Source organism: Dendrobates tinctorius, unplaced genomic scaffold (genome assembly GCF_039654945.1).
Source record: "Dendrobates tinctorius isolate UK_male_01 unplaced genomic scaffold, ASM3965494v1 ptg000113l, whole genome shotgun sequence".
Classification (NCBI taxonomy): domain Eukaryota; kingdom Metazoa; phylum Chordata; class Amphibia; order Anura; family Dendrobatidae; genus Dendrobates; species Dendrobates tinctorius.
The window spans coordinates 2981484-3053572 of record NW_027361781.1 but is presented as its reverse complement, the minus strand read 5'-3'; the positions used below and the strand labels follow the sequence as shown (position 1 = coordinate 3053572).

At 45.2% G+C, this 72089-nt stretch overlaps 1 long non-coding RNA gene across 2 annotated transcripts; it reads left to right on the top strand.

The window, feature by feature from the left end:
• Positions 1–14588: 14588 nt before the first annotated feature.
• LOC141101023 (uncharacterized) lies at positions 14589–65909 on the top strand. Of its 2 annotated transcripts, XR_012234853.1 has the most exons (4): positions 14589–14647; positions 24307–24427; positions 35479–35571; positions 65706–65909. It is a non-coding gene; the product is annotated as an uncharacterized lncRNA (long non-coding RNA). The 2 variants fall into 2 exon arrangements; XR_012234854.1 differs by lacking the exons at positions 14589–14647; positions 24307–24427; positions 35479–35571 and adding exons at positions 55561–55826; positions 56455–56536.
• The last annotated feature ends 6180 nt before the right edge of the window (positions 65910–72089 follow it).

The following is a 72089-nucleotide window of genomic DNA, read 5'->3' as shown; positions in this document are numbered from 1 at the left end:
CTCTAACAGCCAAGAACACAATACAGCTCTGCACCCATGGCCAGCGCCACAGACTCCCTCACCCGTAGACCGGCCTACATACCAAGGTGGGGAATCCAGTTCTTTTTTAATATACATGTATACTTTTTCCTTTCTGTTAATACTAACACCCCATAATAAAATAATAAATCCACTGCTGAATTGGCATTGGAAAGGTTGATTTATGTAAATGTTTTCTCAGGTGTTCTCCATGATAGTTTTTAATTATATGTCATATGTATGTGATTAGTGTGGGTACTACATGCTCCTACAAAGAAGTAGGGGTACTATCTATATATATAATCATCTTATCATGTCTGTCTGTAACTGAAATCGCGGGTCGCTGATCGGTCGCAGCCGCCAGGCCCCCGCCAGGTCGCAACTAATCAGCGACAGGCACAGCTGTTTGTAATGGCAAGCTGTGCCTGCCGCTGACTGGTCGCAGCCGCCAGGCCACGACCAATCAGCGGCAGGCGCAGTCAGGTGCAGCGCTCAATCGGGCGCAGGCGTTAATCTGTAAAAAAGAGAATTAAAATAAAAAAAAAGGTTATTCTCACCTTCCAACGGCCTCCTGTCTTCATTCCACGCGCCCGGCCTCGCGTTCCCAGTAATGCTTTGTGGCTTAGACCACTGATGACGTCACTCTCGCGAGAGCGAGAAAGAATACTGACTTCACTCTCGCGAGAGTGAGAAAGAAGACCGACATCATCAGCCGTCTAAGCCTCAAAGCATTACTGGGAACGCGAGGCCAGGCGCGTGGAATGAAGACAGGAGGCCGTTGGAAGGTGAGAATATCTTTTTTTATTTTTTAATATTGTTTTTTTTACATGCTAGAGGGCCGCGGCAGTGATTGGTCGCGGCTACAGGGCCACGTTGCTGAGTGGTCGCGGACAGAGGGCCGCAACGCTGATTGGTTGCAGCTACACGGAAAGGAGGGTGAGGGGACCATGCATACCAGGAAAGGGGGGTGAGGGGACCATGCATACCAGGAAAGGGGGGTGAGGGGACCATGCATACCAGGATTGGGGGGTGAGGGGACCATGCATACCAGGATTGGGGGGTGAGGGGACCATGCATACCAGGAAAGGGGGGTGAGGGGACCATGCATACCAGGATTGGTGGGTGAGGGGACCATGAATACCAGGATTGGGGGGTGAGAGGACCAAGCATACCAGGAAAGGGGGGTGATGGTGAACATACATACCAGGATTGGGGTGTGAGTGGACCATGCATACCAGCAAAGGGGGGTGAGGGGACCATGCATACCAAGAAAGGGGGGTGAGGGGACCATGCATACCACGACTGGGGGGTGAGGGGACCATGCATACCCCGAAAGAGGGGTAAGAGGACCATGCATACCAGGATTGGGGGGTGAGGGGACCATGCATATCAGGAAAGAGGGTGAGGGGACCATGCATATCAGGAAAGGGGGGTGAGGGGACCATGCATATCAGGAAAGGGGGGTGAGGGGACCATGCATATCAGGAAAGGGGGGTGAGGGGACCATGCATATCAGGAAAGGGGGGTGAGGGGACCATGCATATCAGGAAAGGGGGGTGAGGGGACCATGCATACCAGGATAGGGGGTGAGGAGACCATGCATACCAGGAAAGGGGGGTGAGGATAACATGCATACCAGGAAAGGGGGGTGACGGTGAGCATACATACCAGGATTGGGGTGTGAAAGGACCATGCATACCAGCAAAGGGGGGTGAGGGGACCATGCATACCAAGAAAGGGGGGTGAGGGGACCATGCATACCAGGATAGGGGGGTGAGGGGACCATGCATACCAGGATTGGGGGTGAGGGGACCATGCATACCAGGATTGGGGGGTGAGGTGACCATGCATACCCAGAAAGGGGGGTAAGAGGACCATGCATACCAGGAAAGAGAGGTGAGAGGACCATGCATACCAGGTTTGGGGGGTGAGAGGACCATGCATTCCAGGATTGGTGGGTCAGGGGACCGTGCATACCAGGATAGGGGGTTGAGGGGTAGCATGCATATCAGGATTGGGGGTGAGAGAACCATACATATCAGGATTGGTGGTGAGAAAACCATACATATCAGGATTGGGGGGTGCATTATTGCATTATTATTAAATCTTCAAAAATAAACTGCATACATATGCTAGAATACCCGATGCGTTAGAATCGGGCCACCATCTAGTATATTATATACAAACAAGACAAAAATATTGATTACTACCAGGTATAACTGATACATTTCAGATGTACGGCAACGAACTGAAAATTGTGAAGGACTTCAACGTACTCAGATCAGTGATCACTCAGGATTAATGATGAGCGAATTTGTTCGGATTCGGTTTCGAATACAACCGGAATCAAATATTGCTTTTGCAATATTCGAACACAGCAGCCGAACGTCATTAAAGTCAATGGTAGTAGAAATTACCAAATATGTTCGGAATCGATCATAAGACAAACATTCGGCATGAATAGTGTTCAAATATGGCCCTAATATGTCAAAATCAGATTCGGGGCCAAAATACAAACAAATTCGCTCATCTCTACTCAAGATGCAATGAAGGCACCAGATGTCAATAGGAAAACAGCTATGGGCAAATCAACAATGAAGTCTCTGGATAGGGTCCTCAAATAGAGGAACATTTCACTGGTGACGAAGACACGGCTCATCCATATTTAAATCAAAAGGGAGATATGATCCAAATATACTGCTCAAATAATAAAGGGAACACAAACAGCCTGTGGCATATGGAATAGTGTCCCCTTTTTGAGCAGTATATTACATAGTGCCAATATAGTGTAGCAAACCAGTCTGATTCACTTTGCTCCTTATTGTTTGGAGAAGGAAAGTGTTTTAAAAAAAGCACATAGGCCAACAAAATCTATAATAATAAATGCCCTAAGCAGCTTCCGGTTGTAACAACTTCCGTCCAGTTGTAACCGGTGACGTCACCACACACACACGCACATGTTAACCCTCAACACACCACACCGCCTCAACACACACTCCTCTCACCTTTCACCTCCACTCATGTCCACTCACTCTTTCACTCCACATACGTTCCTTTCTCTCACTCCGTTTCTCATACTCACACCGTCATCGTCGCTGCCCCGACATCTTCCTCCGCCGCCGCGATCCAGGATCCAGACGTTCTCCAGGCCGCCGACATGTTCTTGCGGGACGCCATCTTGGATGTCGTGAAGTCCCGCGAGATTCAAGATGGCGTCGCCGCAACAATATGTCGCTGGCGTGGATGACATCGGGATCCAAAAAGATGGCGTCGGCGAAATCTCACGAATGCAATCCATCTTGCATTCGTGAAATTGCGTCATTTACCTCACGCCGACTTGCTGTGCGGACGCTTGGCATTGCCTGTACCACCATAACTACTGCTGCCTTGGTCCTATGCCTGTTTACTACCGGTGTCTAATTACAGGGCCAATTTGCCTGTACCGCCATAACTACTGCTGCCTTGCTCCTCTGCCGGTGTCTAATTACAGGGCTAATTTGCCTCTACCGCCATAACTACTGCTACCTTGCTCCTCTGCCGGTGTCTAATTACAGGGCCAATTTGCCTGTACCGCCATAACTACTGCTGCCTTGCTCCTCTGCCGGTGTCTAATTACAGGGCCAATTTGCCTCTACCGCCATAACTACTGCTGCCTTGCTCCTCTGCCGGTGTCTAATTACAGGGCCAATTTGCCTCTACCGCCATAACTACTGCTGCATTGCTCCTCTGCCGGTGTCTAATTACAGGGCCAATTTGCCAATACCGCCATAACTACTGCTGCCTTGCTCCTTTGCCGGTGTCTAATTACAGGGCCAATTTGCCTCTACCGCCATAAGTACTGCTGCCTTGCTCCTCTGACTGTTCACTGCCGGTGTCTAATTACAGGGCCAATTTGCCTCTACCGCCATAACTACTGCTGCCTTGCTCCTCTGCCGGTGTCTAATTACAGGGCCAATTTGCCTCTACCGCCATAACTACTGCTGCCTTGCTCCTCTGCCGGTGTCTAACTACAGGGCCAATTTGCCACTACCACTTCATAACTACTGCTGGGCAATTACAGGGTCAATTAGTATCTGTTTACTCTACAATACTCCAGGACGCCTTCTTCACTGCCAGATAACTGCCAAATAGACTCCTTTACCTGTGCCAACATGAGTCATAACAAAAAGTATGCCAATGCCAGTGAAAGGAAAGCAGCTTTAGCACTAAGACAAAAACAACGCCGTGCTAATGAGACTCCTGAGGAAAAACACCATCGCCTTGAGAAGATTAAGGCCTATAAACGCCGTCGCCTCACACATGAATCCCCTAACTCTAAATCCATAAGATTGGCTGAAGAAGCCTCTGCACTCCGTCACCGCCGACAACAGACGGCCTCTTCCTCATCATTATTATTAGACTCACAACAGGATGCTTCCACATCAGCATGTGGAACAATTTACTGCTACACTTCATCCCATATGCCGTTCACTGACATAACTAATCAGCAATCTGTTTCTGCCCTATCAATACCACCATTCAATACCGATGCACAGTATGCCAATGCCAGTGAAAGGAAAGCAGCTTTAGCACTACGACAAAAACAACGCCGTGCTAATGAGACTCCTGAGGAAAAACAGCATCGACTTGACAAGATTAAGGCTTATAAACGCCGTTGTCTCACACACGTATCCCCTAACTCTAAATCTATTACATTGGCTGAAGAAGCCTCTACACGCCATCACCGCCAACAACAGATGGCTTCTTCCTCATCATCTATAATAAATGCCCTAAGCAGCTTCCAGTTGTGACAACTTCCGTCCAGTTGTAACCGGTGACGTCACCACACACACGCACATTACCTCAACACACCACACCGCCTCAACACACATTTCTCTCACCTTTCACCTCCACTCACGTCCACTCACTCTTTCACTCCACATACGTTCCTTTCTCTCACTCCGTTTCTCATACTCACACCGTCATCGTCGCTGCCCCGACATCTTCCTCCACCGCCGCAATCCTGGATCCAGACGTTCTCCAGGCCGCCGACATGTTCTTGCGGCGACGCCATCTTGGATTTCGTGAAATCCCGCGAGATTCAAGATGGCGTCGCCGCAAGAACATGTCGCTAGCGTGGACGACTCGGGATCCAAAAAGATGGCGTCGGCGAAATCTCGCGAGATTACGCCGACGCCATTTTGGATCCCGATGTCGTCCACGCCGGCGACATGTTCTTGCGGCGACGCCATTTAGGATCGGCGAAATCCCGCGATAGTCAAGATGGTGTCGACGCAAGAACATGTCGCCGGCGAGGACGACGTCGGGATCCAAAATGGCGTCGGCGAAAACTCGCGAGATTTCGCCGACGCCATTTTGGATCCCGACGTCGTCCACGCCGGCGACATGTTCTTCCGGCGACGCTATCTTGACTATCGCGGGATTTCACGATACTCAAGATGGCGTCGCCGCAAGAACATGTCGCCGGCGGGGACAACGTCTGGATCCAGGATGGCGCCGGCGGAAGAAGATGTTGGGGATCGTGGAGCAGCGGCGATGACGGCGTGAGTATGAGAGACGGAGTGAGAGAAGGGGTCGTATGTGGAGTGAAAGAGTGAGTGGAGATGGTGAAAGGTGAGAGGAGTGTGTGTTGAGGAGTGTGTGTGTTGAGGGTTAACATGGCAAGAGGTGTGATGCTATCGCATCCTCCCGATGCGATAGCATCGGGCCATAATCTAGTTAAGAATAAAGCAAATGCAGCTTATGGGAGGGACGCATCAGGCTAGGGACCCCATTATACATTTCAAGTAATATTGAAGCATGGCATACAAAAAGAGAAACTCATGTGTTAAATAGAGTCATTACACACAGAGTGATCTATTTCAAATGTTTATTTCTGTTAATGTTGATGATTATGGCTCACAGCCAATGAAAACCCAAAAGTCATTATCTCAGTAAATTAGAATACTTTATAACACCAGTGAGAAAAATGATTTTAAAATCCAAAATGTTGGCCTACTGAAATGTATGTTCAGTAAATGCACTCAATACTTGGTCGGGGCTCCTTTTGCATCAATTACTGCATCAATGCGGCGTGGCATGGAGGCGATCAGCCTGTGGCACTGCTGAGGTGTTATGGAAGCCCAGGTTGATTTGATAGCAGCCTTCAGCTCATCTGCATTGTTGGGTCTGGTGTCTCTCATCTTCCTCTTGACAATACCCCATAGATTTTCTATGGGGTTAAGGTCAGGCGAGTTTGCTGTCAATCAAGCACAGTGGTACTGTTGTGTGTAAACCAGGTATTGGTACTTTTGGCAGTGTGGACAGGTGCCAAGTCCTGCTGGAGAATGATATTTCCATCTCCAAAAAGTTTGTCGGCAGAGTGAAGCATGAAGAGCTCTAAAATTTCCTGGTAGATGGCTGCGCTGACTTTGGTCTTGATAAAACACAGTGGACCTACACCAGCAGATGATATAGCTCCCCAAACCATCACTGATTGTGGAAACTTCACACTAGACCTCCAGCAGCTTGGATTGTGGCCTCTCCACTCTTCCTCCAGACTCTGGGACCTTGATTTCCAAATGAAATGCAAAATTTACTTTTATCTGAAAACAGCATCTTGGACCACTGAGCAACTGTCCATTTATTTTTCTCCTTGGCCCAGGTGAGACGCTTCTGGCGTTGTTTATTTGTCATGAGTGGCTTGACCCAAGGAATGCAACACTTGTAGCCCATGTCCTGGATATGTCTCTGTGTGGTGGCTCTTGAAGCAATGACTCCAGCAGCGGTCCACTCCTTGTGAATCCTCCCCAAATTTTTGAATGGCCATTTCTTAACAATCCTTTCAAGGCTGCAGTTATCCCGGTTGCTTGTGCACCTTTTTCTACCACACCTTTTTCTGCCACTCAACTTTCTATTAATCTGCTTGAATACAGCACTCTATGAACAGCCAGCTTCTTTAGCAATGAACTTTTGTGGCTTCCCCTCCTTGTGGAGTGTGTCAATGATTGCCTTCTGAACATCTATCAAGCCAGCAATCTTCCCTATGATTGTGGAGCCTACTGAATCAGACTATGGGACATTTTTAAACACTTAGGAAGCCTTTGCAGATTTTTTGTTAATTATTCTAATTTACTGAGATAATGACTTTTGGGTTTTCATTGGCTGTAAGCCATAATCATCAACATTAAAGGGAATCTGTCTCCGGAATTTGGAGGCCTATGTAAATGGCCTGTGTCCGGTCCGATCGGCGGTGTTTCTTCTTCTTTCTCCACCCCATCCGTGGCCCCTGTCTGCGATCTTTGCTGGTATTAGAGAAGTTCAGCTCCATTGTTCGCGTGTGCGCAAAGCAACCTTGCTTTGCGCACGCGCAGTATGCTTTGCCCAACTGCGGGCAAAGACAAAAATTATTACTGTGCATGCGCCGGTACACTATGTCCCGGAAGTATTTCGCTGTGCTCCAGGACATAGTGTACCCGCGCACACAGGCCATTTACATAGGCCTCCAACTTCCAGTGACAGATTCCCTTTAACAGAAATAAACACATGAAATAGATCACTCTGTGTGTAATGACTCTATATAATATATGAGTTTCACTTTTTGAATTGAAGAGCTGAAATAAATTAACTTTTTGATGATATTCTAATTTAGTGAGAAGCATTTGTATATACTGACTCCTCAAATCATATGGAACTTAATAATACCCCAGTAAAGGGTCAAACATACATAGGAACTCAGTTTGAACAGAGTATGTAAATAAAAAGGCATAATGAATGCCACAGTTGTGTTTGATATCTAGATGTAGAAGGGTAAATGCCCATATAATGCCACTCACTCAAAATGCAGGGTTCGTGCCGCGTCCCTCAACCCCTTGTTGACCCCTGTTTCATCCACATTTCTTCAGAGACCATGTCGGGGAAGAGAGACACTGAACCTTTTAAATAGAAGCATGGCTAAAAAGCCATGTGTCCTTAACCCACAAGTGCGGTCAGTACTGCCGGAAGTATATTGTGGTATGTCTTGTTGTGCGCTGTCATCGGACTGCCCTCACCAAAAGTAACATAGTAACATAGTAACATAGTAATTAAGGTTGAAGGGAGACTTTAAGTCCATCTAGTTCAACCCATATCCTATCCTAACTTTCCCTAACATGTTGATCCAGAGGAAGGCAAAAAAAACCCATGTGGCAACAGTAAGCTTCACATTGGGGAAAAAAATTCCTTCCCGACTCCACATACGGCAATCAGACTAGCTCCCTGGATCAACGCAATATTAAGGAGACTAGTGTATATACCCTGTAATATTATACTTTTCAAGAAAGGCATCCAGTCCCTTCTTAAATTTTAGTAGTGAATCACTCATTACAACATCACATGGCAGAGAGTTCCATAGTCTCACTGCTCTTACAGTAAAGAATCCGCGTCTGTGAGTATGCTTAAACCTTCTTTCCTCCAGACGTAGAGGATGCCCCCTTGTCCCCGTCACAGGTCTAAGAGTAAAAAGATCATTAGAAAGGTCTTTGTATTGTCCCCACATATATTTATACATTGTAATAAGATCACCCCTAAGCCTTCGATTCTCCAAACTAAATAACCCCAAGTGTAATAACCTGTCTTGGTATTGCAGACCCCCTAGTTCCCTAATAACCTTGGTCGCTCTTCTCTGCACCCGCTCCAGTTCAGCTATGTCTTTCTTATACACCGGAGACCAGAACTGTACACAGTATTCTAAGTGTGGTCGCACTAGTGACTTATATAGAGGTAAAATTATGTTCTCCTCATGAGCATCTATGCCTCTTTTAATGCATCCCATTATTTTATTTGCCTTTGCAGCAGCTGCTTGACTCTGGCCACTAAATGTGAGTTTGTCGTCCACCCATACACCCAGGTCTTTTTCAGTGACTGTTTTGCCCAGTGTTTTACAATTAAGCACATAATTATACAACTTGTTCGTTCTACCCAAGTGCATGACCTTACATTTATCCCCATTAAAGCTCATTTGCCATTTATCAGCCCAAGCTTCTAGTTTACATAAATCCTCCTGTAATATAAAATTGTCCTCCTCTGTATTAATTACCCTGCAGAGTTTAGTGTCATCTGCAAATATTGAAATTCTACTCTCTATGCCCCCTACAAGGTCATTAATAAATATGTTAAAAAGAAGCGGGCCCAAAACTGACCCCTGTGGTACCCCACTGCTAACCGTGACCCAGTCCGAGTGTGCTCCATTAATAACCACCCTTTGTTTCCTATCCCTGAGCCAGCTCTTAACCCACCTACACATATTTTCCCCTATCCCCATTGTTCTCATTTTATGTATCAACCTTTTGTGTGGCACCGTATCAAAAGCTTTTGAAAAGTCCATGTACACCACGTCCACTGCATTCCCTTGGTCCAGTCCGGAACTTACCTCTTCATAAAAGCTTATCAGATTAGTCTGACAGGAACGGTCTCTTGTAAACCCATGTTGATATTGGGTCATAAGGTTATTCTTCTCCAGATACTCCAGTATAGTATCTCTTAGAAAACCCTCCAGGATTTTACCCACAGTTGAGGTTAAACTTACAGGCCTATAATTTCCAAGTTCAGTTTTTGTCCCCTTTTTGAATATTGGCACCACATTTGCTATACGCCAGTCCTGTGGCACAGACCCTGTTATTATGGAATCTTTAAAGATTAAAAATAATGGTCTATCTATGACTGTGCTTAATTCCTGCAGTACTCGGGGGTGTATCCCATCCGGGCCCGGGGATTTGTCAATTTTAGTGATTTGTAGACGCCGCCGTACTTCCTGCTGGGTTAAGCAGGTGACATTTAATGGAGAATTTTTATCCCTGATCATGTTATCCATCATGGGATTTTCTTGTGTAAATACTGTTGAAAAAAGTCATTTAGCATATTGGCTTTTTCCTCATCCTCATCCACCATTTCACCCAGACTATTTTTAAGGGGACCAACACTATCATTTTTTAGCTTCTTACTATTTATGTAGTTAAAGAATATTTTGGGATTATTTTTACTTTCTCTGGCAATGAGTCTCTCTGTCTCAATCTTTGCTGTCTTGATTTGCTTTTTACAGAATTTATTTAATCTTCTGTATTTATTTAATGCCTCATCACTACCTACTTGCTTTAATTCTCTAAATGCTTTATTTTTATCTCTTATTGCACCCCTTACAGCTCTATTTAGCCATAGTGGTTTCCTCCTATTTCTCGCATGTTTATTCCCATACGGTATATATTGTGCACAGATCCTATTCAGGATGCTAATAAACGTCTCCCATTTTCTTTGTGTATTTTTATGTCTCAGGATATCGTCCCAGTTAATTGCACCAAGATCATCTCTCATCCGTTGGAAATTTGCCTTCCTGAAGTTTAGTGTCCTTGTAACCCCTCTACTACACATCTTATTAAAGGATACATGAAAACTTATTAATTTGTGATCACTATTACCCAAGTGACCCCCAACCCTTACATTTAATATGCGGTCTGGCCTGTTGGATAATATTAGGTCTAGCAGTGCCCCCCCTCTTGTTGGGTCCTGAACCAGTTGTGAAAGGTGATTGTCTCTCATAGATGTCAGAAACCTATTACCTTTGCTGGAACTGCAGGTTTCGGTTCCCCAATGTATTTCAGGGTAGTTGAAGTCCCCCATAATAATGACTTCTCCTTGAGTCGCTGCTTCATCTATTTGCTTTATGAGGATATTCTCTGTAGCTTCCATTATTTTTGGAGATTTATAACAAACCCCTATCAGTAATTTATTATTTTTCCCCCCTCCCCTTATCTCTACCCACAGGGACTCTACATTTTCATTAGATTCATATATATTATCACGAAGGATGGGTTTTAAGGATGATTTTACATATAAACATACGCCTCCCCCTCGCTTATTTGTACGGTCATTTCTGAACAGACTATAGCCCTGTAAATTAACAGCCCAGTCATGGCTCTCGTCCAGCCATGTCTCAGATATCCCCACCATGTCATAATTATGTTCCAACAACATTAACTCCAATTCCTCCATTTTGTTGGCGAGACTTCTGGCATTAGTATACATGCACTTTATGTATCTCTCTGTACCTCTATTCTTTCTTAAATTATTAACTGTTCTAACCCCACCCCCCATGCCACCCCCACCCCCAATGTCATTATTTGTGCCCAGGTCTCTATCTGCACTGCACTTAAGCTTACAGCCTAATTCCCTGAAATCATCTTTAAGGACCTTCCACCTACCTCTAACTTTGTCATTTGTGCCAATGTGCACCATGACCGCTGGATCCTCTCCAGCCCCTCCCAGTAATCTGTCAACCCGATCAGCGATGTGTCGGACTCGAGCGCCAGGTAGGCAGCACACCGTTCGACGATCCCTGTCTTTGTGACAGATTGCCCTGTTCCCCTAATAATTGAGTCTCCCACTACCAGAACCTGTCTGGCCTGCCCTGCTCTCCTATTTCCCCCCTTACTGGAGCAGACACTCCTCCGGCTTTCAGAGGACATGCCTTGCTGCAGCAGTGCTACTCCTGCACTAACACTCCCCTCATCTGCCAACTTAGCAAACTTATTGGGGTGTGCCAGATCAGGACTAGCCTCCCTGGTGCTCTTCCCTCTACCCCGCCTTCTAACTGTCACCCAGCTAGCTGCTTCATTGTCCTGCAGCTCCAACCTAGCATCCCCCCCTCATCTATCCCATTGAGCGTCTGCTCAGTGAGCAGAAGACTCCTTTCCATATTGTCTATGGATCTCAGTGTTGCCAGCTGCACATTTAGATCCAGTATCTGGGCTTCCAAATGCACAACGTGCTCACATCTTGCACAGCAGTATGCACCCTCCACCGGCTGTTCAAGGACTGCATACATGCGGCAAGACGTGCACTGGATGGCATTGGCAATAGTGAAGCACATCCTAATGGGGATTGCACCAGACAATAAGATAAGCAAAAATAAATAAAAAAAAAAAAGTATTACTATAACAGCAATTCAGTAAGACCTCCCTTGGAAACTCCCTGAATCTAAAGTCACTGAATTTCAAGTCACACACTTACCACAGTTCGCACTTACACTCAGGTCACACTCAGCTCGTTCACACTCGCTCAGGAAGAAGATTTAAAAGAGTTTTTTGTTTTTACCCCCCTTTTACCAGCACACCACCTTGCTGCTCAATGCACTTCCAAAAGGAGTTGAGCCCCAATCAGCTGCCCCTTATAAACCCTTAATTACTGTATGAACTCCCACCCTTAATTAACCCCTTGTGAATATAGTTACACCTCTAGATTTAAATGCAATATAGTTTACCCTTAAAAACACAGATAGTAAAATAAGAGATTAACCCTGAAGAGAGAAAATATAGGTTAAACAAGCCCCCAAAGCCCCGCAAAAATTGAACAGGTAGAAAGCACTCAGCAACTTACAATTCAGCAACTCACACAGGTATTTGTTATAGGTTTTCCAAATACCTCTTCACTGAATTTCAAGTCACACACTTACCACAGTTCGCACTTACGCTCAGGTCACACTCAGCTCGTTCACACTCGCTCAGGAAGAAGATTTAAAAGAGTTTTTTGTTTTTACCCCCCTTTTACCAGCACACCACCTTGCTGCTCAATGCACTTCCAAAAGGAGTTGAGCCCCAACCAGCTGCCCCTTATAAACCCTTAATTACTGTATGAACTCCCACCCTTAATTAACCCCTTGTGAATATAGTTACACCTCTAGATTTAAATGCAATATAGTTTACCCTTAAAAACACAGATAGTAAAATAAGAGATTAACCCTGAAGAGAGAAAATATAGGTTAAACAAGCCCCCAAAGCCCCGCAAAAATTGAACAGGTAGAAAGCACTCAGCAACTTACAATTCAGCAACTCACACAGGTATTTGTTATAGGTTTTCCAAATACCTCTTCACTGAATTTCAAGTCACACACTTACCACAGTTCGCACTTACGCTCAGGTCACACTCAGCTCATTCACACTCGCTCAGGAAGAAGATTTAAAAGAGTTTTTTTTTTTTTTTTTTTTTCCCCTTTCAACAGCACACCACCTTGCTGCTCAATGCACTTCCAAAAAGGACTCATCATCTCCGGTGATTGGACCATAAGCACGAAAAGGGCCAAAGTTACAGCCGCTATGCGTGTCAGCTCGGCCATGGTTACCAGAGACACCGTAGTGCGATGGTAGCATGATCACCAAGCGCCCTCACTGCCGGAGTTCCATCTTGTGTATGGGTCGCCTGTATGGAGAATGCTAACTACCAGTCTCCATTATGTGTAACTTGTATGGAAAAGAAAACAAACAAAAAAAGGGGGAGGGGAAGTGTCTAAATTGATTGTCTATTCTATCTTACGTACACAAGTGGTCAAAATTGTTGGTACCCCTCGTTTAATTACAGAAAAACCCACAGTGGTCACAAAAATAACTTGAATCTGACGAAAGTAATAATAAATCAAATATCTATGAAAATGAGTAAATGAAAGTCAGACATTGCTTTTCAACCATGCTTCCACAGAATTTAAAATAAAACTAAAACTCATGAAATAGGCCTGGACAGAAATGATGGTACCCTTAACTTTTGCGCATGGAATCTAGGTGGATCTTTCAACTGAATTTGGTCACACCTGGGGGCATAAATGAGGATTTGTCTTTAACTGGTTTTCTCATGACTTAAAAAGAAAAATAAAATAAAAATGTTAAAAGTTTTTTTTTTCCCCATTTCTATTGTTGATCATGTTTTTTGAAAATATTCCACCTTTTGGCTCCTCATTAAGATACATTGTGCTGTGTTTGCAATTAATGTGTCTCTCTCTCACTGATTTTAATGTGGTACTTGGATCATTGTATTGGTATGTGACCTTAGTTTTGAGTTTTTCAATTGCACATATATATGGGGGGTAATTTCCATAGGTGTGCTTTAGGTTTGAATGCGCTAATCCATCTTTGTATGGACAGACTTGTTTATGTGACTACACATAGGTTTTGCATATTGAAGAGATATAGTAGTGTGTCCCCCTATTTGTGATGTGGGACTTTGGCATTATTATGTGTAGCGTTATGTGTGGACATGTCATTGCAGTTGTTGGAATATATGGCCTCCTGCTTATTTGTATTGCAAGCATACTATAAACTCATGATTTGACGAGCAGGTTTGTCTTTTGCACATGCGCAATAACTCTGTAAGCACGTCATCGTCTTATTCTTGGATTTCAAGCGCTTTATTTATTATTTTTTTAAGGCTTGATACGTGGTTTTGTCTTCTGCGTTTGCGCAATAATTCGCTGCCTGTATCTATTGCTTTTATTATGCAAGCGCGTCATCCTTTTGTGCATGGACCGCAGGCGCGTCATCTTTCAGGGCCTGACATGCAGGTTTGTTTACTGCGCATGCGCGGCGATTTAGTACCTACATATATTGCTTTCATTATTTAAGCGTGTCATCCTCTTGTGCTTGGAACCTGGTTCTACTCTCTGCGTATGTGCAGTAACCTGATACATACACACATTACCCTCATCACACAGCACTCAGGTGACGGCGCTTGCTGTTGTGATTGCAATTGCACTACATAAGGGGCTTGTGGATACAACTGGCTACTTCCCCTGACAAAGCTACAGGTTGCAACGACACGCGTTTGGTGCTGGCGGGCAGTGTGATCTTCCTCTGTAAATATTGTGTGATTCTTATTGATTGCTTTTTGTTCTATTCCCTTTTTTTTTTTTTTTACATGGATGGAATGATTTTTGTTCATTACATGGCTCGGTCTGGACACATTATTCCTTTGTAAAATTGATATTGCCTCTTCTCACCCACATATGTGTATCAGGCACATTGCCTCTTGTGTATTAAGATTCAGGTCCACTTGGCATAATTGTTCACTTTATTGTGATATCATATATTGGCTATAGTTTGGACCTTCTTTTGGAGATAAGGGACAAATAAATTAAGTAATCCAATATATCAACTTTCACACTTGCTGGGAGAAAAGAGCATTGTTGAGATTTAATATTATTTGTTACATCATGTCTTGTATGCTTCATTTACATATGCATGCTCTTATTCCACCTGCCCACCCTCTCTACTTTGGTGTTTATCATGTATTTGGCCTTCCTGGCATTTGTTTGATTGATAAAAGTCCTTTTTGCATAATCGCATCTGGCTGTGAGTGCGCTTTTTCTGTGCTTTTTTTTTTTTTTTCTTCCTTGGTACCCTTAAGGCTATGTGATTCACCTGAGGGTTTTTTTCCCGCGGAACCGCAGGTAAAGTGACCTGTGGTTTTGCCCTGCGGTTTCACATCTCTACTATGTTAATGGTGTGAAACTGCTGCAGAATCTACAGAAACAATTGACATGCTGCGGAAAAAAAAAGCAGCTTTTCCGCAGGTAAAAAACCGCAGCGTGAGCACTGCGGTTTTGAAAACCCATAGGCTAACATGGTAAAGTACCATGTCTGTGGAACTGCTGCAGTTCTGCAGGGCCAAAACCGCAGCAGAACTGCAGCAAAAACCGCAGCGTGTGCACATGGCCTAACTTAATAATTTGCTGCACAACCTTTTGATGCAATCAAATGATTCCTGTAATTGTCAATGAGACTTCTGCACCTCACAACAGGTATTTGGCGCATTTCTCAAGAGCAAACTGCTACAGTTGTCTCGTGTTTGAAGGTTGCCTTTTCCAGATGGCATGTTTCAGCTCTTTCCAAAGATACTCAATAGGATTTAGGTCAGGGCTCATAGAAGGCCACTTCAGAATAGTCCAATGTTTTCCTCTTAGCCATTCTTGAGTGTTTTTAGCTGTGTGTTTTGGGTCATTATCCTGTTGCAAGTCCCATGACCTGCAACTGAGATCAAGCTTTCTGACATTGTGCAGCACATTTCTCTCTAGAATCCCTTGATGGTCTTGAGATTTCATTGTGCCAGATGCAGCAAAGCCACCCCAGAACATAACAGAGCCTCCTCTGTGTTTCACAGTAGGGACAGTGTTCTTTTCTTGGAGAGTTTTTTTTTTTTTTTTTTTTTTTTTTTTTTTTTTCTGAACATATAGCTGATGTGCCTTGCCAAAAAGTTCCATTTTTGTCTCATCTGTCCATAGGACATTCTCCCAGAAGCTTTGTGGCTTGTCAACATTTAGTTTGGCAAATTTCAGTCTGGCTCTTTTATGATTATTTTCAACAATGATGTCCTCCTTGGTCGTCTCCCATGAAGTCCACTTTGGCTCATATAAAAATGGCTGGTGCAATCTGACACTGATGTTCCTTGAGCTTGAAATTCACCTTTAATCTGTTTAGAGGTTTTTCTGGGCTCTTTTGTTATCATTCGTATTATCCGTCTCTTTGAGTTGTCATCAATTTTCCTCCTGAGGCCACATCCAGGGAGGTTGGCTACAGTCCCATGGAGCTTCAATTTCTGAATAATATGTGCAACTGTAGTCACAGGAATATCAAGCTGCTTGGAGAAGGTCTTATATCTTTTAGCATGTTTGTCTATAATTTTCTTTCTAATCTCCTGAGACAACTCCTTCCTTTGCATCCTCTTGTCCATGTTGACTGTGATACACACCATGTCACCAAACAGCACAGTGAGTATCTGTAGCCATCTATACAGGCAACGCACCGATTCCAAGATTGAAGACACCTATGGTGCTAATGAGTGGACACACATTGATTTAACATGTCCTTTTATTCACATTATTTTCAGGGGTGCCATCATTTCTGTCCAGGCCTATTTCATGAGTTTTATTCTTTTTAAATTCTGTAGAAGCATGGTAGAAAAGCAATGTCTGACTTTCATTTTTTCATTTTCATAGATTTATTATTACTTACTCTGTCACCATTGTGGGTTTTTCTGTCCTTAAACGAGGGGTACCAACAATTTTGACCACGTGTGTATGTGTTAACGTATTAAATCATATTAATGACAAATGTGAATGAAGCAGGTGATTACTAAAATTAATTCTGATAATGATAAACGAATATCAATGCGGTGTTAGAAAAATTGCTGAGTATGCATGATTAGCAAGCTAGATATGTAAAGTGCTAGTGCAGATTTAGTGCATATTTGAGCTTACAACAATTACCTTGTGACAGACACAGGGACAAAAAAAATAATGAGACATATTGTAAATGTCAAAAGAAAAAAGTAACAATCTTCTCCATTATATATATATATATATATATATATATATATATATATATATATTGTTATATACACACGTTAGGAACGGCGGAACGCACTAAATAAAAATGATGATAAAGTGCGTTCGCCGCTCGGGGTCCACCGTGCAGTAGATGATATGACTGCTGCTAGGTAATGACCGAAGAGCAATATGGCGGTATAATGCGCACGGGTTCAACTTCACCCAAGTGTGCAAAGCGGGCTCTGTTCACACACAGACACCGCAAGAAAACATGCAAAAACACTGGACCTGTTAGTATCATAGGCCTCAGAAAAATGCACACACGGTATGTGGTCACAGGAGCAGGACCCAAGACAGAGGAGCTGCGTCCCTCTAGACCTACCGTGTGTGCGGCATCGCTACTGTGGGCGCCATAAAGGCTGCAACTGCAGTGCGGCGTAGAACACTGCCACTCAACGACAAAGCTGGGAAGCAAGTGCAATGCCGAACGCTAGCGTAGAGGTGCGGTGTGCACAGTGGCCTAAGGCTTGCCATAGACTGGCGCAGACTACTAAACTAATTCCCTATCCACAAGCGTAGTATCAGAGGGAAGGGGTTTCAAATGAGTCAGTCACCAGAGTCATACAGCTGTCACCATTCACACATGGCAAGTATAGTCTATTCTAGCGCATGGCGGAACGGCCATGCGCGCTTTTTATAGCAGCCGGGACCTTCCGGAAGCTTCCAGATCTCCGAGATGGACCAATGAGATCTGGAGCAGGACCTGAGCACATGACTCCCGATCTCCAATGGGAAACCATCTCATGAGCATGCTCAGTAGGAGCACAGAGGGACTTTTCTTTGCAGCAGACCGCTCCAGAGACTAGCTCCTCTGCAGTAGAAAGACAGCAGGAGACTGCAGAATGTGAGGCTGTGGATTCCTGCAGAGCAGACGCAGAAACCTGATGCCTAACAATACAGCTCTGGCAAAAATTAGGAGACCACTGCAAAATTTTCAGTTTGTCTGATTTTTCCCTTTATGGGTTTATTTTTGAGTAAAATGTAAATTGTTCTTTAATTCCATAAACTACTGACAACATGTCGCCGAATTTCCACGCACTAAATTTTGTATTTATTTTCAGAAAATGAGAAATGGTCAAAATAACAAAAAAATGCAGTGCTTGCAGACCTCAAATAATGCTAAGAAAACAAGTTCGTAATCATTTAGAAGACAGCAATACTAATTGTTTTAACTCAGGAAGAGCTCAGAAATCAATATTTTGTGGAATAGCCATGATTTTTAATCACAGCTTTCAGGCATCTTGGCATGCTTTCCACCAGTCTTTCACACTGCTTTTGGGTGACCTTATGCCACTCCTAGTACAAAAGTTTAAGCAGTTCTTTGTTTGATGGCTTGTGACTATGCATCTTCCTCTTGATTACATTCCAGAGGTTTTCAATGGAATTCAGATCTGGAGATTGGGCTGCCCACGACAAGGATTTGATGTGGTGGTCCTTCATCCACACATTGATTCACCTAGCTGTGTGACATGGTGCATTGTCCTGCTGGCAGGGCCGGCGTTATGGCCAGGCAGCTGCCTAGGGCCCCCGCTCCTCCAGGGGCCCCCAGCCAGCGGCACATCACACAGCCGCTATGGGGCCCCTGTAAGGCAGGGGGGCCCGCATGCCCCCAGCGCCGACTCCCGCTGCCGCCGCACTGAAGGAGGCAGTGATGGAGGAGAGAGCGTCAGCTGACACACCCTCTTCCATCATTCCCGCTCTGCCTCTGACACAGCGGGGGCGCGATGACGTAATCGCGCTCTCACTGTGTGCCAGACAGAGCAGGAGGAGACAGGAGCAGCCAGCAGCGCAGGCACGAGAAAAAGGTGAGAATTTTTTTTTTTTTATCATTGTGAGTACTGGACTGTGGGGCCACACTGGGGGAGATATATACCATGCTGGGCTGTATTATACCACTCTGGGAGGGCTATATACCATGCTGGGCTTTATTATACCGTGCTGTGCTGTATTATACCATTCTGGGGGGGGCTATATACCATGCTGGGCTGTATTATACCATTCTGGGGGGGCAAAATACCATGCTGGGCTGTAGTATACCATGCTGGGCTGTATTATACCATTCTGGGAGGGCTATATACCATGCTGGGCTGTATTATACCATGCTGGGCTGTATTATACCATGCTGGGCTGTATTATACCATTCTGGGGGGGCAAAATACCATGCTGGGCTGTATTATACCATGCTGGGCTGTATTATACCATGCTGGGCTGTATTATACCATGCTGGGCTGTATTATACCATTCTGGGGGGGCAAAATACCATGCTGGGCTGTAGTATACCATGCTGGGCTGTATTATACCATTCTGGGGGGGCAAAATACCATGCTGGGCTGTAGTATACCATGCTGGGCTGTATTATACCATTCTGGGAGGGCTATATACCATGCTGGGCTGTATTATACCATTCTGGGGGGGCTATATACCATGCTAGGCTGTATTATACCATGCTGGGCTGTATTATTCCATTCTGGGGGGGCTATATACCATGCTGGGCTGTATTATACCATGCTAGCCTGTATTACACCATTCTTGGGGGGGCTATATACCATGCTGGGCTGTATTATACCATGCTGGGGGGCTATATACCATACTGGGCTGTATTCCATTTTGGGGTGCTATATACCATGCTGGGCTGTATTATACCATCCTGGGCTTTATTATACAATTCTGGGGGGGGCTATATACCATGCTTGACTGTATTATACCATGCTGGGCTGTATTCCATTCTGGGGGGCTATATACCATACTGGGCTGTATTATACCATTCTGGGGGGGCTATATACCATGCTTGACTGTATTATACCATGCTGGGCTGTATTCCATTCTGGGGGGCTATATACCATACTGGGCTGTATTATACCATTCTGGGGGGGCTATAGACCATGCTGGGCTGTATTAGACCATGCTGGGCTGTATTATACCATTCTGGGGCGGCTATATACCATGGTGGGCTGTATTATACCATGGTGGGCTGTATTATACCATGGTGGGCTGTATTATACCATGGTGGGCTGTATTATACCATGGTGGGCTGGGCTGTATACCATGTGGTGCTGGGCTATATACCATGTGGTCCTGGGCTATATACTATGCGGTTGTGTTATATAACCTTATCCGAAAGACCTTAATGACTATAGACCTGTAGCATTGACATCACACCTGATGAAGGTATTAGAGAGATTGATTCTCACACGTCTCCATCCTCTAGTGAGCTCGGATATGGACCCTCTCCAGTTTGCCTACAGGCCGGGCATTGGTGTGGATGATGCCATTATCCACCTTCTAGATAGGACTCTCTCTCACCTGGAGAAACCTGGGAACACTGAGAATAATGTTCTTCGATTTCTCTAGTGCTTTTAACACCATACAGCCAGGTCTACTGAGAGACAAGCTGGGCCTTGTTGGTGTGGACCTCCAACTCTCCACCTGGATCCTTAACTACCTCACGAACCGACCTCCGTTTGTAAAGGTTCGGGACAGTGTGTCAGACACAGTGATCTGCAATACAGGGGCACCTCAAGGTACAGTTCTTGCCCCTTTTCTCTTCACACTGTACACTGCGGATTTTAGGTGCAACTCATCTAGCTGCTACTTGCAGAAGTATTCTGATGATTCTGCAATAGTAGGCCTCATCACAGGAGGAGATGAAAGAGAGTACAGAGATACTAACCAAACTTTTGTGGAGTGGTGTCAAAGGAACCACCTTAGGATTAATTCCGGGAAGACCAAGGAATTGGTGGTGGACTTTCGCAAGGGCAAAAATCCACCAGTAGTGGTGAACATTCAGGGAAAGGACATTGAGATAGTCGACACCTATAAGTACCTTGGTGTGATCCTCAATAATAAGCTTGACTGGGCCCATCACTTGGATGCAGTGTACAGGAAGGGCCAAAGCAGGCTTTATCTGCTCAGAAGGCTGAGAGCCTTCGGAGTTAGAGGGGCACTCCTTGCATCCTTCTTCAACTCTGTTGTGGCATCAGTCATCTTCTTTGGTGTGGCGTGCTGGAGTAGTGGCATATCAACCAGGGACAGGAATAGGCTGGACAAACTGATTAGAAGGGCCAGCTCTGTCCTGGGATGCCCCCTTGACCCAGTTCAGGAAGTAGGCGACAGGAGGATACTGGCCAAGGTGAGCTACATGGTGCAGAATGATTCCCATCCCATGCATGAGACCGTGACAAAGATGTGCAGTACTGTCAGTGACCGGCTACTTCATCCTTAATGTGAGAGGGAGCGCTATCGAAAGTCCTTCCTTCCTGCTGCAGTTTGGCTGTATAACCAGCACTGTCCAAAACGGAGAACAACCCAAACAGAGAACTGATAGATCCAAAGTTGTGACAGTCCGGTTACATTTTTTTTTTTTTTTTTCTTCGTATATGTGCCTACCTACTGTCAATGTAATGCCTTTATGCATCTGTATCTGTACTTGTTCCTGCCTTGCTGCTGTAATGCTCTGAATTTCCCCATGGTGGGACAATTAAAGTATTATCTTATCTTATATACCATGGGGGGTACATTTTACATTATATTCTATAGGGGGAGGCTGTGTTATATAATATGGGGGCTACATTATATTCTATGGGGAGGTGGGCTGTATTATATTCTATTTGGGGCTACATTATATTCTATGGGGGGCTGTATTATATTATATTCGATGGGGGCTGCATTATACTATATGAGGAGGGCTACATTGTATTCTATGGAGGGGTTACATTATACTATATAAGGGGCTGCATTATATCCTAGGAGGGGGTTGCCATATATTCTATGGAGGGGCTGCATTATACTATATGGGGGGTGAGGCTGCATTATATTCTATGGGGTGTTACATTATATTCTGTGGAGTGGCTGCATTATACTCTGGGGTAGCTGCATTATTCTCTAAGGGGTGGCTTCATTATACTATAAGAGGGGGGGCTGCATTATATTCTATGGGGGTTACATTATATTGTATGGCAGGGCTGCATTATACTCTGGGGTGGCTGCATTATACTATATGTGGACTGCATTATACTGTATCGAGGACTATGGGGAATACATTATATGAAGAACTATGGGGTGCATTATGCTATGGGAAGTGAATTGTACTACATGGGTGACTATGGCGGTGCATTATACTATATGGAGAACTATGAGGAGTGTATTATACTATATAGAGGACTGAGCAGTATATTTTAATATATGGAGGGCTATGAGGAGTGTATTATACTATATGGAGGACTATGGGGCAGATTATATTATATGGAGGACTATGGGGTGTAAACTGTAGATGCTGCTGATAACATGATACTGTATGGTGATCTGTTAGGGTGCGTGCACACGTTGCGGATTAGTCTGCGGCTTATTCTGCAGAGAATCCATATCTCTTGGCAGAAACCGCAGGGTAAAACACATGCATTTTTCCTGCGGATTCCTAGCATGTGTACAGCGGATTTGATGCAGGTTTTAGTGAGGTTTGGCAGTGCGGATGAGAGAGATTGATTGATTGATTTGTATGTCCCGGAACATACACTGCAGCTGCGGTTCCGCAAAATAGAAGTAACATGCTGCGGAAAATAAACCGCAGCAAATCTGCCCGGAATTTTCCACAGCATGTGCACGGTGGATTTGGTTTTCCATAGGATTACATGGTACTGTAAACCGCATGGAAACTGCTGCGGATCCGCAGGATCAAATCCGCGGCGGATCCGCAGGATCAAATCCGCGGCGGATCCGCAGGATCAAATCCGCGGCGGATCCGCAGGATCAAATCCGCGGCGGATCCGCAGGATCAAATCCGCGGCGGATCCGCAGCAAAAACCGCAATGTGTGCACACATCCTTAGTGATCCATTAGTGATCGTTCTGTCCCCATCATTCTTTCTCAGATGGTGGAAAGAGGCTGGGAAACAAGTATTGAACGACTTCTTCAATTTTGTCGATCATTTAGCGGCCTGAACTCGGCGCATGTAAATACAATCAAAATGCTAATGTGTGATGTGCAATATGTTAGCATTTGGGGCCCCATTTTAAACTTTGCCTAGGGCCCCACTTTGCCTAAAACCGGCCCTGCCTGCTGGTAAAAACAGTCTTCAGAGTTTTGGGAACATTGCCTGAGCAGAAGGAATCAACTGTTTTTCCAGAATAATCTTGTATGCGGCTTGATTCATACATCCTCGCAAAGGTTAACCTGCCCAATTCCAGTCATGCTGAAGCATCCCCAGATCATCACCAATCCACCACAAAATTTCACAGTGGGTGCAAGACACTGTGGCTTGCACGCCTCTCGAGGTCTCCGTCTAACCATTAGACGACCAAGTGTTGGGCAAAGCTGAAAATTAGATTCATCAGAGAAGATTATCTCACTCTATGGTCCAATCCTTATGGTCTTTGGCAAACTTCAGCCTGGCTCTCCTTTGCTTCTCATTGATGAAAGGCTTTTTTTCTAGCTTTTCATGGCTTGAGCCCTGCTTCTAGGAGGCTGTTACGAACTGTTCTTGCCGTGCACTTCACCTCAGCTGCCATTTGCCATTCCTTTTGTAGGTCACTTGATGCCATCCTGCGGTTGCTGATTGACATTCGAATAAGATGACGGTCATCCCGGTCAGTGGAGAGTCCTTTTCGCCATCTGCCAGTCTGTAGCTTTGTTGTCCCTAATGTCTGCTGCTTGACCTTGTTGCAATGGACTGCGGTCTAAGAAATTTTAATGATGGAGGCAACATGTCGCACACTGTATCCCTCTGCTAGGAAAGCCAGAATTGAGCCCTCCTTTTCCTCACTCAAGACTTTTCTCTTCAACTCCTTTAGCATGATTAAGTTATTTTTTTCATTCCTATTACTTTTGGGATATTACTAGCCATTCAGCTTGTCCTATTGCAAGAGAATTGTGAACACCACAACAGGGTTTTTTTTATACTTTCCTTTGTTAAATAAGATTTGGTTCAGGTGATAATCACCTAGCACATTAAGTAGAATGAGGTCTGGTTGGAATTCAACTGACACTGGAATGGAATTACTGTCAGACATGTAGAGAAGCTGATTTTTATGAAACTGTGCATTGGTCTCTTAATTTTTGCCAAAGCTGTGTGTGTGTGTGTGTGTGTATATATATATATATAATATATATCTATGGAATGTTTTATATCCATATAGTTCATACAGTTGGTGATCAGGAGACACAAGGTGACGAAGACGATCAGCCCTCTCATGGCATGAGAGACATCAGAAAATGCTGGATGTGAAGAAAAATAATCTGATGGAACAGAGACATGAGGTAACTATAAAGTAATAAACATAAATTATACAGTAATTGTACTGATACATGTATTTTGCAAACATTTAAAAGGACCCCTGTATATCTCTGAAAATAACCCTAATGCCCTAAAAACTTGAAATTCAATTAAAAATACCGCTTTAAAGAAAGGAAAACTTTGGTTGTAGTTCATTAAGCCCATATGGGGCAATGATTCCCAACCTATAAATCCACTTACTTTCCATTATTGCCAGGGGTTTTTGGCGAGATTTCCCCTTCTAGGTCCCATGGAGACCATGTCAATGCCCATGACTTTGAAAAGACTTGAATCACTTTTGTGATGTAAGAAGAAATGTCTAGGCAATGTTTTAAGCAAGGATGGATCCTTGGCCTTCAATCCCTTCTCAATGTCCCTTACCATGTTCTCTTGTACAAATCCTGAGTTCTCGGGTTGTTAGTCCAACATATAGTTTACCACAGGGACATTCGGCACAGAAAATCACTCCTTTAGTGGAGCAAGTTGGAAAATGTTTACATGGGAAGGTGTGGTTTTTGGCATTATTCTGAAATGTTTGACTTTTAGTCATATTTGTGCATGCCTTACAATGGCCACAAGGGTAAAAGCCTTTAATCTCCGGCCATGTTCTGATTTGAGATTGGGAAGGTTCATAATGGCTGTTTACAAAAATGTCTTTAAGGTTTTTTTGATCTTCTGGCCATAAAAGGAGTAAATGATAGACCTTTCTTCAAGGTAGGATCTGCAATGAGTATCTGGCAGTGTCTATTTATGTTTTGACAGAATTGTGTCCATTGATTATTATAGATTGCAATGAGACAAACCTGAGTCCTCTTTGTTACTTTAGATTCATTTCTCAGGATATGTTTGGAGTTTTGATAACCATAGCGGATTATTTTCTGACTGTAGCCTATTTTTGAACCTTCTGCTTAAGTCTCGGAATTGTTCTTCAAATGTGTCATGATCCAGACTGGGTTTTGAGTCCTGTCTACCCCTTTCCTGGTCTGGTCATGTCAGGGGTTAACTTTGCTTTGCCTTGTTCTGGTTTCAAGTCTGCTTTTTCTCCCCGCTGCAACCTGCAGGCGGTGTTATATTTACTGCTTACGGCGTGAATATCTGACTCTGGTAGTACCCTGATTTGTTCTACTGCGTTTACTGACTTTACCCATGTCTGTCCCGACTTAGTGTTTCCCCTCTTGTGTTTGGATTTCCCGGTGTTTGACTTGGCTTTGGCTCTGACCTGACTTAGTCTCTTGCTTCTGCTGCTTTTGACTGGTATTGACCCTCTGGTGCTCCACTGACTCTGTGCTTGTTTTTCCCTTTGTACTGTGTGACAGTCCAGGTTTTGACCCGGCTTGTTTGACTTCTCTGCTGCCACCTGGTGCTAGCCTCACTGCAGTGCTGCAGGTCTTCTCTTGCAGACTTGCTGTCCTCCTTCCACTCTATTGCCATCTAGTGGAGCGTGCATTGCTGCAGCGTGACATTATAACTGACCATTGTTTTTTTTTCCTTTCTCCCCTCTCTTTATGCATCCACTTCGCACACTAATGGATCAGATGTCTAGTCTGACTCAAATGATACAGGACTTGTCTGTGGAACATAGAGCCCTGGCCACTTCCCATAATCAACTTCAGAAAGAACTCTGAGATGGTTAGGTCTTTTCAGGGTGCTATTACCCAATCTGCCTGTAAGCATTCAGATCCCATAGAAGTCTCGCTCCACTCTCCTGAACCTACGGTCAGGCTTCCAGATACTTTTCCTGAGAGAAGGAGAAGTTCCATACATTCAGTGAGAGTTGTAAGCTGCTTTTCTCCCTTAGACCCCGGTCCTCTGGGGATGAGAGTCAACGGGTGGGGATAATTATTCCGCTATTCAGGGAGGATCCTCAAACTTGGGCTTTTTAGTTACCTACTACTGCCCCTGAATGTGTGTCTGTGGATAGGTACTTTGAGGCCTTAGGACTGATTTTTGATGAACCGGGTCAGGATGGCAGAGGACACAATCATGGGTCTCTCCCAGGGTAAACTCACCACCGAATGTTCTTGCTCTGAGTTCAGGTAGTGGTCCACCGAGGTGACCTGGAACGACTTTGCGCTAAGATGTCAGTTCAGAAGACGACTGTTGGATCATCTTAAGGACATTTTGGCTTTCCATCACCTAGCTCCTTGGCCGGAGTCATAGCCACCTCCATTCATATGGATCGGAGGTTACGGGAGAGGTGTTATGCAGCAAGAGGCTCCTTTATGTCCAGATAATTATGATGTGGCACCATATACAGAACCTATGTAGGTTGGGGCCACCAACCTGAAGGCGAAGAGGCGGTGACAAGAGGGGAGACTGTTTTTACTGTGGAAATCCTAGAAATTGGAAGGACTGCCCCTCTTGCCCACCGACTAACAAGTTGCCGAGAAATGACTTAGCCTGGCTGATTGCCGAGATCTCCCAGACTCTCAGGTACCTTTTTCCTCATGTCAAAAAATGTTGGATGTGGAACTTTGTTAAGGGGATTGTTTCAAATCCACTTTCGTGGACTGTGGGTTGTACATGAACTTCATTGACTCTTGTGTCCAAGTGTCAGATAGGGATAGTTAGGCTTGAAACACCAATTCATATCATTGCTATTGTTAAGACCCCGCTGGTTAAGAATATTGTTAAATTTGTCTTGGAGTTTCTCTTCAAGGTAGGTTCCTTGCATCAGGAATGCATTTCATGTTATGTTCTGGACAATCTTCCAGCCGGACTGGTGCTGTGATTCCCCTGGTTACGATTACATAATCCTGTTATTGACTGGGAATCTCAGGATTCCGTGAAATGGGGTCCTAATTGTTCTAAGGGTTGTCTTTCTGCTGTACTGGTGTTGTTCGTTAATCTGGAGGGTATTCCGGAGTACCTGAAAGATATTCAGGACATGTTTTCTGAAAATGAAGCTGAGGTTTTGCCACCACATCGTTCCTATGACTGCTTTCAATCTCATTCTGGGTGCTAAATTGCCCAAAGCCCATTTGTACAATCTTTCCTGCCTGGAACGCTCCATTATAAAGGAGTGTGTCTCTGAAAGTTTACGTAAAGGACACATCCATCCCTCTGTCTCTCCTGTGGCTGCTGGATTCTTTTTCGTTACAAAAAAAAGATGGTGGTTTACGCCCTTGCCTCAATTTTCGGGAACTTAATAAGATTACTGTGAGAAATGCCTACCCGTTCCCACTTATCCCTGATCTTTTCAACCAATTGTCTGGGGCTAAGTGGTTTTCCAAGTTAGACCTCAGGGGAGCATATAATCTTATCCATATTCGGGAGGGGGATGAGTGGAAAACAGAATTTCTCACCTCTGAGGGTTTGTTTGAAAACTTGGTTATGCCCTTTGGTCTCAATAATGCGCCAGCGGTGTTTTAGAATTTTATTAATGTTTTTTCTGACCTTATTGGGCGCTTTGTGGTGATATATTTAGACGACATCCTGGTATTTTCATCTAACAATCATAACTATCGTAAATTTGTTAAAGGATTTTCTCAGGTGGTCAAGCCTCTTACTGATCTCACTCATAAGGGGGCTGATCTTGAAAACTGGTGGGTCCCGGCAGTTGCAGATTTTTCTTCTTTGAAAAAATGTTTTATGTCTGCCCCTGTATTGGTCCAGCCTGATCTGTCAGAACTATCTATTGTTGAAGTAGACGCATAGGAGGTGGGAGTGGGGGGCGGTGTTGTCTCAGGGACCCGCCACTTTGACTAACTTAAGACCTTGTGCCTTTTCTCCCCCAAAATTTTCTCCTGCTGAGAGAAATTACGATGTCGGGAATCTGGAGTTATTAGCCATTAAACTGGCTTTTGAAGAATGGAGGCACTTTTTGGAGGGGGCTGTTCATCAGATTACGGTGATTACGGACCACAAGAACCTGTCCTACATTGAGTCGGCTTAGCGTTTATCTCCTAGACAGGTGAGGTGGTCGCTTTTCTTTTCACGTTTTCATTTTTCCATTACCTTTCGGCCTGGTTCCAAGAATGTCAAAGCCGATGCCTTGTCTCGCAGTTTGGATCCGATATCCCTTCCCGAACCTCCTTTCTCCATTCTTCAGCACGGGGTGGTCGTTGCTGGGGTGTCCTCCAAGTTGGAGCAGGAGATTTGTGAGGCTCAGTCTCTTGCTCCTCCATCATTGCTTGAGAATAAGCTCTTCGTCCCTGTTCAGTATCGGTTAAGGGCTCTCCAGGAGTTTCATGACTCTGCTATCAGTGGGCATCCAGGGGTCTCAGCTACTCTGAGCTATTGCTAGACTGTTCTGGTGGTCTTCCATGTCTTCTGACATCGCCATGTTTGTGTCTGCTTGTGATGCGTGTGCCTGTGCTAAAGCTTCCCATAACCGGCTGGCCAGGGAATTGGTGCCATTGCCAATTCCAGATAGACCTTGGACTCATTTGTCCATGGATTTCATCACTGATCTCCCTCCTTCCAATGTCAAGACTGTGGTTTTGGTGGTGATTGACAGATTTGGTAAGCAGGCACATTTCGTACTATTGGCAGGACTACCTAACGCGGAAACTTTATCCAAGTTATTTATTGAGCAGGTTGTGTGGTTGCATGATGTGCCTCTGAATTTGGTGTCTGATAGAGGGTTACAATTTGTGTCCAAGTTCTGGAGGGCATTTTGTAAGAGATTGGGTATTGACTTGAACTTGTCCTCGGCCTACCATCCCGAAACCAGCGGTCCGACAGAGGACCAACCAGTCACTCGAACAAATTTTGCAGTGTCTTGCCACATCTCAGCAATTCGCATTTAATAATCGGGTTAATCAGTCCACTGATACCGCTTTGTTTTTCTGTAATTACAGTTTTCACCCCCATTGTGATGATTTTCCAGGCTGGTTTCGGGGTGTCCAGGGGCTGATTCGGTGGTTCAAGGGTTGGAGGAGGTGTGGAGGGAGGTTCAGAAGAGCATTGTGGTTGCTCAGGGCAAACAAACATTTTGCTGATAAGCGACGATCTGTGGGACCTGAGTTACTGGTGGGAGACAAGGTGTGGTTGTCCACCAGGAACATACGTCTGAAAGTTCCTTCCATTAAGTTAGGTCCTAAATTTATTGGTCCTTATGAGATCATTGATGTTGTCAACCCAGTTGCCTTCCGTTTGTTTACCTCTGTCGCTTCGGATCCCCAATGTATTCCATAAGTCCCTTCTTAAGTCATGTGTATCTTCCTTTGCTGGGTCACCACCTCCTCAGCCTCCTGTCTGAGTGGGCAAACTGAGTATGAAGTTGAATGGATTGTCGATTCTCGGATGGTTCGCAGTTAACTTCAGTACTTGATCCACTGGAAGGGTTACGGTCCTGAGGATCGATCTTGGGTTCCAGCAGGTTCCATCTGTGTTGATAGTCTGGTTCGGGCATTTCATGCACGTTATCCTGGGAAACCTGGGCATCCGGTGGCAACCCCTTGAGAGGAGGGTACTGTCATGATCCAGACTGGGTTTTGACTCCTGTCTACCCCTTTCCCCGTCTGGTCATGTCAGGGGTTAACTTTGCTTTGTCTCGTTATGGTTTCAAATCTGCTATTTCTCCCCGCTGCATCTTGCAGGCAGTGTCAGTTATATTTTCTGCCTACGACGTGAGTATCTGACTCTGGGGGTACTCTGATTTGTCCTGCTATGTTTACGGACTTTATCTGTGTGTCTCTTCCTCTCTGCTCATCCTGACTTAGTGTTTCCCCTCTTCTGTTTGGATTCCCTGGTGTTTGACTCGGCTTTGGCTCTGAAGTGACTTCGTCTCTGATTGTGGTACTGCTGCTTTTGTCTGGTATTGACCCTCTGGCACTCCGTTGACTCTGTGCTTGTTTTTTCCCTTTATGCTGCAAGATGGTCTAGGTTTTGACCTGGCTTGTTTGCCTTCTCTGCTGCCACCTAGTGGTAGCCTTACTGCAGCGCTGCAAGTCTTGCAGACTGGAAGTAGCAATCTCACAAGTCAATATCGAATGAGCCTTCCAATATGACTTAGCCAAACCAGAATCCTAACTTTCAGACACGGTGTTTTGGGGTATTGCACCTCATGAGTGCAAAGTATGAGATCTGATTTGGCTAGGTGAGAGGTTAAGACTGGTATGTAAGAGGTAAGGTTTCTCCTAGGTGGAGAGTGACCAGCCAGGTACGAATCATACTGGCATGCCACACCTGGCTTGTCACTCTCTGCAAAGAGCAACCTTACCCCTTATATCTGTTGGTAACCAGTGATAACCATCAGTTAACTATCTGTGTTACCCCAGCCAGATATGATGTGATCACTTGGACATTAATAAGGCTGTGTTTGCATTAAAGAGCTCAAAAACGGTTCCTTACAGAATTTCCTAGCCACTTATAAGCTTTGCAGTTTCGAGATTCAAAATAGTATTATAAGCGGAAAATCAAAGGTGTGGGGGGGGGGAAATATGACAAAACTGATGGATTTGAATTTAAAAAGATCCAATCATCTCTAGTCAACAGAGTTTATGTCATGTGAGCAAGTGGCGCACGTGGCTTGTGCACCCACTGTGCCGAACCAGCCTAGGAAGGGGCATAGCTTAGCAGCTACCTGGTGTTTTCTGGAGCTCCACTCCTAGGCAGCCATTGATCCCAGGGGTCAGGGTCACTGACAAGCAGGTTACGGAAACTGACGGACTGCATGGACAATTTGAATATTGTAGACAGGATCTTGTTCACACTCGTAGATATCGGGAAACATTTATGGAGCTGACTGCACTAGCACCAGGGACAACAGACACAGGACTGACTGCATTGGGATCAGGAGATCGGATATAGGTACCACAGATGCGGTTTTGGGATTAATGTGTAAGGAGAAGACCCGGACCAGGCCTATCACCCAGGTTTCACAGGGGAAAGCTTAAGGCCCCGGACCAACCTCTGCACCTAGGAGTAGGGGGCGTGGCTAAGAAAAAAGGGCGTCAGCATGCAGAAAATCAGTTGGTTACCGCGGGAACATGCAGGAAGGCAGTGTCAGGACTTCTGGGGGGGCCAACTGCCAGCGTGGGCAAAAACCAGCAGAGGTTAAAAGCTGTTAAGAGACTGGTCCCCGCTGGCATTGCTGACCATGAGTGACAGGACACCCAGTCAGGACATAAGCCTGAGCACACACCGACGGGACAATTGGGACACCCATTGTGAGAGGTTTCCCTTTGTACATGAATCGATTTGCTCGTTGTCCCTGTACACTGACAGGGGGAAAGACTGTGCTCTGTCCGGCTCATCGTTTCCTGACACACCGATCACCGACCGGACCACAAGGAATCACCGTCGCCACCAAAAGCCAAGACGTCATCTTTTCCAGGACTACACTGGACAATGAGGAATCACTGTTGCCACTAGGATCCAGGACACCATCATTTCCAGGACCATACCAGACCCCTAATGTGCCGCTTTGGCGCCAACATCCACACACTGAACTAAATGCATTCTAAAGTCTGAAACACAGAGAAACACAGTATAACAAACGTGAAAAAATACTCTGCTGTAAAAAATATATATATAACAGTGAACTCTCTTGTGGGCCATGCACATATAAAACCGTCTTACACAGCGCTTCCACATCAGACATTACCTTTCTGAATCCTGCTTATATAGGTACTGTTCACATGGTCAGATTTTAAACACATTGGTTAGGACTGCTCTGATATGGGTATACCTTGATGTTTGGTAGAGCTGCTTAGTATACTTTTTTTGCAAAAAATGTAATCAACTAAATACCCTGTTTTTGTTATCTTTTTACTAGCACTTGCTGTTTTACTGATAAAATATATATTTTACAGCAGAGTATTCTTTCACATTTGTTATACTGTGTTTCTCTGTTTCAGTCTTTTGGTGGTGTGAACACTGTCCTACCGACTTGTTCGCAGTGTGCATGGCCCATGTCTTTGTATTGCATTCTAAAGTCATCTGATAAGTTTGCTAATCTTGAACTTCCTTCCCTATTCTTCACACCCGTTTCCCCTGGGTTATGTATCCTGTGTCCATTTATACTGTTTTCCTTGTATTCTCCTCGCAGGGAGAAAATCTGTTGAATTAAACCACGTTAACCCTCGCTCTGCCTCCGACCAGTTACTGTATCTTAGTACCTGCTCACAAATGTACCTCCGAAGCACACAGTATAATATACTAATGGGAACACAGAATACTGGAATAAATTTAACAGACTAAGGACAGAGTTTCACACAAAGGGGGTATATAACCTTTGGCCGCAGATGACTATCACATGTGCAGGGGGCTAAAAGTATGTACAAAGTGATTACAAATAAACGAATTAAAACAGAGAAATGAACACTCACATGTTACTTATATCATCTCAGGCAACCATGCTGGTGGGAGGAGCCAGATGTCACAATTCATTGAGGGTCTGGTTGCAGCAGTTTCCCAGGCAAGAATGAAGGCTGGGCTGAGGGCAGTAACTTATACCTCTGGGCTTGTGACATCACTAAAGTGGCTGGTTTACCTGTACCCTCAGCGTTACAGATTTGGTTCTGAAAACTTAGAACGATTATAACTGGGCTTGAGAACCTAGCAGAATATCGGCAGAACCATTATTCATCTTATATTACAATTAGGTTCCTAATGAGTCCACACTTGGACAGTCTATTCACCTCTGTTCAAGAGAAATCCATTTCTCGGGTTCTGTTGGCGCTAGAATTTAGCAAAAGGCACGGTGTTATTAATGGGTCACCGAGGAGGAAAAAACCTAATCAAGCTAAGCTCAGAAAAACCAGGGAGGTTGGTAACTATGCAGATTGCAGATCTCTGATCCTAACCACACAACTAGCAGCAGCCGTGGAGCGTACCTACGATGAACCTAGACGCCTAGTCACGGCCGGAGGACTAAATAAGCCTAAAGCAAGAAAAGAGGAAAACTAACTGCCCCAGAGCAGACCCCAAAGGAATAGACAGCCCCCACACATGTATTGACGGTGAAACAAGATGAAAACACAGGCAAGAAAAATAGGCTGAGCAAACGATGGGGCCCAAACTAACTAGAAAGGAATGACACTGTCTGCAATCTGCCCAAAACCCTACAAAATAATGTCCAACACTTCTGATAACAAAATTAACCCTGAAGTCACTAGACTTCTCCCATTATATCAGCACTCTGAAATATTCTGAGACAGAGCAAAAAGAGGCCAATCTAAAAAGGGACAAAAAGCAAATTGGCAAATACAGATAAATAAGAGTGGAAATTCAGCACAGCCCCCTGGCTGACCACACAAAAAACTGAATAAAACTACAAAATCAAGTGAGAACATTAGCAGAAAAACTTAGCTTGAGCTGACTGGAACAGAGCTGAGAACCAAGACCTGACAAGCAGAAGGAATCACCAGCACCAGTGTAGGGCGTCGGCTGTCTTAAATCCAATCTGAGATTCTTGAGGTCCAATCGTCATCCTCATTATCAGGTGGCAGATCTCTGCTGATTAAGTCAGCCTCACTACCTCCTGTTACTCCTGTTACCACCAGAGGGAGCCTGGAAGGAGAACTCACAACTGGTAGACCAGAAAATGAACTAACAACATAATGGTATGGAAGCTCCATCGAAGCATGTCCCAAATATGTATCTGTCATTTTTCTATCATAAACTGGCGTCGCATTACGTCAAATAGTTAGATCCTAAATCCCGTCCATTTTAGTCTCCCGAACACATGTTGGACAGACAAAGGAAATTCTCTCTGCTAATTAACATTCCTTAGGGGGGAAGAGCCAGGAAGGAGTGAGTAAGGCTGGTTTCACATTTGCGTTTTTTTGCGCATAAGTGCGCATGCGCTTTTTCCCCTATATTTAACATGGGTGCGCATAAGTGCGCGTTGGCATGCGCACGTATGCGTTTTTCGTGCGCTGCGTTTTTTTAAGGTGTGCGTCCATAAAGTCCAGACCCTACTTGTTGCATTTTTTTGGTCCACCCGACTGCTTAAAAAAACGCATGCACACGTTTTTGCCAAAAAATTAACATTACAGTCTATGGGTGCGCATACGTGCGCGCTGGCATATGCATGTATGCGTTTTTTTTAAGCATGCGCTTTTTAAGTCAACATTAGGGATGAGCTTTACTATATTGACTACTAACCCTACTAAACATAACCATAACCCCTAACCCTACTAACCCTAACCCTACTAAACATACATAACCATAACTCCTACCCCAAATCCTTTTTTGGGTGAAGACAAACAATGTGGGAAAAAAACGCAAACGCATAAAAACGCTGCGTTTTTTTTTCCTCCATGCGCATAAATATGCTTGAAAAAAATGCAGCATTTGTTTGCGTTTTTTTCCATGCGTTTATTTGCACAAAAAACGCGCTGCAAAAAAAAAGCAAGTGTGAAAGTAGCCAAAGCTGGAGTTTCAGGTTACAGACTGTCAGTGTTACATGCAAGCAGACAGGCAGGGGGATGAAAGGGGGGGGGGGGGGGGGTCAAACCCTCACCACTGGTATAGCAGAGTTCAGTATGTGAATAGAAGATTCTGGAATGTTACGGAAGGTGTGATAATAGGGAAAGTCATACATAATCTAAAATATCATCATGACACAGGGGACCTGACAACATACAGTTGCACACCCCAATACCACTAAGACTAAACTATAGGGAATGCACAGGCACCTCCTTATTTAGTAGTGTGTCTTTTATGCAAGTTACCTCCAAGCTATTGGCTAGGAGACACCTTGTAGAGGATCATGTTAACTAAATGCCAACCAATTGCTAGAAGTGGGCATTTTGCCATGCGTGCACACTGTCTCCTTTTGAAGAGCAGGGAAGTGGGCATGCTGCCGGAGCACATGGCATCGGGCACAGGGAAGGAGGAAGCAACTCCGGAGGACTCTGCTGCGGCCGGGTCGGTGAGTAAGCCGGCATCCTTGCATGGTTTAAGGAGGGGCCAACCATGCAGAGGCACAGGCAGACATTTCATTTTATAACACAAACTGCACAAATAATTAAACAGATTGGTTCCACTACCACGTACGCTACATTGTGCTGTGGAACGAGGCGAGCCTGTAGGGGGGCATGACTGTGAACACTTGACTTTTTTTTTTTTTTTTTTCTTCTAGAGCCTCTGATGTTGTAGTTAAACTTGGTTCTTGATGGATGCCAAGTGCTACTCCAGGATGGACCTCGGACACACAGCAACTGACCCCCAAGGGGTAAGAAGCTAGAATGGCCCGAAATGGGAAGGCTTGGCTGGTAGAGGCAGGCACAGTGTATATATATATATATATATATATATATATATATATATGAATGGCAGGTGCTGACAGGCATGACTGGTATACAGGAAGGCACAGCATTTACAGACCAGAGTGGCTGGTATACAGACAGGCATGGCAGGTACAGCTGGCAAGTATGGCTGGTTGCTGGAGGGTACAGCTCATACTCAGGCAGGCACAGCAGGTGCTGGCAGGTGTGGTGGGTATACAGGCAGGCATGGCAGATGCTGGCAGGTACTGCTGGTATACAGGCAGTCATGGTAGATACAGACAGGTATAATAGCACAGAGGACGTGAGAACTAGCAATCATGCAGACACACATAGTGAACACGCTGCTCTAGTACCTCCCAACAGGTGGTGGTGACTTAAATAATAAGTGTCTCCCAGCCATTGGCATGGGAAACTTTAGGATTTAAAAGATTGGGAGCATGTTTGCGAGCCCTAAGTGCAGTGCCTCTGGTTCTACCAGACGTGTGCAGGCTCCAGGAGGCCACAGCTGCAGGAGGAAGCGTGGGCTGAGGTTTGGGGTGGTGAGTGAGTCTGTATCCCTGCCGGTAAAGAAGAGGGTTGGAATTGCGCAGGAATGCTGACTCTACACAGATATCTTAATGATCATTAGATTGGTGTACTTACTTTTAATTCCATGTCATAATGCCTTAAAAAAAATGATCCACTAAGCTGCTTAATTTCTTATTTTATTATTGTGCAGAAAAACTTGTATAAATAAGATAAATTAGACATTCTTAGGGTTGTGTAAAGCAAGTACACCAGCCTCATCAGGACTGAGATGCATACAATAATGTATCTTGCATATTATCTCACTCCAGACAATATATGGTGCAAGAATGAATTGATTCATGGAAAATAATCTATGCTACATATGTTTTTGTCACAAACTGTTAAAATATTTTAACCTACACATTTGAACCGAATGAAAACTAAAACAGTATAAAGATTTCAGAAATCAACAAACACCGAATGTTAGGACATACACCATTCTGCAGTTTTCTTGTGTAATAAATACCAGCTTCATCAACTTATAACTTACAATGATTTGATCAAAGGATTATGGTGCGTTCTGCATCATCAGAGCGTAATACTAAAATTTATATTGTCAAATACCGACACCTCGTGGTCACTCTCAGGTACTGCACCACTCCATAGATGCAGAACTGTTGAGTAGAGGTGATATATTTTGGAATTTATATGCAAATATATATTACTTGGAATTTTCCATTTTTTTTTTCTTCTATAATTTTATATATATTTTAAATTCACAAAGTCTGCCATGTATATAACATACCAAGGGCTGCCATTCAAAATATCTGGGTATTATAGGGGTTAATTGTTCAGAAACTCTATCCCACATCTATTATACTCTTTTTTTTCTAATTAATAATATATACTTTATTATCTAAAAGGGGTTAATAATGTGTGCCGATGTCGATCACCCTCCCTCCCTCTCTTTCCTTACACATGTCAGCTGTTTTGAACAGCTGACATGTGCCTGGAACAGCCGCGGGTGGAATTGCCATCCATACGCAGCTATTAACCTGTCAAACACTGACAGCCGCATTTAACATGCTTTTCCAGAAATCTGCCCATTGGTGAGCTCCATCACGTGATCGCAGGTCACCGATGGGTTGGCATGACAACCAGAGATCTCCAGCAGACCTCTATGGTTGTCAGTGTCGGATTGCCGGTGGTCAGCGCTCATAGCAAATAAGTAATTCTGCTACAGGCAGGCAATCTGATCATTGCCTGTATTAAGCAGAGCCGATCTGTTTATGGCAACTCCTAGTCTCCCATGGAGACTATTGAGGCATGCCAAAAGTAAAAAAAAAAAAAGTGAAAAAAAAGTTTTTAAATATTTAAAAAAAACAAAAAAATATAGTTCAAATCACCCCCTTTCGCCCCATTCAAAATAAAATAAAAAAATCAAACATATACATATTTGGTATTGCCTCGTTCAGAATCGCCCGATCTATCAATAATAAAAAGGATTAACCTGATTGCTAAACTGCGTAGTGAGAAAAAAGCAAAAACGCCAGAATTACTTTTTTTTTTTTTTTTTGATCGCCATGACAATGCATTAAAATGCAATAACGGGTGATCAAAAGATCCTATCTGCACCAAAATGGTATCATTAAAAACGTCAGCTGGGCACGGAACTATGGGATGGAGGATGTGTGATGGGTATATGGGATGGAGGATATGTATGATGGGTATATGGGCATGGGACTATGGGATGGAGGATATGTATGATGGATATATGGGCATGGGACTATGGGATGGAGGATATGTATGATGGGTATATGGGAATGGGACTATGGGATGGAGGATATGTATGATGGGTATATGGGAATGGGACTATGGGATGGAGGATATGTATGATGGGTATATGGGCATGGGACTATGGGATGGAGGATATGTATGATGGGTATATGGGCACGGGACTATGGGATGGAGGATATGTATGATGGGTATATGGGAATGGGACTATGGGATGGAGGATATGTATGATGGATATATGGGCATGGGACTATGGGATGGAGGATGTGTGATGGGTATATGGGCATGGGACTATGGGATAGAGGATATGTATGATGGAAATATGGGTTGGAGGATATGTATGATGGGTATATGGGCATGGGACTATGGGATAGAGGATATGTATGATGGGTATATGGGCATGGGACTATGGGTTGGAGGATATGTATGATGGGTATATGGGCACTGGACTATGGGATGGCGGATATGTATATGGGCACGGACTATGAGATGGAGGATGTGTGATGGGTATATGGGCACGGGACTATGGGTTGGAGGATATGTATGATGGGTATATGGGCACTGGACTATGGGATGGCGGATATGTATATGGGCACGGACTATGAGATGGAGGATGTGTGATGGGTATATGGGCACGGGACTATGGGATGGAGGATATGTATGATGGGTATATGGGAATGGGACTATGGGATGGAGGATATGTATGATGGGTATATGGGCATGGGACTATGGGATGGAGGATGTGTGATGGGTATATGGGCATGGGACTATGGGATAGAGGATATGTATGATGGGAATATGGGCACGGGCCTATGGGATGGTGGATAATCATTATAATTTGCTATAACTAACCACAGTTAGCTACTATGTCCAGGCAGCGCCGGGCTCTTCAGCTATAAATAAATACATAGTGGAATCCTCTATATGGAGGATTACAAGAAGTACTGTGTAAGTCCCTTGTCCCACATCATCGGCCAATTTATGTGGCATTACCAGAGTCCATTGAGCCCTAATGCAAAATTTTTATTCTCACATGTTGGTCAGATGTATGAGCTCTTGTAGCGTTCTAGATTCTACAAAAGAATGTTCGCCTTCCATGCCAAAATGTGCTCCTTCCTGTAATAATGGGCCCCGTGCAACGACGTCTCCCATCCTGTACCCTTTCCTATAATAATGTCCTCCATCCCTGACAACTTCCAGTAATAATGTCCCATCCAGGTTCCTTTCCAGTAATAATGCCTTTTTCTGGGCCTTGCAGTAATATTGCCCCACATCCTATAACAATGTCCCCCATCCTGGGCTCCTTCCTGGTATAATGTCCCCGATCCTGGTACAATGCTTCCATCCTGGGCTTCTTCCTGGTATGAGGTTCGCCATCCTAAGCCTCTTCCTGGTATAAGGCCCTCATCCTAGGCACTTTCCATTCTTCTGTAGCACATTTTAAAAACTAATAAATCATTATTATTCTTACTTTTCCCACTCCGACGACCTGTGGCAACCTCCTGTATAGCCAGCGCAGAAGAAGGGTGTTAACTTTGGTAAACACAGGCAGCGCATGATATCATTGACATGTGCCACCCATCACTAGCAAGCCTTCCTCAGCTGCTGGACTCTGATTGGCTGGCAGTGTGTATTGCAGTGCAGGGAGCAGTCGGGTCTCTTCGCTGCAGTACATTTCAGCTGAATGTGCATCTGAGGATGCCCATCCAGGTGAAATTAGCACTGACGTCATCAGGCCTCCTCCCACATGGAGCCCGGTCACAGTTGCACCCTATGCGACTGGGATCATTATGCCCGTGGCCAAACTGCATATTTGTGTTTATAACAAGCAGTTGTTTTCCTACACTTTTGTCTTGTTGATTTTATGAAGAGAAGTACATGGAGATAACTAAGAATATTTTACAATGGTGTATTACCAAATCAGAAGTTAAAAATAATTGACCTATAGAATCCCCAATTATACAGGGTTTCACCATCTTACAATTTGGATTCAGGGTTGGCATCATCATACAGTGCACTTGGGCTCAGATTTTCCATAATGTGATAGGTAATTTAACAACACACTACAATATCACATTACTGCAGTGAAGAGTAGTACAAGTGATCAGGGTTCAAGTTTCCAAAATGGATCAATATAAAAACATTAAAAAAGGATAAACACTTGTAGAAATTTTTTTTTTAAATATATAATAGTTAAAATCACTGACAGATTCTTAGTTAGACCAGGATCTCACATGCGAAAAACTCAGAAGAGTCTCGCATGTTAATACCCGGCACTTCCGCCGGCACTTAGGAGCGGAGCGGGCAGCTGCAAGTAGTGCTATGCGACCACATGCTCCGATCCGAGTGCCAGCGGCAGTGCCGGCTATTGACATGCGAGACACGTCCGAGTTTATCGCATGTGTGATCCCGGCCTTACTCACTGTGAAACAATAGAGGGCGAATGGAGCAAAATGTTTAATGAAATCCAATTGAATAATATTATTTTTATCCAAAATGACATGAATTTAAGTAAAAAAGTGTCCATATCCTGTAATAAGAATAAGCATGTACAGAGGAGTAACTACAGTGACTTGTGAATGTATTCAACCCCCTTGGCAGTTTTCATGTTTTGCTACCTCATAAACTGGAATTTAAATTTTTTTTTTTAGGTTTTGCATTAGTTCATGTAAAGAACCTGCCTACAATTGTGAACATTTCGCTTTCTTTTTATCGACTTGGTCTTCTCTCGGCTTTGTGCAGTGGATGATATTGCAAACTCCCCTCTCCCGCTCTCTGACCAGTCTTCTTTCATTCTCTATCAAGAACTGCCAGGCCGCTCAGGTCACCCCCACTGTCCATATTTATAGAAATATACAGGCCATTAACACCCATAAACTTATGAAGAACTTGCAGTCTTCATTGGCCCCCATCTCCTCCCTCTCATGTCCTGATTCTGCATTGCAGCATTACAATGAAACACTTCAAAGTGCCCTGGATGAATTTGCACCCCCTATAAATAGAACACCACAACACAGACGGCGACAACCCTGGCACACGGTGCAAACACGTTTCCTTCAGCGGTGCTTCAGGTGCGACGAACGTCTGTGGAGAAAATCCAATCTACACGAAGATTTCATCCATTATAAGTTTATGCTTCGAACATACAACACTGCCCTTCACTTCTCCAAACAAACCTATTTCAATACCCTCATCACCTCACTGTCAAATAACCCGAAACATCTCTTTCACACTTTTCATTCTCTACTCAACCCAAGAGTACAGGCCCCTACCATGGAGCTCCGAGCTGATGATCTGGCCAATTACTTCAAAGGAAAAATTGACCAGATTCGACAGGAAATTATCTCCCAATCACCACATACCATGCACTGTCCTCCCTCCCCCACTGCATCTAGCTCACTCTCTGATTTTGAACCAGTCACAGATGAAGAAGTAAGCAGGCTCCTTGCATCTTCTTGCCCAACCACTTGCACCAGTGACCCATTTCCGTCACATCTCCTCCACTCCCTTTCCCCTAATGTCACCCCTCACCTAACTAAAATATTTAACCTCTCTCTTCTGGCATCTTTCCCTCCTCATTTAAGCATGCCATCGTACATCCACTACTTAAAAAACCATCCCTCGACCAAAACTGTGCAGCTAACTATAGACCTGTCTCTAATCTTCCCTTCATCTCTAAACTCCTGGAATGCCTGGTCCGCTCCCGTCTTATCCGCTATCTCTCTGATAACTCTCTTCTCGACCCTCTCCTATCCAGTTTCCGCTCCTTACACTCTACTGAAACTGCCCTCACTAAAGTCTCTAATCTACTATCAGCTAAATCAAATGGTCATTACTCCATACTAATTCTCTTGGATCTCTCTGCAGCATTCGACACTGTGGATCATCAGCTCCTCCTCACTATGATCCGTTCCATTGGCCTCAAGGACACCTGTTGTGAGTTCATTTTCCCCTTCGTCACTGGGGGCTGGTGAACTCCCTATTCTGGTGAAGGAAGGTAGTAAGCCTGATTATCAGGCACCTGAGTCTAATGAGGATGACTGGCTGAGTGGAGTCACAGACTGGATATAAGGCTGCCGACGCCCTTCTGACCTGTGGGTGATTTCTCTGTGGACTCCTAGGACACCAGTCTGATTCCTGCTCCCTAAAGCTAAGTTTTCTGTTTTGGCTTTTAGCCTTTTTGTTTTGTTTTTTGTTTTCCTTGCTTTTCAGTATTCTGCCATCCCCTGCTGGGGTGAGCTGAATCTCCTTTTGCCTGTAGCTCTGTCTTCAATATATTCCTGAGTGCTGACATAGCTTTTTGAAGCCTTGCGTCTTCAGGGCCTTTTTCACTGTCAGTTTGATGGCTCTTATTTTCATAGGGTTTTTCATGGATTGCAGACAGTAGCCTTCCTGTCCTTTCCTATCAAGTTAGCTTGGGCCCCTCTTTGCTCAGTCTATCTTTCTGTCTGTGTTAGTATTTTCATCTTGCTTCACCGTCATTATATGTTGGGGGCTGCCTATTGCTTTGGGGTCTGCTCTGGGGCAGATTAGATTTCCCCTTTCTTTCTTTAGGCCTATTTAATTCTCCGGCTGTGATCGAGGGGTCTAGGGCATCGTAGGAACCCCCCATGGCTACTGCTAGTTGTGTTGATAGGTTCAGGGGTCTGCAATCCGATAGCTGCCAACTTCTCTGGTTTTCTGGACTTAGCTAGCATTTCTGTTTTTGCCTCCTACGGTGACTCAATCATAACGGACACCGTTCTTTCCTGGTTCTCCTCCTATCTCTCTGACCGCTCCTTTACTGTATCTTTTGCCGGTTCCTCCTCCTCTCACCTTCCCCTTACTGTTGGGGTTCCTCAAGGATCGGTTCTAGGTCTCCTCCTCTTCTCCTTGTATACTGCCCCTATTGGTCAAACAATCAGTAGATTTGGTTTCCAGCACCATCTCTATGCTGATGACACCCAATTATATGCTTCTTCTCCTGACATCACGCCAGCCTTTCTAGAAAACACCGGCGATTGTCTAAATGCTGTGTCTAACATCATGTCCTCACTATATCTGAAACTGAACCTGTCAAAGACTGAACTCCTTGTGTTTCCTCCCTCTACTAATGTACCTATACCCGACATTGCCATTTCCTTGTGTGGCTCCACTATAACTCCCCAGCAACATGCCCACTGACTTGGGGCCATACTTGATTCCGAGCTTTCCTTTGCCCCCCACATTCGATCACTAGCTCGCTCTTGTCATCTGCACCTCAAAAACATTTCTAAAATTCGACCTTTTCTTACTTTTGACTCTGCAAAAGCTCTTACTGTTTCTTATTCATTCTTGTCTCGACTATTGTAACTCTCTTCTAATCGGTCTCCCTCTTACCAAACTCTCCCCTCTCCAATCTGTGTTGAATGCTGCAGCCAGGATCATATTCCTCACCAATCGTTACACCGATGCCTCTACCTTGTGCCAGTCATTACACTGGCTACCCATCCACTCCAGAATTCAGTATAAACTTATTTCCCTCACCCACAAAGCCCTCCATGGCTCAGCACCACCCTACATCTCCTCCCTTGTTTCAGTGTACCACCCTACCCGTACCCTCCGTTCTGCTGATGATCTGAGGTTAGCATCCTCAATAATCAGAACCTCCCACTCCCGTCTCCAAGACTTTACACGTGCTGCGCCAATACTTTGGAATGCACTTCCCAGGTCAATATGATTTGTCCCTAATCCCCACAATTTTGAGCGTGACCTGAAAATGCATTTATTCAGACTGGCCTACCGCCTCAACACATTAACCTAATCTATCCCTGTGTGGCACAGCCAAAAGTTTTACCATAACCAGGTTCCCCGCATCATGTTCCCATATGCTTTATACATCTATTAGCCCTCCATGTCTGTACTGTTACACACTTAACATTATAGCTGTTCCATACAATCAGAGCAACTGTTACCACCCACCTTTCGTGTCTACATCTTTCCTCATAGACTGTAAGCTTGCGAGCAGGGCCCTCATTCCTCTTGGTATCTGTTATAATCTATGTGATTATTGTTATGCTGTAATGTCTATTGTCTGTACAAATCCCCACCGAAATGTAAAGTGCTGGGGAATATGTCGGCTCTATAGAAATAAAATTTATTGTTATTATTATTGTGAAGCAAATAACAAATAGGAAAAAATAGCCAAAAACTTTAGTGTGCATAACTATTCACCTCCTTAAGTCAGTACTTTGTGGAGCCGCATTTTGCAGCAATTACAGTTGAGCAATTACAATTCCTCAAGGCAAAACTGCTCCAGCTCCTTCAGGTTAGATGGTTTCTTCTGGTGAACAGCAATTTTCAAGTCTGACCACAGATTCTCAATTGACCCAAGGTCAGGGCTGTGACTAGGCCAATCTAAATCATTTACAAGTGTTGCTTTAGCAATATGCTTTGGGTCATTGTCTTGTTGGAAGATTAACCTCCATCAAAGTCTCAAATCACTGACAGACTGAAACAGGTTTTGCTTAAGAATATCCCTGTATTTCACACCATCTATCTTCCTCTTGACTCGTATCATTTTCCCTGTCCCTGCTGCAGAAAAACATCCACACAGCATGATGCTGCGACCACCATGTTTCACTGTGGGGAGGATATTTTTGGGGTGATGAGCTGTGTTGGTTTGGAGCAAGAAATTTACCCTGGTGGCCGAAAATTTCAAATTTGGTCTCGTCTGACCACAGCACCTTCCTCCATACATTAGGGAAGTGTTCCACATGTCTTTTGGCAAACTTAAAACAAGCCTTAGAATTTTTTTATATAAGTAAATGGATTTTTCTGCCCACTCTTCCATAAAGGCCACTTCTATGGAGTGTAGGGCTTATTGTGGTCGTATGGACAGATATTCCGGTGTTTGCTTGGGAACTCTGCAGCTCCTTCAGGGTTGCCTTTGGTCTCTGTGCGGCCTCTTTGATTAATTCCCTTTTTACCCGGGCTGAGGGTTTTGGTGGGCGGCCCTCTCTTGGCAGGTTTGTTGTGGTACCATGTTCTTTCCATTTGATAATAATTGATTTGATGGTGCTCTGGGAGAAAATCAGAAATGGGGACATTTTTTATAACCCAACCCTGACTTGTACTTCTCTACAACTTTGTCCCTGACTTGTTTGTAGACTTCCTTGGTCTTCATGGTGTTGTTTGAAGATCTCCTTTGTCTTCTTGTTGTTTTGTTAGTGGTGCCTCTTGTTAATGGTGCTGCAGCCTCTGAGGCCTTTCAGAAAAGGTAAAGTGTATATGCTGACACACATGACACTTAGATTGCACACAGGGTGTCGTCCTGTCACTAAGCATGGGACTTATGAAGGGAATCGCTTGCAACCAGAATTTTTTAGGGGCTTCATCGCAAAATGGGTGAATGCACATGCCAATTTTTAGTTATTTGTTCCCATAAATTTAATTTATGCCTATATTTTTCTCCCCTCACTTCACCAACTTAGACTATTTAGGACGCACCGGGAGAGTGAAGGGTCTCCACTGTAGGGTCAGATGTGGACTGCCCTTGTGGATATGACCTCATATTTATACTTTTGTCCCTGTGCTCACACATGTGTAAAGGTAACAAGCAGGATGCAGTGACAGGAAGCAGGCAGAGCAGGGGTTAACAGGTTTATTTACAGGGGAATTCTCAACGCAGGGGGTTAAAAGGTTAGGATTTTGCAAGGTGAGGTACAATGGTACAGTTAACAGCAGTTCAGTAGCAAGCGTGTTAAGTCCTAAATCTGCAGCTCTGGCTGCATACTCAATTGCGCCGACAGCAGCTGGCGCAATGTCCTTTCCAGTGAGACCAAATAAATGACAATACCCCATCTTCTGGTGACAGAGGTCGGCCTCCGGTACCTTCCACTGTCCCTAGTCCATATACTGTAGTGACTAACAATGATAAGGGCAACAGTCCTGTACGAGCCCAGAGTGGCTCTGCAAGTATATGAAGGCCAAGTCAAGTCATAAGTGCCTCAAGCCAAGATTTACTAGCACAGTCAGGGTGTAGGTTACGGTCACGCAAACGGTTTCTTTCAGGCGGCACACGCTTGGTACTCACGATCCTGAAGTGTCTGGCTCCCGGCTTTATGTTGGTCACTGGGCACACACTGCCCATCTCTCTCTCTATGGTCTCTGCGGATGGCAGCGGGCAATAGCGGTCGCTGGTCTGCGTGGGGCTGGTGCTTCCCGGATGGAGCACTTCTCTCTCTCACTGCTGCAACACCCGGCTCGGCTCTGCTCTGTCTGTATGGCTCTGCTCTGCAGACACGGCTCTGCTCTGCTGGCATGGCTCTGCTCTGCATGGCTCTCTGCAGGCGATGAGGGGGTCCTTCTATATGGCCTGTTGTCACATTGGTACTCTCTGGTGGGGGAAGCAGAGCGTGCTGCTTACCACTCTCCGCGCTGCTCCCCACTGGCACCAGACTGCCCCGCTTCACGTGCTTCTTCCTTTTATGCCTCTGCTGCTGCGCACCCTTTTCCAGCTCTCCCCACCCTTCTCTGTCCCCAGGAAGGTCCTCCTTGCTCAGGCTTACCCCAGACAGCAGGGGTAGGTCCACCCCACTCAGTCTTCCCCCTCCCGGGAACAAAGGATGCAGCCTTTCTAGTTCCGGACCCGGCATACAGGTACCCGTAGTGCGGTCTATCTCCCTACACATTCATGTTTCAGCAGCATATGGCTGATAAAATAGGGTCTTTGTAATTCTGATTTTTCTCTGACCACTGTCTGGTGATATCGTTAATAATGTCCTGCTTTTACTGCCATTTTTTGTTTATTTTGCATGGTGTAGCGAGTAAATAAGGATAGATTCAGTCATATTAATTTGCAGAATTGGAAATATTTCTTATGTATGTTGGGTATACGTAGATACCTGGTATTTCGCACACTGGCACGTTATAGGTCTCCGTATACCCTTATACATGGTTCCTTTTCTTTTGCATCAATATTTTCTCTTTTCTGATTCTAATCAAAAGAAGCAAGGTTTCCTATACATTCAGTGCGCAGGCGCCGGACCTCTCTGACCTTTCCCGGCGCCTGTGCACTGCAGTACTTTGTTCTGCCCTCAACAGGGCAGATATAGTACGCCTGTGCAGGAGCCGTGATAGAAGCAAGGAAGAGGATGTCATCGCATGAAGATGGGAGGTGCCGGACCTAGACCCGCAGCACCCATCGGACCGGACCGCCCCCCGGGTGAGTATAATCTAATTTGTTTTTCTTCTCTTTCAGGTTACATCGGGGGCTTATCTACAGCATTACAGAATGCTGTAGATAAGCCCCTAATGGTGGTGGCCGCAGTTTAAATGCGAAAAAAGATGACAGGTTCCCTTTAAACTTTATTTGAAAGGCAAAAATGAGCAACTGCAGTTCTCCTGGAAGGCAAGGAACATGTAACTAGAGATGAGTGGATCTTTTAAAGTTCCAATTTGCCCAAATTTACCACACAATTTTGAATTTTAATTCTCAATTCTGGAAAGCTTGTAATTGCTCAAAAAACACACGTGGGGCAGAGGAAAAAGTGTAAGAGAAAGAGAGAAGACCCAGCTGACCATAAGAGTTTACACTCCAGGGAAAAGACCCTGCTGACCATAAGAGCTTACACTTCACCGAAGAGCCAAGCTTATCTAGTGACTCTGTAGGTGGAAAATGACTCTGCCATACAAACTATGCTCCACTGGGAATCGCTGATCTGTTATGGCTGAGATACTGAAAACACCACTGTACAAGATATAATAATCTGCTAGATGTCATATCTGTAGGGTATTATGAGGAGGCCATTGGGGTCACACAAAGTAACGTCAGCCTCCTCTCTGATGCTTCATGAATGTGAGAAATAGAGCTGGACAAGATTTTTATGTGAACCACGGATCAAATTTCAGAAGATTCACATTGAATTTGTTTTCCATCATTAAACTCTGAAGTCTCACTTGGCCCAAGAGCATAATAAATGTAAGGATTAAAAAATAAATAACTTCACATGCTCTTAGTTGTTCCTCCATGCAGCTCTCCTACCAGCACAATTAGCTCCGTCAAGTCTGGTCTATGAGGGATGAGAAGTATGGGTTTTTTTTTTCGCTGTAGTGAGCGTGGACACTTGAATGGCGTAAGGAACTGTTTGAATGTGGTGAAGCACTCATAGGAATGAGACCTTTTACATCTCCGCTCAGCAACCCTGGAAGCCCGCCTCAGTTCCTTAGTCAGGCTCGTTTGCCAGGGTTCCTTGTTGATTGTGTGATAAGAATATGAAGTTTGTCGTCCTGCGGCATCATTACATCATACAAGGCCTTCAGAGCTCTGAAGGTATGGATTAGGACTATGAAGATTAAGTAGGTAGTTATGTTTAGGAATAACCAGGTGACAGCCAGGGCAAGGTAAGTACCTTTTTAACTACTTTCTTGCCATTGCACATAAGGAAAAAATTCCGAAAATCCAAAAATACATCATTTGAAAGGTAACTCACCAAACCCTGACTGATGCACTGGCAGGATGCAGCAGAGCCCCATTGATAAAGGCTGGGGCAGCACAGGTGCATTCCACTGATGAGGACAGCCAGTAACCCAATATGGTCTGGCTGCCTAGTGGGAAAAAAAAATGCACACAAATAAGGCTTGCATAAGACATAAGTCACACTGATAAGTGTGATGCAAAAGTGTCTGAACAGCCTATTGATGACGCCCATAGTATTAGCAGGCGGGCTGCTCAGCACTGTATACATGCATCACACAGAAAAACCAAGCCAACATGAAGGGCTCTAGCTGCATCCTGCAAAAATGATAGAAAGTGCAAAAAGATAAAAAGATCATCCTGACAGTGCATCAGTCAGGGTTTGGTGAGTTACCTTTCAAATGATGTATTTTTGGAATTTTTTCCTTATGTGCGCTGTTTAGATTTAGTCAGTAGCGTAGCTACCGAGGGGGCGGTGGCCCCGGGCCCCGCGCTCTGATGGGGCCCACCCGAGCTATGCTATGTAACTATATCGGCGTGCAGATCGCGCCGATACAATTACATGCTGCAGCAGGGAGTGAGTCATGTGACCGCTCTTCTGCAGAGGGGAAGGGGAGGTGACTCACCCAATCCTGGCTGAGCGCGCTCTCCTTGAAAGCTCCCTGCTGCAGAGAAGTCATCAGCTCCAGCAGCAGCCTGGACACAGGGGGCTCTGCCTCTGCGTGTGAGCTGAGTTCACTGTCTGCTCTGCACTTGATTGCTTCTGACTGAGAGGAGCCTGAAAGCTGAGGAGCGTGCTGCTCCAGGACCAGTGGACACTGCACACAGCATGGGAATTGATGAGTATCTATGTTAATTACTATTTGAAGTGTCTAATCTGTTGCTTTGGATATATACATACAACTTACTGCTATTTGGGTGTAATATTCATTACATGATGCTCTCCTTACGTGTTACATAGTTTTCAGGCACTTTGCAGCGGTCACTGATGCGCTATATGGCGATGCTTTGTCTTGGCCTGGAAATTTTCTGCACTTTGAGACTGAGAAAAAAACAGGAAAAGTGCAAACTAGAGATCTCACAGCTGGCTGCAGTCATTGAGCTGTGCTGAGAAAGTGGCGCATCCTCCCTGGCAGGCAGAGGGAGGGTTAAACCAGTGTATCGATCACCTTATCTCGCTGTTTGTGCTGGCGTGTAATGATTAACCTACCCGTTACCAGGCTGACAGCGAGTCCTAGAGGATTAGGGTATGTGCACACGTTGTGGATTACTCTGTGGATTTTTCTGCGCGGATTTGGCCAAATCCACAGGTAAATCCGCAGGTTAAATGACCTGCGTTTTACCTACGGATTTAGTGCAGATTTTGTGCAGATTTCCCCTGCGTTTTTACACCTGCGGATTCCTATAATGGAGCAGGTTTCAAAACGCTGCGGATTCCGCACAAAGAATTGATATACTGCAGATTTAAATCTGCAGAAAATCCACAGCATGTGCACTGTGTTTTTTATTTCTCATAGACTGTACTGTACAACGCAGCAGAAACTGCTGCGGATCCGCAGGACCAAATCCACTGCGGATCCGCAGCAGAATCCGCAACGTGTGCACACACCCTAACTAGTGTTTGCTGCTCCCAGAGTGCTCCTGGTTCGCCCTCACACCCAGGGCAGCGGGGTACTCTGTACCGGGCTGGTGTCAGGGGGAAGGTGTCACAGCAGCAGTGACCCGGTCCGTGGCCCTGGGCGCCCAATATCAATGGCGGTGATGTTAATGGTGCTAAAGTTTATTTGAATAGTTCGTGACTAGTGTTGAGCTTTCCGATACCGCAAGTATCGGGTATCGGCCGATATTTGCCGTATCGGAATTCCGATACCGAGTACCGATACTTTTTTCGTATCGGATACCGGAATCGGAAGTCCAAAATGCAATGAGCCACTTTTGTGGCTCTGATTGGCTGCCGAAATGACGTCATCATGATGCGCTGTCTGTGCGCATCATGATACGCCGTCAGTTCGGGCCTGCCGGTGGGCTGTGCCGGCCTGCCGGTGGGCTGTGCCGGCCTGCCGGGGGGCTGTGCAGGCTCCGGGGGTCTGTGCCGGCCTGCCGGTGGTCTGTGCAGGCTTCGGGGGTCTGTGCAGGCATCGTCCGATGGGACTACAAGTCCCATCGGGCGATGCCTGCTACCATGACAGTGATTGACACATTAGCCAATGATGGGACAGTAGTAGTCCCATCATCCGGCTAATGTGTTGAATGTAAAAAAAAAAAAAAAATTTACATGCTACATACATACATACATACATACATACATACATACATACATACAACATGCATACTACATATATACTACATGTAACATACATACTACATGCTACATACATACTACATACATAATACATATATACTACATGCATGCAACATACATACAACATATATACTACATGCATGCAACATATATACTATATATACTACATGTAACATATATACTACATGCTACATACAACATATATACTACATGCATGCAACATGCATACTACATATATACTACATGCTACATACATAATACATATATACTACATGCATGCAATATACATACAACATATATACTACATGCATGCAACATGCATACTACATATATACTATATATACTACATGTAACATACATACTACATATATAATACATGCTACATACATGCTACATACATGCTACATACATGCTACATACATGCTACATACATGCTACATACATGCTACATACATGCTACATACATGCTACATACATGCTACATACATGCTACATACATGCTACATACATGCTACATATATACTACATGCATGCAACATACATACAACATATATACTGCATGCATGCAACATGCATACTACATATATACTATATATACTACATGTAACATACTACATATATACTACATGCTACATACACGCAACATACATGCTACATACATGCACACTACATGCAACATACATGCTACATACATACATATATACCACATGCATGCAACATGCATACTACATATATACTGCATATATACTACATGCATGCAATAGACACACAGTACATATAACATAGAGTACATACTCACCGTCACTTGTCACTTTGATCCCCGAAGCCATTGTCCCCTTGAGGAATAAATATCAAAATAAAAAAACACCAATATACTTACCCCGATCCGCAGAAGTCCACGAGGGTCCCACGTCGATCTTGCATGGAGAGCAGCATCAACTGATGCTACCGTTCTCTACCAGCTCCAGGAATACAATGACGGAAGGTAGGTATCCTTCCGCACTGTATTCCTCCACCACTGTAAAAAAAAAAAAAAAGTCCCTAGTCTCACTTTATGCCATTGCTGCGTGAGAAAGTTCCCACGCAGCTTTTGCCATAAAGTGAGACTAGGGACTTTTTTTTTCAGTGGTGGAGGAATACAGTGCGGAAGGATACCTACCTTCCGTCATTGGATTCCTGGAGCTGGTAGAGAACGGTAGCATCAGCTGATTCTGCTGTTCTCCACGCAAGATCGACGTGGGACCCTCGTGGACTTCTGCGGATCGTGGTAAGTATATTGGTGTTTTTTTATTTTGATATTTATTCCTCAGGCGACAATGCTTCGGGGATCAAAGTGACAAGTGACGGTGAGTATGTACTCTATGTTATATGTACTGTATGTATTGTATGTAGTGTGTATGTTGCATGTATGTAGTGTGTATGTTGCATGTATGTAGTGTGTATGTTGCATGTATGTAGCATGTAGTGTGTATGTTGCATGTATGTAGCATGTATGTATGTTACATGTAGTATGTATGTTGCATGCATGTAGTATATTTTGTATGTATGTTGCATGCATGTATTATGTATGTAGTATGTAGCATGTATGTAGTATGCATGTAGTATATATGTAGTATGTATGTTACATGTAGTATGCATGTTGTATGTATGTATGTATGTAGCATGTAAATTTTTTTTTTTTTTTTTTTTTTTTTTTTTTTCATTCAACACATTAGCCGGATGATGGGATTACTACTGTCCCATCATTGGCTAATGTGTCAATCACTGTCATGGTAGCAGGCATCGCCCGATTGGGACTTGTAGTCCCATCGGACGATGCCTGCACAGACCCCCGGAGCCTGCTGCACAGCCCCCCGGCAGGCCGACACAGCCCCCCGGCAGGCCGGCACAGACCACCGGAGCCTGCACAGCTCCCCGGCAGGCCGGCACAGCCCCCCGGCAGGCCGGTACAGACCACCGGAGCCTGCACAGACCACCGGCAGGCCGGCACAGCTCTCCGGCAGGCCGGCACAGACCCCCGGAGCCTGCACAGACCACCGGCAGGCCGGCACAGCTCCCCAGCAGGCCTGCACAGACCACCGGAGCCTGCACAGACCCCCCGGCAGGCCGGCACAGCTCCCCGGCAGGCCGGCACAGCCCCCCGAAAGGCCCGTACAGACCCCAGAGAGGCTGTACAACGCAAAAATAGGGTTTTTCTTATTCCGATACCGGAAGTCCCATAGACTTGAATGGGACTTCCGGTATCGGAATCGGCGATACCCGATTATTTTTTTTAAATCGGCCGATACCATCCGATCCGATACTTTTAAGTATCGGACGGTATCGCTCAACACTATTCGTGACGCCACCCATGGTGATTGGCAAGGGAGATGGTAAGCCAGCGCTGCATGCAGAGCCGCTGGGACTGATGGTGTGGTGCAGCAAAGATGGTATAGCTCCCCACAGGTGGAGCTGTAGTCCCAGGGCAGTGTGGGTGCAATGGATGAGGAGAGGCGCAGAGTGGTATAGATGCTGTTACTCAGATGTAGCAGTGCTGAAGGTGTTAACGGCGAATGAATGGAGGACACCAGGGCTTGCAGTTTCAAAGCTTTACTCACAGTTCGTAGTACCCACTGGTGCCTGCCTCCGTGCCGTGTCCTCCAGGGTAGAGACTCAATCAACCTCCCGGGCAAGTCAGGGTTCTCCTCTCCAACACTCCGCCAACATGTGCCTTTCGTGAACGACTCCTCTATCGCGCCTTTTAGTGTGAAGAACTCCAGTACCGTAGTTCTCTGGAATTCCTCCTGTCAGATGTTCCTAGAACCTTACTTGTATGACAGACAGCTGTAGCCTCTATCGGGGACTCCCTTCTCAGAAGTCCTGGCTCTCTATCCAGTTGCTGTTGTGTTCCAAGTCTTTGATGGGAGTAGTGCATTTACAGCCAACTACTCCACCGGTGTCTGCTGCAGAACCATAAGTGTCCATACAACCTCGGGGACCGGGCCCCGGCCTTGCGCTGAGAACCTATAGGCAGGGTTCCTCTTCCAACCCACAACTCCTCTCTGTTCTCCTACTCCTTTGTTCTGCACTGTTCCTTCTCTCTCTTATGGAAGCTGAGGTTGCAGGTCTACGTCCTTCTCTTTCTCATCTCTTTCCCGTGCCAGCTGGCTCAGATCACTGAGGCAGCTGCAGCACTCTTTCTAAACTGATCTTAAAATGAACTCAAAATTAACTTCAGAACTGAACTTCTCTGGGACTGACCTTCTGTCAGACTGACCTACAATTCTTCACTCCCCCTCCCCCTTTTATACTAACTCCACCCACCTCCCAGCACATCTCATGTTACAAAGCAGGGTTCCACGAAGGGTGCTCTGCTACCCCCAGCCTGAAGCTGCTAGGCAGACCTACTGAACTATCCTGTGTGTGGGATGCAGGTGTTGGAGTGTGGAAAGGAGTTCCCAACTTACCTAGGCGGTGGGGCACTACACCTTAGGAGAAGGTGCAGTACCTCTGTGGCGACTGAGCCTCAGGGGCACCACACTCCTACTGGGAAGTTAAGTCTGGCACTTGTAGTGCAACAGCAGCAGTTAGTGCTTGATGACAAATAGCTGTGGAATAGTGTTTTTCTATACAGCGATTGTTAGTGGCATGGACATTTTACTAGTGTGATATAATATACTAGCCGAAGAGCCCGGCGCTGCCCAGGCATAGTAACTGTGGTAAGTTATAGAAAATTATAATTATCCTCCATCCCATAGTCCCGTGCCCATATACCCATCATACATATCCTCCATCCCATAGTCGAGTGCCCATATACCCATCACACATCCTCCATCCCATAGTCCCATGCCCATATACCCATCATACATATCCTCCATCCCATAGTCCCGTGCCCATATACCCATCATACATATTCTCCATCCCATAGTCCCGTGCCCATATACCCATCATACATATTCTCCATCCCATAGTCCCATGCCCATATACCCATCATACATATTCGCCATCCCATAGTCGAGTGCCCATATACCCATCACACATCCTTCATCTCATAGTTCCATGCCCATATACCCATCATACATATCCTCCATCCCATAGTCCCGTGCCCATATACCCATCATACATATCCGTTATCTCATAGTCCTGTGCCCATATGCCGTCATACATATCCTCCATCCTATAGTCCAGTGCCCATATACTCATCACACATCCTCCATCCCATAGTCCCGTTCCCATATACCCGGACCATCATACATATCCTCCATCCCATAGTCCAGTGCCCATATACCCATCACACATCCTCCATCCCATAGTCAACCATTATGACATCATAATGAGCGGCGGCAGGGCTTGCAACCTATGATGACATCAGCGTCGCCATGGCAACCATTGTGACATCATAATGAGGGGCGGTGCTTGATACGCAAACACTGTTTCCCCAGTATGCAAATAGGGGCATTATGACATCATAATGAGGGGCGGGGCTTGACACATACACACTTTTTCCCCCAGTATGTAGATAGGGGCAAAATTGTTTGGTGAATTGGAACGTGCGGGGTTAAAATTTCGCCTCACAACATAGCTCAGGACGCTCTCGGGGTCCAGACGTGCAACTGTGCCAAATTTTGTGACTGTAGCTGCGACGGTGCGGATGCCAATCCCGGACATACACACACACACACACACACACACACACACACACACACACACACACTTTGAGCTTTATATATTAGATTAGTATCAGTAATGCAGGTGACTTATTGTTGGAGTGAATCCTACAATGTGGTGAGCTACAGGGGGAGGGAGGTCACCCCGGAACCAGCGCTTTGAGGGGACCCACCCACAGCACACTGATAGTGTTACATTCTGCGGCAGATCAGGCAGAATCGATCTCCCTGCTCTGCCACCCGGCCGCTATGGGGCCCGTGAGCAGGTGCAGGGGCCTTGCGCCAGCAGTGGGTTGACACCTGTCATTGCAAAATAAATTGTGTTGGCTGGATGCCATTTCAGCTGACTACATTGATGAGAGGAGCATTATGCTCCCTCTCCAATCATCCCCCTCTCATCAGCTTCTGATGTCACTAACGCCAACACTGACAGGGGGTCGCAATGTCGTCACTACTCGGAGCCTACAGTCTGGAGATGTGTGGGAGCTCGCAGCAGTGAAGAAACCAGGAGGAAAGGTGAGTTTTGGATTTTTTTTATGAGGCTGCCTATGGGGTGCATTATATAAAGGGCTGCATTATTCTATAGGGTCTGCCTATGGGGAGTGCATTATACTATAGTGAACTTGTCTGGCACATTATACTATATGGAGGCTATCTAGTGGGCCATCATACAGTGTGGAGATTACAGTGTTGGAGCTATCAAACAATTTGGGGAATAATAAGCGGTCAGTATATATACAGTGAGGGGGGATTAGATTGTGTATAAGAGAGCATCATACAGTGTATAGGGGAGCATCATACAGTGTATAGGGGAGCTGTACAGGGGGAGACTCATGACATTATTAAATGTAAAGTGGGCACTTATTGTTATAGGGAACTCAGGTAACTGTGACTGTCAAAGGGGCACAATTGGCGCTATTACTTTCTAGGGGACAAAATATGGGCACTGTTTTCGAGAGTTGCTTTAGAATTTAGAGGACACAGAGAACCACACAGCAGGTACAGTTAAAGGGACACATACAGCAGTAGCGGCTCAGCATTGGGGTATCAGCAGGGTAAGGAGTTTGTGCAGGTAGGGAGTAGTCCCATTGGTGACAGTGCTGCAAATGAGACTTGAAATTAATCTTTGTTGTAATCTCTGCAGAGGAGTCCTGGCTGGAAGAAGTTGTCATGTTGGTCTGGGCCAGATGGAAAAGTGAACGATTCCATCAGAAAGAACGTCAGCTGTAAGTTACCATCTGTAACTGTGCTGTGATCTCTTATACGGTATGTTGTGTAGGACAGGTATCTACCACTCACTATATGGTGGTAATATCAATATTGGTCTTTATTTAGAAATCATATTCAGCAACAGCGCGGTCCTCTGCTGAGGTTCCCCTCCACTATTATTGTGTGTCACCGAGTTGTAATCAAGGTTACCTGATTGGGGGCCCACTCAGAAGTTTTGCCCCCCCCCCCCCCCCCCCCCCGAACCGAAACCCTAGCTACGCCTCTGGATTTAGTGTTAGGGACTCACAATATCTGGGGACCCTTGACGTTGGGTTGTGAGCTTATCTGCTTTGGCCAAAATAGTTACTAATACCCCATATGTTTTTATCTTTTTGCACTTTTTATCATTTTTGCAGGAAGCAGCTAGAGCCCTTCATGTTGGCTTGGTTTTTCTGTGTGATGCATGTATATAGTGCAGAGCAGCCCGCCTGCTAATACTATGGGCGTCATCAATAGGCTGTTCAGACACTTTTGCATCACACTTATCAGTGTGACTTATGTCCTATGCAAGCCTTATTTGTGTGCATTTTTTCCCACTAGGCAGCCAGACCATATTGGGTTACTGGCTGTCCTCATCAGTGGAATGCACCTGTGCTGCCCCAGCCTTTATCAATGGAGGTCTACTGCATCCTGCTAGTGCATCAGTCAGGGTTTGGTGAGTTACCGTTCAAATGATGTTACTTTCTTGCCATGAAACAGATTCTTGCAAAGACCAATATTTTGTGAAATTATATGCAAATTTGATTCTATTCAATGTTTAGTATTATGGGAAAATTACAATATTGCAAGAAACTGGTTTCATTTGGATGGCAGAGAATTTGCTCACAGTAATGCAAATGCAGAGAAAAGTAGGATTTGTGAGGCCAGCAAACCCTGTAACAAGTGGACCAGCTTTATTGCTCCTACAATGTCACTGCGCAGCTACAGAGTGTAGATTCACTAAATGTATATGTTCGTTTCAGGGACTTGACATGCTGACTTCAAATTAACACTAGAGTAAAATTGTAAATGTTAAAGTTATAAAACCTTCCACATCAGTCTTAAAAGGGAAACTTCAAAAGTGCAATGTACATCTATGGTACTAAAAGGTTATAAGAAACTTTTCTTCTTATAACTATATTACCATTGTTAATGTACATATAATACTGCGTTTATGTACAAAAACATAACCACTGAAATACTGTCCCCTATGTACAAGAATATAACTACTATAAAACTGCTCCTATGTGCAAGAATATAACTACTATAATACTGCCCCCTATGTACAAGAATATAACTACCATAATACTGCCCTATGTACAGGAATATAACTATTATAATACTGCTGCTATGTACAAGAATATAACTATCATAATACTGCTGCTATGTACAAGAATATAACTATTAGAATACTGCCCCTATGTACAAGAATATAACTATTAGAATACTGCCCCTATGTACAAGAATATAACTATTATAATACTGCTCCTATGTACAGGAATATAACTACTATAATACTGCTCCTATGTACAGGAATATAACTACTATAATACTGCCCTATGTACAAGAATATAACTATTATAATACTGCCCCTATGTACAAGAATATAACTTCTATAATACTGCCCCTATGTACAAGAGTATAACTACTATAATACTGCCCCTATGTACAAGAGTATAACTACTATAATACTGCCTCTATGCACAAGAATATAACTACTATAATACTGCTCCTATGTACAAGAGTATAACTACTATAATACTGCCCCTATGTACAAGAGTATAACTACTATAATACTGCCTCTATGTACAAGAATATAACTACTATAATACTGCTCCTATGTACATGAATATAACTTATTATTATTATTATTTATTATTATAGCGCCATTCATTCCATGGCGCTTTACATGTGAGGAGGGGTATACATAATACATACAAGTACAGTAATCCTAAACAATACAAGTCACGACTGGTACAGCATGAGAGAGGACCCTGCCCGTGAGGGCTCACAATCTACAACGGGATGGGTGAGGATACAGTAGGTGAGGGTAGAGCTGGTTGTGCAGCGGTTTGGTGGATCGGTGGTTACTGCAAGTTGTAGGCTTGTCGGAAGAGGTAGGTCTTCAAGTTCTTTTTGAAGGTTTCCATGGTAGGCGAGAGTCTGATATGTTGTGGTAGAGAGTGCCAGAGTAGAGGGGATGCGCGGGAGAAATCTTGTATGCGATTGTGGGAAGAGGAGATAAGAGGGGAGTACAGAAGGAGATCTTGTGAGGATCAGAGGTTTCGTGCAGGTAAGTACCGGGAGACTAGGTCACAGATGTACGGAGGACTCAGGTTGTGGATGGCTTTGTATGTCATGGTTAGGGTTTTGAACTGGAGTCTTTGGGTAATGGGGAGCCAGTGCAGGGATTGACAGAGGGGGGAGGCCGGGGAATAGCGGGGGGACAGGTGGATTAGTCGGGCAGCAGAGTTAAGAATAGATTGGAGGGGTGCGAGAGTGTTAGAGGGGAGGCCACAGAGCAGGAGGTTGCAGTAGTCAAGGAGGGAGATGATGAGGGCATGGACTAGGGTTTTTGCAGATTCTTGGTTGAGGAATGTACAGATCCGTGAAATATTTTTGAGTTGAAGTCGGCAGGAAGCGGAAAGGGCTTGAATATGTGGTTTGAAGGAGAGATCAGTGTCAAGGATAACCCCGAGGCAGCGAGCTTGTGGGACTGGAGAGAGTGGGCAGCCATTTACTTTAATGGATAGGTCTGTTGGGGGGGTCACGTGAGATGGGCGAAAGATGATTAATTCTGTTTTGTCCATATTAAGTTTTAGAAATCTAGCGGAGAAGAAGGATGAAATAGCAGACAGACATTGAGGGATTCTGTTTAGTAGGGAGGTGATATCTGGTCCAGAGATGTAGATCTGTGTGTCATCAGCATAGAGATGATACTGAAAGCCATGAGATTCTATGGGCTGTCCAAGGCCGAAGGTGTAAACGGAGAAGAGCAGGGGCCCTAGGACTGAACCTTGCGGGACTCCAACTGATAGGGGGCGCGGTGAGGAGGTGGTGTGCGAATGGGAGACGCTGAATGTCCGGTCTGCTAGGTGTGACACAATCCAAGATAGGGCCAAGTCTGTGATACCAAGAGATGAGAGGGTCTGTAGTAATAGGGAATGGTCCACTGTGTCAAAGGCAGAGGACAGGTCCAGGAGGAGGAGGACAGAGTAGTGTCGCTTGGCCTTGGTGACTAGTAGGTCATTGGTGACCTTAGTTAGGGCAGTTTCAGTGGAGTGGTGTGGCCGGAAGCTGGATTGCAAGTGGGCAAGGAGGGAGCAAGAAGAGTGGTGGGAGGAAAGTTCAAGATGGACATGTTGTTCCAGTAGTTTTGATGCATAGGGGAGAAGTGATATAGGGCGATAGCTAGAGAGGATGGGTCAAGAGAGGGCTTTTTGAGGATAGGTGTGATTTAAGGCATGTTTAAAGCTTGAGGGGAAAACACCAGTGATAGGTTGAAGAGATGGGTTATGTCATGGTCACTGTGTGTCTGGGCGCAGGTGTTACCGCAAGGCGAACCCATAACACACGTGACCCTGGATACACCGCCTCCAGTGGGGCGCATTTAAATAATAAAAACGTGCAGGTGGATACGCCGCCTCCACCTGGCGAATTTAGGTATTACACGTTATACATACAAATAATCAAATAATAAAGGGGGAACCTGGGAAACTTTAACAATGGTGGGCCCTGCAATAGGGAAAAGGGAATTGGAGACCTCCTGAGCTCCCCTGAGCCAGTGTCCCTGCACTCCTAACATTCCCTATGCCGGTTTCGCACCGGGCGCCGCACGCGTACCTCAACGCCCTTGCTCACCCTGACCCTAAACCCTCACTAGGGAATGGGTCGGTGCAGGGACACTGGCTCAGGGGAGCTCAGGAGGTCTCCAATTCCCTTTTCCCTATTGCAGGGCCCACCATTGTTAAAGTTTCCCAGGTTCCCCCTTTATTATTTGATTATTTGTATGTATAACGTGTAATACCTAAATTCGCCAGGTGGAGGCGGCGTATCCACCTGCACGTTTTTATTATTTAAATGCGCCCCACTGGAGGCGGTGTATCCAGGGTCACGTGTGTTATGGGTTCGCCTTGCGGTAACACCTGCGCCCAGACACACAGTGACCATGACATTATCACAGGCCCTACAGTTTTTTTTTTTTCTGGTGAGCTTTGGCCATGTGGAGACCGCTGAGTAATTGCTGCCGGGCCTCACTGATGTGAGTGGGGAGCGGCAAGGTGTTTAGAGCCGCTGCAGCAGCAGTTATCACGGTCTGGGGCCTCTGCTCAGATAACCAGAGAAAAAAAAAAAAAAGGCGGCTGCGGTCTGGCAAAAGCCCCTAGAGTCGCTGCTGGGGAGCGGGACTTGCTCTCGCACGGGGAGGTACCCAGGCAGGTGGGAGGAATGGTGCCCCACGGAGCTGCCTGGTATTCCCCGAGGTGAAGGGGTACGCCCCTGTGGTGAGCTGACTGGTGTGATAGTCCGCGGGGTTTACGCCATATCTTCTATGCCATCGAAGAAGCCGCCCTCCTGGTCGTGTGGAGGCGACCAGCGAGAGTATATTTCCTCCATTTCCCCGTCCCCTTCTCCTCCAGGTGTGTGCAGCAGGTGTGCTGCGGGGGAGTAGGGACAGATCTCTACCCTCGCCATTGACCAACCCTAGGAGGCGCAGTCCTCATGGTGAAAGTGTTGGAGGGTGTGTCCCTTGGTGAATAGTGGGGGTGTGAGTGTGGTGACACAGGGGGACGCCTCTGTTGTCAAGTTCAGAGTGAGTTCACCAAAAAATGACAAACTAATGTGTGTAATAAACGTTCAGGTCCGGACCTGTGTGTGAACGAGCGTGTATGTGTGCCACTAAAAAACATCTTGTGGAAATGTGTTGTGGAGTCTGATCAGCTCTTAGCATACATACACATACATAATCTCGTTCCCCAGGTCGGCGCTGAGGAGATGAGTCGTGCCTCCAAAATGAACATGTATTGCCAATACCAGCGGTGCGTTTGTCATTAACCTGAAGTGTCAGGTAGTGGTGGGGTGAACTCGGGATCTGGGCATCCCCGCTGTAGGTGTTTCCCTAATTAGGGGTGGTCTTGAGGGTCCAGAGGCCCCTCATTAAGGGGGGGGTACTGTCATGATCTGAAGTGATCTGACAGTTTTAAATCACTGGGTGAACTTTTTTTACTTTGGAAAGTTCCAAGGTGTCTTGACTGTCCCCGGTGGTGGTTAGCAGTATTGCACTTTAGGTTTTTGTGCACTTAATTAGGGATCAGGTGTGACACCCTATAAAGGTGTGCTAGGGGGTGCAATCACTGCCTGTGATATTGTGAGTTTGTGTTCACTCTGTTTTTGGAGAGCCTGGATGAAGGATGGAGCTGGTGAGGAGTCCTGCGCAGCTTAGCCAGGGGGGATGTGTTTCAGCTATGGTGTCTGGACGAAGGGCTGGCATGGCGTGGTGGAGTCACAGTGATGTGTCAGCGGGAAGTGTCTGCATGGGCTGGTGGAGTGGCGACTATGGAGAGTGGCACTCACCATGTGGGACTTGGCCGCTGAGCTGGACTCAAGCATGCTCGACTTCGTGTCAGAAGCTGAACTCATCCTTGGGACTCTGGTTCTAAGCAGCTGCAACTGGTGTTGGACTCTGCTCCAAGGTTGCACTAAGGTGAAGGATCCTGTTATGGTGATGGATCCGGGTGGAGGAGAAGATCCACTCAGGTGGAGGGCTCTGTTGCTAGGAGCGCACGCAACAGAGCAAAGCTAAGTGGTGTTCCCCCTGTATTGTCTCTTTCCTCATGTGTGTTATTAGTGCAGTGGTGGGATTAGTTTCCGCACCGACCTATTCCCTAGTGAGGGCTTAGGGTCAGGGCGAGCTAGGGCGTTGAGGTACGCGTGCGGCGCCCGGTGCGAAACCGGCATAGGGAACGTTAGGAGTGCTGGGACACTGGCTCAGGGGAGCTCAGTAGGTCTCCAATTCCCTTTTCCCTATTGCAGGGCCCACCATTGTTAAAGTTACCCAGGTTCCCCCCTTTATTATTTAAATGTGCCTTACTGGAGGCGGTGTTTCCAGATATTGTATGTATAACGTGTAATACCTAAATTCGCCAGGTGGAGGCGGCGTATCCACCTGCACGTTTTTATTATTTAAATGCGCCCCACTGGAGGCGGTGTATCCAGGGTCACGTGTGTTATGGGTTCGCCTTGCGGAAACATCTGCGTCCTGACACACGTGATCATGACAGGTTAGGGTTGGGATGAAGACTGTGGTGAGGTTTGGGATGAAGTGGGATGGGATCGGGTCAAGTGCACAGGTAGTGAGATGTGATCTTGAGAGTAGAGTGGAGAGTATATACTATACTGCATGCACAACATAAAGAAGGATTTTTCCAGCGTCTCCAGGAGATAAAATAATTGCTTTATTGAGAATATAAAATCTTCATACCATCAGGTAAAAATGACATAAAGAGGCGTATGGAGGGGAGCAATTTCCTACGCGTTTCACCCTGAAAGGGCTTAATCATGGAATGCGTAAGAAAGGTCTCCAAGCAAATATTTAAACACATCAAGAAAACAGGTGAACCAATTAGGTAAAAAACACACCCATTCGTTTAGCATGAAGAGAAAAAAAAAAAAAAAAAAAAACCAAAACAAATTTAAATCAACTGTGCAAAGGATGGAGACCAACACACAAAAAAAAATTGTAATAACAAAAAAGATGAGCGGAAAAAAGAGAAAAAAAAGAAAAAATACTAGTGTATAATGTAAACAGTTAAAAAACACATAGTAATGTTATAAAGAAGCCATAGTATATTTTGATGGTGCTATAACAAGAGTCTTGCGATTTACAAACAATTTATGTACAATTTATTGACAAAAAGGGAAAAAAAAAAAAAAAAAACCCAGAAAAAAAATAAAAAAATTAATCCTTCTTTATGTTGTGCATGCACTATACACCCGGGTCAGGGTGTTTCCATGCGTCGGAGGTGTGATCAGGAGTGAAGAGGGGTGAGCTGAATACTTCTTGTTTGAGTATATACTATACTCTCCACTCAACTCCTACTATAATACTGCTCCTATGTACAAGAATATAACTACTATAATACTGTCCCCTATGTACAAGAATATAACTACTATAATACTGTCCCCTATGTACAAGAATATAACTACTATAATACTGCTCCTATGTACAAGAATATAACTACTATAATACTGCTCCTATGTACAAGAATATAACTACTATAATACTGCTCCCTATGTACAAGAATATAACTGCTATAATATTGCCCCTATATACAAGAATATAACTACTATAATATTGCCCCTATATACAAGAATATAACTACTATAATACTACCCCTATATACAAGAATATAACTACTATAATACTGCTCCTATGTACAAGAATATAACTACTATAATACTGGGAGCTATGAACAATATTCATATTACTGGGCTTGCTCTGTAATTTTAATTTGAGACATGCATATAGAGAAACATATGAAAAATATTTTTTCTCTGAGCTCTTTACACTCCCTCACTCACTTATAGATTGCCGTCATTTTCACACATTAAACCTGGGATTTTATGACTGCATTAAAACAGACAAAATCCACCTCTCTCTGACACACAGAAGTGTTATACAAAGTCTGATCACTGCACAGAACATTTTTTTTTTTTTTTGCAGATACTAACATTAAATTGCAACTTTACCCGCCTTGCCAGGAATTTGTTGCCGCACACATGTGCTTCTAATTAATACCGCTTTCATGTCCTGCATGATATTTATAAACGATGGATTTATGGCACAAGTCCGCTCGGCTTCCTTTTTCATATCTGCTTTCCTTTGGCTTGCAAAACATTTAGAAAAATCTTGAAGTGTATAGATTTATAAGTATATTAATCTGGGATTTTTTTTTTTTTACTTTTTTTTTAACATTTACTAAAACTAAAAGGTCCTTTGTTCAGACTACAGTTGAAATTCAGAATCCGGGACCGTAATTTTGTTTATAGGAAATCCTTAATAAAGCACCTTTAGTGTTTCCATCTGGAATTCTCCCAGGACGATTTTTATTTTTTTTTTTATTTTTTTTTTTAGTTGAATAAGTATGAAGAAAAGCGAATGTGCGTTCCCAAGATTCATAGTCATTCCAGATCAAATTCAATAGATTTTGGCAAGAGTTTCAAAAACACAAATACAGTGTTTTCGATCTCCCGCTGCGAAGCCTCCAGCTGTGCAAGTCTGGTCGAGGCACTTTGTGAAAATCCTAAAAACCCTATTAAATTCATGATATACGATACGTTCCTTTTTTTTTTCCAGACTAACTTTCCACCTAACTGTCTACAAAGATAGATTTTAACTGGAAATGTTACATAAACCGAGCTGTGTTTTTACTTGTTGCCAAATGTCCTTTTGCACTTTGAGTCGAAAGAATTTTTGAAAAAAAAAAAAAAAATTTTTTTTCTTGTCAATTCACAGCTACACGTCAGGAAACGGATCATGACAGCCCACGTTGTCTTTTAGTTTCTGTCGCTTAATTTAATTCAGCTGGTTGTTTTACTGACCCAAGCGTAATTAAATCGCAGGAGGGGGTTCGATGACTGCGTAGTGGAAAGGTAGTTCATCTCCCGGAGGACCACTCTCCTCGTCTGCTTAAATCAAGGAAAGAAAAGGGGTGAAAACACTTTCCAGTAGAACCGAAAATCTGGAGTTTTATGCACTTAGGTCATTTCCTATTGAGCTATAATTCACATCATTAAAGTTGAAGTTTACTTTGGAGCAAACAACGAGGAACAGCTTTTTATGGATCTTTCCAATTTTTGGGCGATTAAATTTCACACGGTTTGCGAACAAAAAGGTTACACAGATATAAAACATCAACATGATGGTGGTACAGATTATTGATGGAGTTTTTGATGGAAGTAGAGTCAGAGGTATTCTTCTTATTATTGAATTTCATAGAAAATACTATTTATTTTAGGGGGGAAAAAAATCATTTCAAATAACAATGTTTCAAAAATAAAAAAAAAAATAATAAAAATGAGTAATGGATTGAAACCATTTCTTTTTTAATAATAAAAACAACTAAGGTTCATTTATCAATTTTCTTGCAGGTTGCAATGTAGCCATGAATGGATTCATCAGGAACATCACCAGGTGAACAAAGGTTGTAGTGATATAAAGTTCCTGGGTAAAAATAAGGTCCAAACACAACCACCAGGTATCCACCAGTCACTGCATGGGAGCAAGAAAGTCTCAATTAAAAAGAAATGGCTGTAATAAAAATTGGCTAGAATAAATGGGAAATAAAAGGAGTATCCAGGACCATTTTTTTTAACTATGGGCCTAAAAACTAACAGGCAGGTAGCTGCTAACTACCTACCTTATACTCGGCACTGGTACAGAGCGGTCATTGATAGCAGCTCATCCTCTTCCAGGCTGTTCTGTCCACATAGTGTTTTGCATATTTCCCATAAGGGATGGGGGCAGTGCTCTAGAATCACTGCGTTGAGAAACATGTGATGGTGTCTCCGCAGTGTTGGATGTTGATCTCCATGGGTTCATTCATCCTCATTTTTCAGAGTCTTCTACTAGGCATTGCTCCTACTGGCCAGTTTCCTACTCCACACTGATGAGGGGCAATACCCCGAAACAGCTGTCTGTGGATGGATACCATGTTTTGGCATAGGTGGTTTCCTTCATTGGAGACTGCCCTTCCCGTGGTTGTTCCTTCCCGGTGAAAGACCTGGCTAGTCATTGCTTGCGTTGAGAAACATGTGATGGTGTCTCCGTGGCTTGTGTTTTGCATGTTTTTACATATTTCCCATAAGGGATGGGGGCATTGCTCTAGAGCAGGGGTCCCCAACCGCCGGTCCGCGGCCCAGCACCGGGCCGTTGCAGTGCCCTTGCCGGTCCGCGGACACAAGGGGAGCCAGGGGCGGTCAGTGGCGTAGCGGGGGCTGGGGCGGCGTGTGTAGCGGCGGCAGGGAGTGATCCAAGCAGCTCCGCTGCCTGCAAGAGGGAATAGCAGGAGCGGAGCTGCAAGGACCCGTCCAGCTTCCTGCCCGCCGCCCGCGCTTCCTGTCTCTGACACAGAGAGGAGCGCGGCCGCTGCTGTGTCAGAGCGAGGAAGTGCGGGCGGTGGGCAGGTGAGAGGAGAGGTGGTGTCTGTGTGTGTGTGTGTGTGTGTGTGTGTGTGTGTGTGTGTGTGTGTGTGTGTGTGTGTGTGTGTGTGTGTGTGTGTGTGTGTGTGTGTGTGTGTGTGTGTGTGTGTGTGTGTGTGTACGTACGTATAATATGTGTGTATGTGTGTGTGTGTGTGTGTGTGTGTGTTGGTCTGTGTTTGTGTAGCCTGGCCCTGGAGGAGATGGGGACATGAGGAGAAGGCCATGAGGGAAGTGATGGAGAGACAGCAGTGATGGGGTGAAGGCAATGATGGGGAGAGGGGAGTGATGGGCTGAAGGCAATGATGGGGAGAGGGGAGTGATGGGCTGAAGGCAATGATGGGGAGAAGGGGGTGAAGGCAATGATGGGGAGAAGGGAGTGATGGGGTGAAGGTAATGATGGGGAGAAGGGAGTGATGGGGTGAAGGCAATGATGGGGAGAGGGGATTGATGGGCTGAAGGCAATGATGGGGAGAAGGGAGTGATGGGGAGAGGGGAGTGATGGGCTGAAGGCAATGATGGGGAGAAGGGAGTGATGGGGTGAAGGCAATGATGGGGAGAGGGGAGTGATGGGCTGAAGGCAATGATGGGGAGAAGGGAGTGATGGGGTGAAGGCAATGATGGGGTGAAGGCAGTGATGGGGTGAAGGCAATGATGGGGTGAAGGCAATGATGGGGAGAAGGCAATGATGGGGAGAAGGGAGTGATGGGGTGAAGGCAATGATGGGGAGAGGGGAGTGATGGGGTGAAGGCAATGATGGGGAGAAGGGGGTGATGGAGCACTTATTCAAAACCTATGGTGAGTTGAGTCACATTATAAATGTTATTTAATTCTAAGTATGCACTGCTACACTACAACCGTGTCCATAGCCCCGCCCCCTTATGACCAAAGCCCCGCCCCTGCCACACCTCCATCCCCGCCCTGCCGGGCCATGGAAGAATGGTCTTGCTTGAAACCGGTCCCTGGTGCAAAAAAGGTTGGGGACCACTGCTCTAGAACATGTGATGGTGTCTCCGCAGTGTTGGATGTTGATCTCCATGAGTTCATTCATCCTCATTTTTCACTGTCCACATAGTATGACGGTTGATGTCATGCTAATTGACTGCCAGCTCTTTGCACTTTGACAGCTGACTCCCTGCTGCCTATCAGCATGACATTTGCAGTCATGCATGCAAATAATACAGAAAGGAAGAGAAGCTGCTGCTCTGTCAATGTAATGCCAGCAGAAGCCGATGAATCGCTGGCACAAGTGGTCTGTGACTGATCAGCACTGGTCTCAACAGGCAGGTAGGCAGCAACTACCCACCTGTTATTTTTGAAGCCCCTTTAAGGTGCAAACCTGGAACCATATTTGCTTATCTATATTCCACATAAGTATAAATATGAAGAGCACAAATAGCATTATGTTGTCCTTGTAACATGGAACCACTATGAATGCAGAGAACTTGAAGGGCCTAGGCCCTAAGGAAGAATCATGTAACAATGGCCCAGTCCTAACATATGTCATTTAAATTAATAATGTCTTCTGGCTTTATAGCTGGGTTTCCAACTCTTTGAGTCAACTACCGTAATTTTTCAGACTAGGGGGGCAACTGATGCCTCTGCACCTCTGGGAATGGGTATACAAAGTTGCAAAAATAATCATATCTTTTCCTTTTATTTCAAAACTATTGTGTGCCTTTGCTAGAGAAAAGGTATAACCTCCATCAAATATACAATACTCAGAAAAATAAAGGGAACACTTAAACAATACAATGCAACTCCAAGTCAATTACACGTCTGTGAAATCAAACTGCTCGGTTATGAAGCATGTTCACTAACCTCCCAAAGTTTACTGAGAACAACACTATGCTATGGAGCTTGATCCAGAGAATGATGAGGATGCACCACATGACTCCTGCATTAGAGGCGGAGATTGCCATGATGGCTTTAGATGGCCCCCCCTTGAGAACGGGGGCGCTAATTGTGCTGGTTTCGAAGGGAGGGGGAGACGGTGACCCATTACATGAATGTGTTACAGGAGATCCACACTGCCATTACTACAAAAGATGGCGTGGGCTTAGTGTCTACTCACATAGTACTGTGGGATCACTTGGTGACAGGCTTGCGAGACTTACTGCTGAAACAGGCCTGACCTTTTCTGAGGTGGGGAGCAAAGCGCGCACACGCGAGCAGGAGCAGGGCTTGACAGTCCCAGAGGGGAAGGTCCGGAGTGAAGAGGTATCTGTGACAATGGCCACCGAACCGAGATGGGTGGAAGAGTTGAGGAAGGAAATCCAGGAAATATGAGAAGAGTTGTCTGATTCAATGAAGAAACCAGCAGCATCTTCAAACCTGCCGGGGGTAGAACTGGTCCTGAACCTCGTTGTGAAGTGAGAACATCCCGCAGAGAAGAACTCCCTACATGCTACAACTGCGTTGAGATTGAACATTTGGCTCGGGGTTGTGAAAGACAAAGGTGGCCCCTCCAGTGCCTTCCATTAAACTAGGAGGCTCCGAGGCTAGGGGACGCTGCCCAGAGCCAGAACAGTCAAGAAGGAGAATCAGAAGTCCCACAAGTCTAGTTTCCATGTGCCCTCTCATCTGGGCTGAAATGGATGGTCGGCCGTTAGTTATTTGGTTGACACCAGCTCACAGGTGACCACGATGCATGAAACATAATTCCATCGACATTTCCCCAAAGCGATGTGACCTGAATGGGGCCCGTTGATAAAGTTGGCGGCTTACTTACCCATCCCGGTTGTGGATGATCTGGATGCGAATCACCCTCTGTGGTAAAGACCTAGGTCAGAAGGGAGTGATGCTGACTGCCGGAGACGCAGGTAATGGACATGCTTTCACTCTAGGGATGAACATACTGAAGGAATTCGGAAGTATTCTCATCAACGAGTCCGCAGATGTGTTCCTGAAGTAGTGGAGCCCTCGCACTCCCCAGAGGAGTGTTTCAGCAGCTAATCCATACGCCCCAAGCTCAAGAAACCTCTAGGGACATGAAGATGTTGGGGAAAGTGATCGTTCTAGCCACAACCAACCTGGTTCTGCCGCCGGTCCAGACCATGCTTACTCTTCCCATCCGGGTTTTTACCCCTCTGGAAGGAGTCGATATACAGATAGAGCCAGCTTTTATGAAGCAACTACCTCGAGGGCTCCTTGTTGCGTGGACGTTAGCTACTGTGCACGACGGGACAGTCCCAGTGTGATGTGTTAATCTGGGAGAAGATAATCTCATGCTTCCACCTCGGAGTGAAGTTGCACAAATTCTGGGCATGCCGGAGGAGCTGATACCCCCACAGGCCGTACAATTTGCACTGAAACAGGAAGATCCTTGGACTGTGGCTGTAGATGTGGCACCCCTGAGGGTTCAGTCGCCACAGAGGTACTGCACCTCCTCCTGAGGTGTGGTACCCCATCATCCAGGTAAGGTGGAGACACCTGACCACGCTCCAACACCTGCACCCCACATCACAAAGTAGTGTAGCAAAGCACCTTCTGCGGCTCCCTGCTTGGAGTGTAGCATAGCACCCCTTGGTGGCTCCCTGCTTGGAAGACGAAATGTGCTGGGAGGTGGGTGGAGTTTAGTATACAGGGAATACGGGAAGAGTTGAGTTCAAGTTCAGTCAGTCATTCAGTCAGTGAGTGAGGATGTAGAAGGACAGAGAGTGAGACGGAGAAGATCCCCGGGAGAGGGATAGGAGAAGGAAGTGCTGCAGCAGCCCACAGTGATCTGGGTCTGCTGGCACAGGAAAGAGACAAAGAAAGGAAGCTTGATTCTCCATTGGAAAGAAGGATTAGCACGGAACGTAAGGGGAATAGAGGAACTAAGGAACAGGGTTGGAAGAGAGAACCCTTCCCAAGTTCACAGCGCAAGGCCGGGGTCCGGTCCCCAAGGTTGTACGGATACTAATGGTCCTGCAGCAGACACCGGAGGAATAGAAGTAGTGACTGCTTTATTCCCACACAAGACTTGGGGGCACAACAGCAACATAATAGTGAGCCGGGACTTTGTAGGAAGGAGTCCCCAAAGCAGGCTACAGCTGTCTGCCGTGCAAGTAGAGTTCATAGGAACATCTGACAGGAGGAAATCCAGTGTAACTCGGTACTAGGAGTACTTCATTCAAAGGCGCTATAAGAGGAGACGTTCAGAAAAGGCACATATGTTGGAGGAGTGTTGGAAAGGAGTACTTTATCTTGCCTTGAAGTTGGCTGAGCTCCTGACCTGGAGGACACGGCACGGATGCGGGCACCTGTACCTGCAACAGACTGTGAGTAAAGCTTTGGAACTACATGCAATGGTGTCCTCCACTTATTCCTGCGCCAACCTGCCCAGCACTGCAACATCCCTTGTGCTTGACAATGTACCATCTAAGTGTCACTTCACCTACACTGCCCTGGGACTACAGCCCTGCCTGTGGAGGGCTACAACATCATTGCTGCACCACACCATCTGTCCCAGAGGATCTGTCTGCAGCGTCGGCTTACATCTCCATTGCCGAACACCACAGGTGGCGTCACGAATCACTTATAAACTTTCATCACCATAAGCACACTGCAACAACTCCTTTTACAATGGGCGCCCAGGGCCATGGGCCGGATCCCAGCTGCCATGACATCTCCCATTGAAGCTCATCGGGCTCGGTACCGAGTACCCCGCAGCCCTGGGCGGGCAACCCATAGACACGTGTTCGGTACCAGAACCTCAGTACCTGCAGGAGGGATGCTGTATTCTGGAGCAAGTGCCGACTGAATTAACAGCACTTACACCACAATAGGTCCAGCAGGTAGAAGCTCTATTAGGGCGATATCAGGATGTATTTGCACATCACGAGGACGATTTCAGCTGCACTATAGCAATCATCCACGAGATTCCAACTGGAAATGCCACTCCAATAAGAGAATGATACCAACGAATCCAACCACAAATGTACTAAGAGGTGAAGAGGATTCTGACACAGATGCTACAGAGTGGTGTTGTTCGAGAGAGTCAGAGCCCGTGGGCTGCTCCCATTGTGCTGGTACGAAAGAAAGATGGAACTTTACATTTCTGTGTTGACTATCGTAAACTGAATGCCTGCACTGTGCGAGATTCATATCCATTACCAAGGATTGAGGAATCATTGTCTGCACTGGGAAGCGCGAAATGCTTCTCGTCGTTGGATTTACCAGTGGCTATTGGCAAGTATCTATGTACGAGCGAAGACAGTCTTTATACTGCCTATGGGCCTGTACGAATTCAACCGGATGCCGTTTGGCCTGGCTAACACTCCTGGTACATTCCAGTGACTTATGGAGAGGTATCTAGGCGACTTGAACTTTGAGGCCACTTTCATCTATCTG